The sequence below is a fragment of the Labrus mixtus genome, chromosome 12, assembly GCF_963584025.1.
Source record: "Labrus mixtus chromosome 12, fLabMix1.1, whole genome shotgun sequence".
Classification (NCBI taxonomy): domain Eukaryota; kingdom Metazoa; phylum Chordata; class Actinopteri; order Labriformes; family Labridae; genus Labrus; species Labrus mixtus.
The window spans coordinates 4,254,194-4,312,722 of record NC_083623.1 but is presented as its reverse complement, the minus strand read 5'-3'; the positions used below and the strand labels follow the sequence as shown (position 1 = coordinate 4,312,722).

The 58,529-nt window shown below is 40.4% G+C and overlaps 3 protein-coding genes across 3 annotated transcripts in view; 2 read left to right on the top strand and 1 right to left on the bottom strand.

Moving 5' to 3' along the window:
* Positions 1–5,268: 5,268 nt before the first annotated feature.
* LOC132984688 (12-(S)-hydroxy-5,8,10,14-eicosatetraenoic acid receptor-like) lies at positions 5,269–12,907 on the top strand. Its single transcript, XM_061051573.1, has 2 exons — positions 5,269–6,101; positions 8,597–12,907. Exons 1-2 carry the CDS (start codon positions 5,544–5,546, stop codon positions 9,056–9,058), a joined length of 1,020 nt encoding a protein of 339 aa, XP_060907556.1. The 5' UTR covers positions 5,269–5,543; the 3' UTR covers positions 9,059–12,907.
* An 8,293-nt stretch (positions 12,908–21,200) lies between these two features.
* Positions 21,201–28,533, top strand: LOC132984687 (hydroxycarboxylic acid receptor 2-like). The gene is made up of 3 exons (XM_061051572.1): positions 21,201–21,791; positions 25,111–25,516; positions 26,397–28,533. Exons 1-3 carry the CDS (start codon positions 21,655–21,657, stop codon positions 26,844–26,846), a joined length of 993 nt encoding a protein of 330 aa, XP_060907555.1. The 5' UTR covers positions 21,201–21,654; the 3' UTR covers positions 26,847–28,533.
* A 6,353-nt stretch (positions 28,534–34,886) lies between these two features.
* The window catches only part of msraa (methionine sulfoxide reductase Aa), a 35,745-nt gene continuing 12,102 nt past the window's right edge, over positions 34,887–58,529 (bottom strand). Inside the window, exons 2-6 of the mRNA XM_061051571.1 lie at positions 51,008–51,076; positions 49,679–49,798; positions 45,288–45,452; positions 44,493–44,539; positions 34,887–35,616 (exon numbers count right to left, since the gene is read on the bottom strand). Coding sequence (XP_060907554.1) covers positions 35,446–35,616; positions 44,493–44,539; positions 45,288–45,452; positions 49,679–49,798; positions 51,008–51,076 — 572 coding nt within the window. The 3' untranslated portion in view covers positions 34,887–35,445. The remainder of the gene's footprint in view (positions 35,617–44,492; positions 44,540–45,287; positions 45,453–49,678; positions 49,799–51,007; positions 51,077–58,529) is intronic.

The following is a 58,529-nucleotide window of genomic DNA, read 5'->3' as shown; positions in this document are numbered from 1 at the left end:
TGATAAACAACAACAGAGTTAACAGCTTATTTCACTCATGAACTCCTGAACATGTAAAAGCTCAGATCAGGTTATAATCGTGTATCATACTTATAACTTGTAGTCTAAAATAACAGATTGAGGTTGTAATATTTTTCAGGTATGATGTCATTTTTAAATGAATGACTTGAACACCTGCTAATATTTCTAGAGTGTAAAAGAATGTGTCTCACATTTTTTGTGTCACTCCTGACAATATACAAACAATTTTTAGGAATTAAGGTCCTTCTTTTCACACGAGCTTCACACCAAGGGGATTGATGTGACAGTGTTTCATAAACATATCATTGCATAAGTTCATAGCTAGCTTATCTCAGCTAACAAGGCTACATTTGATTAAATAAAGAATCACAAGAGAGTGTTAAAGGGGTCATATTTTGCTTTTTCTGGTTTTATATGCTCTTTAGTGTGTTTTCCAAGTGTCCAGTGCATATTTAGGGACATCTATGTGCAAAAATTCAAAGTCTACAGAAACGCAGCTTCTCCTACGTCCTCCTGTTAGCTGTAGCATTAGCTGCATGTAACGCTCGGTTCTAGCCCCCCTCTATAAAAATTTGTCAGTGTGACGTCTTGTCAGTGTGAGATCACTGATCTAAGTCCATTGGCTCGTTGTGGCAAGCCCAGCAGCTCATGTTGCACGCCCGTTAACTTCTGTAGCACGCCCACGATATGCCGTAGCCTGCGGTAGCACAGTAGAGCTAAGGTGCTAATGTTTATGCTCCCCTCGGAGCCAAAGTGGCTGCATTCCCAATATGGTAAAAGGGGCGGGACATTTCCGAGAACCGTGCTGAGCGACTGACCAATTACGGCAGAGCTGACCAATCAGATCGGACTTGGCACACGTGGGGACTCTGAACGTGGGCACTTCAGAGCCTTAGAGAGAGAGTCAGAAGAGAGCCGGTGCATGGAGCGACAGTTCATGAAAACAGACACTTTTTTAAAACTTTAGCTATTGTGAACATACTTTAGTAGGTACATAGATTAAATATATGAACCCCAAAAAGGACATAATATGACCTCTTTAAAGTAAGTCTGTGCAAGCGGAGCCCCTGCGCATTCACAGAGGAAAACCTGTAGCGGATTTGAGTGAAGCCACATCAGTGTTCTTATTAAATTTGAACATGATTTTATGCATAATTCTTGAGTTTGATGAGAGAGAAAGGGAAATTAATGTATCACTTACAGTAAATTCTGTGCATATTACTGTAACTACAAAAGGGTGTGTGTAACTTCTACTCTTTAGCTTCTTCTTCATGTGTTGTTTTTATTACATTTCATTAAGTTGTTGTTAAGGAAACGTCAACTCGTCAATTTCATGATTACTTCTCCCCATTGTTAAGGGCTTTATTCTTTAAATCCAAACTGACCTCTCACTCTTTCTCTCTTCTTTGGTTTTCCACTCCTCTGGGCCTCACTCCTTTTTTCTCTCTGAAGTACTTGTGAAGAAGGGACGACTTTTAAGAGTGATGGATGATTTCAACATTTTCATCTCTCTTAGAAGATTGTTATCCGCGTTCTCTTTCTCTTCCAAAATGGGATTTCTCTCTGGACTTTGTCTCTCTTTCAGGAGAATCAACGAGCTCTGTCTTTACTTGAAAAGGAAAAAGTTTCAGTTTTTGGCCCCTGGGAGGGTTGAGGTAAGTTTTTTACTTGGCCTTGGACCAGGGGATGAAACCTCAGTCTTGGCCGCTCTCTGGGTCTTTTACAGCGTGTGCTGTGACAAAGCTCGGCTGTCATTAATATTGATTTTGCAATAGTGAAGTATTGATGTCCCAATCTTTGATTTTACATCGCAAGAGTAGAAAAGCCACAATGTGTAAGCAGCATATATTATGAAACATCTCTCTCTCTCTTTCTCTCTCTCTTTCTCTCGTTCTCGTTCTCTTTCTCTCGTTCTCTTTCTCTATCTCTCTCTCTCTTTCTCTTTCTCTCTCTTTCTCTCTCTCTCTCTCTCTCTCGCTCTCTTTTTCTCTCTCTCGCTCGTTCTCTTTCTCTTTCTCTCTCTATGTCTCTCTCTCTCTTTCTCTCGTTCTCTTTCTCTATCTATCTCTCTCTTTCTCTCTCTCTCTTTTTCTCTCTCTATCTATCTCTTTCTCTCTCTCTCTCTTTCTCCCTCTCTTTTTCTCTCTCTCTCCCTTTTTTCTCTCTCTATCTCTCTCTCTCTTTTTCTCTCTCTCTCTCTCTCTTTCTCTCTCTCTCTCTTTCTCTCTCTCTCTTTCTCTCTCTCTCTCTCTCTCTTTCTCTCTCTCTCCCTTTTTTTCTCTCTCTCTATCTCTCTCTCTTTTTTTCTCTCTCTCTCTCTTTCTCTCTCTCTTTTTCTCTCTCTTTCTCTCTCTCTCTCTCCTTTTCTCTCTCTCTCTCTCTCTCTTTCTCCCTCTCTTTTTCTCTCTCTCTCTTTTTTTCTCTCTCTCTCTCTTTCTCTCTCTCTCTTTCTCTCTCTCTCTCTCTCTCTCTCTTTTTCTCTCTCTCTCTCTCTTTCTCTCTCTAAGTCGGCCCCTAAAAACATTCAAAACCAAACCAAAAACATTTATCATGAAATAACAATATACACATTCTCTACACAAATGCAAATTAGAAATTCAAAATATGAGAAACTTACATTTACAGACAAGTTAAACTTTTACTAAATATGAATAGAAATGTGCTGCAGCCTGAAATAGCCGACTCGCTTGAACTACTTTGTGACTGTTGTAAAAGTGTTAACTGACCCCGCTGTCTGGTAGTTAAACTCTTGGTATGACTGTGGTGCTTCAATTACACCTTGATCCCCTGCATAGGTGAAGAGTAACCCAACACACACAGTCAAACTATTGTCTGAGGGGGGATCCAGGAGAGGGAGAGGGAGAGAGAAAGAGAGAGAAAGAGAGAGAGAGAGAGAGAGAGAGAGAGGAGGGATAAAGGTCAGTTTAAAGAGAAAGGAGGGTCACAAGTCTATGACAAGACAAACACAATCAAATGTGTCATAGTCCCTCTGTGAATGCAGCCAACACATCAAAGCTAACTTGTTAATAATTACTCTCTGCCAATAAAGCAGTAAAAGCAGTTTGAGAGAACTATTATTAAACCCATTAAAGTCCACAGTGGAATTCTTTTATTGCTTTTTGCATGTGTTTGTGACCAAATGTTGTGTTTCCACCTCCAGAAAAGAACAAATTATGAGATTTTATAATAATATCAGTTAAAGTTTTCCAACTTTTTCGTTTTGTTGATTTTGGTGCCCCCTGTGGACAAAGTGGGTGACAAGAAATTAGTGTTTCCTGATGAAAAATCTCATCCTTCTTTAATCTAAAGGTCTAAAATGAAATCAAAATTTAATCTTTGACTTTGAATTATTTTGAAAAAGGCTGTTTCAGGGGTTGTTGGATAGCCTAGCCGTTATCATGCGCGCCTCATATACAGAGGCTAACGTCCTCGTCACAGCGGCGGTGGTTTCCAATCCAACCTCGACCCTTTGCTGCCCGTTCCCCCTCTCTCTGCTCCAATCATTTCCTGTCTCTCTTCAACTGTCCAATCCAATAAACGCAAAAACGCCCCCCAAAAAAGACTGTTTCAAAAATGTGCTGCTAATTGCCATGTCTGAAAATAATTGCAATATTTTGAAATATTTAATATTCTCTCTGATGGTAAGGTTTGCTTTTGTAGGTCAAATAGAGGCCTCTGTGTCAATGTTTCATAACGAGGTGAAAACTCCTCACAGGAGCTTTTAGACAGAATAATGTACCTCCATCATGTGTTGTTTTTAAATCCTTTTTCTGTATTTTAAAATGTTATTTTTAACATGTTTATTGGCCTTAAAGGGGACATAAAAAGTCATGAAAAACATGAAAAATCCACTTGTACAGTGTTTTTGAACATATGTTTGGGTAACTTGAGAGTCTACTGACCCACAAAATGTGAAATAAACACATCCAGTCCTTTGTTTGTGGTCTGCATAAGTCTTACAACACAGAGAAACATTTTCTGTTTCAAATGTGCTCTCCTTGTGATGTCACAGTGGGATTCTGGTAAAAAAAACAAAAAAAATCCCCTCCCCTCCCCTGGTATCTCCACCCATGGACTCCACCCCCAGACTAGAACAAAACTTTTGCGCAGGTCCGCCATTTTTATTCTCTCTACAGAGGAGTGATGTCTACGGGGAAAACTCAGGGGGCGGGGTCTCATTACATTTAAAGAGACACACACACCAAAACGGAGCGTTCTCAGAGAGCTGGTTTATACAGGGTCACAAACCTCCTCTGGTGCTTGATTCATGTTATATTTTGACCAAAGCACAGCACAGATGTTTCATTTAGACCACAGGGGGACTGTTTGAAAAGGTGGAGAAGAGGGATAATATGTCCCCTTTAAATGTGCCGCCTTGTGTTTTAAATGGCATATATTTACACACAAAGGTCATAGACATAGTCATTTTCTCAAAACAGACTTATTATAGAGGTCATATTGGTTTCTGTTTTTTAGAAAGCGACTTTTCACTCATGAACCAGATCTGTAGAGAGTTCACGTCCCCCACCTTGTCTCTGAAACGTGTCCCTGCAGAAAGTCTGAATTTGCAGAGCTGTCTGGACTTGCAGCCGAGATGCAAAAGGAGTTTAAAGCACGCACAGTTTGAGGCATGCAGAGTTGAGCTCGAGTCCTCGGGTTAACCCCCTCTTCTCCTTCTTTACTTGTCCTTACATAGTCGAAAACACTGACAGCAGCAGTTAACTGCTATATCATTAAATTCCCAGGGATCCACATCTGCGTACTCTCAGGGGATGTCGACTGTTTCTAGAATTAGGGGCACATGCAATTTTGAAGAAGTGAGCCTGGGAGCTACAGACTGAAACACTTGGAAGCTGTCATTCATGAGAAACTGTATATAGGCTGTACAGCAAACATCGCAATATGTGCCAGGAAATAGCTGCATGCTTTAGTGAGAAGGTGAAATGTTTCCATAACATTTCTCTCATGTGGTTGGCTGTCTGTCAAAAAGTCATATCAGCTCGAGTGATCAGTGCAGAAGGAACTTGTCAGGGCTCAACACAGAGCTCGCTCTGCAGACTTTGACCAAATGTCATTGTTAACAAAGGAATCATTCAGCTTTCTTTGAAGTTTAACCTGTTTTGGTTTCAGTTTGAACAAACACTTTAATAGTATTTGTCATTTGAATGTTATGTGCAGCTGGTGACTTACCTCCTGGGGCTAAAAGGGCGGAGCCACAAAATGAGCAGCAGGCTGAACAGCAAGGCAAAAGAAGCAGACTCACCATTTGCTCTGCACGCTGAGGGAGTTCACTTCAACAACCAGCTTTCTAAAAAAACAGGAGAAAAAAAACAAACTTGAATTACTTTGGAAACAAACAGAGGGACTGAGAGAAGAATTCAAAACCCAAAAGAAAAAGGATTAGACTGAAGTCTTTGAAGGAAAACTTGTAGGCGGGATTTTTCTGTTTGTGTGCAGGGTGAGCCTTGTGAAGTGATTTCCTTGTCGGCATAGTGAGGAATAGGACAGATTTAAATGCTATTATGTATGTTACTGCTGTAATGGCAAACTCAACTTTCCAACTCATTGAGGACTGTAACGCCACCAACAGGGCTCTGTATAAGTTCTACGCGGCGATCATGATCGTGATCTTCATCCTGGCTTTGCCTCTGAACGCCTCCGTCCTCCACCTCTTCATAGTCAAGCTGAAGTTCTGGAAGTCCAACACCAACAACGTCTTCCTTTTCAACCTAGTGCTGGCCGACATCCTGCTGCTCATCTGCCTGCCAATAAAGGCGCACAACTTCATCCAAGGCGAGAGGAGGAGCGGGAACGAGGTGGTGTGCAAAGGGATGCTCTTCATGCTGTTTTTGAACCGAGGAGCCAGCATCGCCTTCCTCACCGTCACCTCGGTAGATCGGTATTTCAACGTGGTGCACCCGGGGAGGAAGAATTTCCTGAGGGCCCTCAAGAAGTCTCCTCTGATCTCGATCCTCATCTGGCTGCTCCTCCTGCCCCTCACCATCCCCACCATGCTCAAGAACTTCGACTGCTGCAACAGCCACAAGAACGGCGACCCAAAAGAGGACACCTTGGTTAAGGTAAGGTTTTGCGTACCGAGCATGCAACTTTAATGCAAAACATCACTTTGTAACTCTCCTCGAAATGTAGTTTTCAAATATCTGCATGAGAGAAAACTAGAAACAGTTACGCAATGGAAAACTCTACACGACTTGTCAGTTGTGACCATGTGGCAATATAGTGAGTTAGCACATTCACACACTCACTAGTGACATCAAGAGCTGCAGCATTCTCACTTATGCAATGCTGCAATGCTGCAATACACCAGAAACGGGAACTTTTGTTACTCAGCTTGAGTGACAAGAGGTGGAAAATAACTGACTGAGTGGATCTTAACAAGGAGGCAAAAATAATGAATGGAAGAACACAAAGAGAGCGGAGTCCTCCAGGTTATCACATCCACTCAGTCAGAGATTGTTCACAGAGTTATTATTGGCACGGGCAGATCTCACAGTGTCGCTGTGTGATATCTGGAGTGTGTCAAAGTGCAACACCTATGACAGGGGACACAGTTTGACAAAGCATGCTGAAATCAAATTATCAGTATTGTACGTTAAAGATGTTCTTTAAAAGCTTCTATGAATGAAAATTCAGCCTGATAAAAAGAGAAAATATTGCAAATTCAATAATCGTTTTATCATTGCCTGGAGGTTTATTTCTATTTGAACGACCCGGTCGCTTTACATGATCCCACACTCATAGTGGATAAGATGGAAGCACATCTTTCATATTTAATACTGAGACAGCCCCTCTCTGGGTTTCTACCATTGCTGCTTCCTTAACAGATGTTGTGTAAAGGTAAAATGATTCTACTACTTGCTCAAGGTCACCTCGGCTGTACTCGGGAAGTGCCCTGGCACCTCTCAAGCTACCAGACCAACTTCCATATTATGGTCCGCATCAGGACTTACAGACCCTACAGACTGAGCTACTGCCCCCCCAAATGTGTCCACTTCATTTGTATCTGACAGATGTCGTCACCACTTAATCACTCGTTACAGATTCAGCTTGTTGTTGTTGTTTTTTGTTGCACTGCGAGTAAAATAGAGACAGGATACAGCATGACTGCACACCTCATGACAGGGACACAATTTAAAAAAAAAAACTACAATATTGAAATTGTCCCAAGAACTGCTTTTCATTTTCAAGTGTTAATTTAAATCAATGAGAAGAGCCTGACACGATGCTTTCAATGATATGTTCTGTTTGGTGTATACAAATCTGCAGTGTTCTCAGATTTTCTATAATGGCATATCGGTGTGCATTATCGCTTACAGAGAGCTGCTCTCATTGGACGCTTTTTAGAGGTCGTTAAATAACTTAGCGGCAGACTGTAGATCTTCTCCCTGATGTGACAAACATTTGCTGTTTAAATTAGTTAATTTGAAACTCTGCTGCTGCCTGTCTCGGCCAGGACTCTCTTGAAAAAATTATTTTTAAATCTCAACGAGTTTCTTTCCTTGTCAAATAAAAAAATATTACATGGGAGACAGGGTGTAGAAGCTATGTACAGTTTTTCTGGCACGACCTCACAAAATTCCAAGGTGCACCGTGAACGAATAGGCTGGTTTGACCCTGATGACGGCCATGAGCTGAAACATGTCGGTCTAATAGTTTAAACTTCAACCTCCTCATAGTGGATAGGATCAGAGTCTATAATTTGTTTACATTAAAACGATGATTATAACACGGTCACTTACTAAACAGAGTTTGTGTAAAGGTCAAATGATGCTGCTGGCTACCTCTTTGTGCACCTGGACAGTGTAACAAATGTATTTCTTATTCTTTCTGTATTTAAAGTCTTTATATGTGATTTTTAACACTTAAATATAATAGAAATCAAGTATCTCCTCTGAAAATAACTCTGTGAGTCATGACTGTCTACAATGGGTGTAACACCCGAGTCCCACTGTCTGTGATGTTTTCAGAGTTTTCAGAGTCCTATCTTCACTTTGTTTACATCGTCAGGACGGCCGGCTGACTCCTCCCCTCGTGTATAAAAGTTGTTTAATTGAGGGACTAGAGAAAAGAAGAATAACATACTGTACTCACTGATTAACTGTGTTTCTAGATCACGCTCATTTCAGGTAAATTTACATGCAGTGTGAAGATACGAGCAGAATAAAGCAATGCAGCGCGAGTTGTTTTGGTTTCATGCTGGTGCTCAAGGGCGACATCTGCTGGATCAAAAAATTGCATATAAAGCTTTTAAGTGGGACCTTTTTTTTTGTTTGTTTTTTTAAATATGTAAGAATTAGGGCCCGACCTCTATGAGATTTTTGGGGCCAATACGGATACCGATTTCAAGGAGGACAAAAATCTGATATCTTCCTTAGCTCTATCTTGGATCTTGGGAGGTAGATAGATATTAATGTTTGCTGTGATGATCCCTCAAATACAGCCGAATGCAAGCCAAAGAGAGCGCGCATGTAGGGCCCAAGGCAACACCTCCAACACTTTGTACAGTTTATGATTGACACTGGAGATGGATGATGATCTTTTTCTCTGATTTAAGGATGTGGTGGACAGTATGCGAGAGGTGGTCTTCTTCACCCAGATCGTCATCCCCTTCGTCATCCTGGTGTACTGCACGGTGCACATCGTCAAACGGCTCAGGATGAAGACCGTCGGGGACACTACCAAGCTGAGGAGAGCCGTGTTCCTGGTGACCTCCGTCATGGTGGTGTTCTCCTTCTGCTTCCTGCCGTGCACCATCGCCCGGATGGTGCTGCTGATCGCCCGCGTCGAGGAGTGGCCCGAGCACAAGCAGGACAAAGCCGCCGTGGCCTTCGACGGCCTCATGGTCCTCTCCTACATGGACTGTCTGCTGGATCCGCTCGTCTACTGCTTCTGCAGCACCAAGTTCAAGGCTCTCTATCTGACCAACTACTTCCCGTGCCTGGTGAAAAACATTGCGATCCCGCCGGACAGCTCAACAGGAAACACACCGAATTCCACACGCAACGATGTCATTTAAAATGAAAAAACAGAGGAGGTGAACCAACAGATACTACCTGTGATGGACATGGTGTCCTAAAAACTGTACATATTTTAAGAAAGAGGACTTTGATTAGAAGTGCAAAGAGAGAGGATGAAATGATTTTATTTTTGTTCAAATCGATTCTTAAATCTGAGAATTTAGAGGAACATCTGTAAATAGGAGGGGCAGCTGTGGTTTTGCCAAAGAGGGTTAAGTGGTGTAGCAGTGACTCATCAAATCAGTTTATAAAGTATGGATGCTGGTGAACTTTATCTGTAGTGAAACATGAGGGTTTATTTTCTGAGGGCCCTCAGCTTAAAGAATGCACATCTGTTTCTCGGTTTATCTTGGACAGCGACATAAGTTATGAGTTAGAACCATGAAAACTCCTTTGTAGTGTTTCATGGCTAAAGAAAAAGAAAATCATATCTGCCAGCTGATACTGATCTCACACAAAAAGTTTCCACTCTCTAAGTGTTTAACGGTATCAGATACTCCTCAGGAAAACTCATAACTGCTCCAATAGTTTGAATGTAGATGGTTAGAAACTCCAAAACCTAAGGGAGCTATAAGGTGAAGATTCTTTTCCCAGAGTTTTTACATAAATCATAGGCAGGATTTCTCTAACTTTAGATTCCTTTATGAGGAGTTAAACATGTGTCCCCACCCTTATTTGGCCCTATTATGTAAGATTTAATCCTAAAGGCCCCATACAGGAAGCTAATTATTACATAGCTGTTTATACTGCGTGTACAGAGAGGTTGCTGACATTTTTAGGTATATTTGTTTGTCTTTGGGATAATTTTTTGTAAATGAATTCTGAACCTAAATGGCAATTAGACAGATAGATAGAAAGATAGATAGATGGATAGATAGATACATAGATAGATAGATAGATAGATAGATAGATAGATAGATAGTTAGTTAGATAGACAGATAGATAGATAGATAGATACATAGATAGATAGATAGACAGATAGATAGATAGATAGATACATAGATAGATAGATAGATAGATAGATAGATAGATAGATAGATAGACAGATAGATAGACAGATAGATACATAGATAGATAGATAGATAGATAGATAGACAGATAGATAGATAGATAGACAGATAGATAGATAGATAGATAGATAGATAGTTAGTTAGATAGACAGATAGATAGATAGATAGATAGATAGATAGTTAGTTAGATAGACAGATAGATAGATAGATAGATAGATAGATAGTTAGTTAGATAGACAGATAGATAGACAGATAGATAGATAGACAGATAGATGGAGAGATAGATAGATAGATACTTTATTGATCCCGAGGGAAATTCAAAGCATCCAGTAGCAGGTTACAAAGACGTACATGACATGAAACATTTGTTACAAATTAACCTCAAAACCGACGCCCCCCATATATTAACCCGAAAAAAATATTTAAGAATACCCCTAGATGAATCCAACTTTTTTTAGCAATGTTTAAAAAGAAGAAAATTATCAAAAAAACAGACATTAAATAACAGTCAGTGCAAACATTAAAGGTGCAATTTAAATAATTGAGGTTAAGGTTTAGCTCAGGATAGCTCAGTTTTCTAAGAAGGCCAGGAGTCCCTTTTTATTGCAATCAGGGAAATCTGATCTGGACCTTAAATTTTTGAAAGTCGTCAGTCGTCTCTCAACCAGAAGGTCGGGGGTTTGACCCCCAGCTCCTGAAGCTACATGTCCAATGTGTCCTTGGGCAAGACACTTAACCCCAAATTCGTCAGCAGCGTATGCATGTGCATGAATGGGATTAGTTACTTCTGATGGACACTTTACACAGCAGCCTCTACCATCAGTGTGTGAATGTGTAGGAGAAGAAAAGCGCTACACAAGCTCAAGTCCTTTTAGCATCTTGGCCGTTGTTGCTACAGTTTTTTTCCACTAAGTTTCCCAAAAATAAGGCCAGCTGTTTATCCTTAATCCATCTGACAAACTCACAAACAACAAGCGTCGAAATCATAAACTCCTTGGCTGGGGTGAGACATTTCTAAACAAAAAAGTAGTCAAAAGTCAACAAGGTGTCAACAACCTCTAAATGAACCCCCGCTCTCTGACTTAAGCATTAAACCTTGACGACCATTAATCCAGTCAACAACATGACGAGTTAAAAAAACTCCCCCTGAACTCCCTGTGCAACAGAAATCATGACTCATTGCTTCAACCGACATAACATTTCTTTTCCCAGACTTATTCACATCAGTCACCTGGATGGTCTCACTCACCTTGATGACATCATTAACAGTAATAAGACAATGAACAGAGAGTGTGTTTGTGTGTGTGTGTTGTTCACTGTCTGCCTATAAATAGATTTATAGCTTACTCATCATGGAATTGATAAATCAGCTAAAGGTCTGGTGAGTCAAGGTGAAATATTATTTTATTTTTGTTCACTCATCTGTGTGTTAAAGACGCATCACTGTGTATCGTAAAGACAGTCATCACTTTGTCACAGCCGGGTTTAAATGTTGCAACAAGGCAATGAGGCGTTTGTACTTTGGAATACTTTCCAACTTTCTTGTCAAGAAGAAGAAAGGATCAAATCTAAAGATCGACCACATGAGGGAAAATACTGACAGCTGAAAGGTTTTAGTGTTTCTGAGGGAGAGGCAGCCTCTCTTGATAAAGTGTAACAAACACATTTACACACACACGAGCGTAGTGTGGTATGGACACTTTGATAGTGAGATATACAGTCAGCTTCCTCCCACACTTTAACGCACTCCCTCACCCTCAACTCAACGATTTTTTGTCTCTGCAAATGGCACATCAAGTGTTTGAAAACCTCTGCAAATATTTAAACAGTAGAAGAAGAACGAGTGTCTAGAAACACATGAAAGTTTGACCTTAAACAGGACTAACGCTCCACACTTAAGTCTGCTTTAATTTCTGTTTTTACTGTGAAGATTAGTTGTTCAGTCAATAAAATGCAAGAAGGTGGTGAAAAATGACAATCAGGGTTTTTGAGTTCAAGGTGTCCTGATGCGTCTTATTTTGTTAAGATATTCAGTAGAGTCATAACGAAAAGAAGGAAGCTGGTTTAAAGAATTGGGCCTTTTTCTACAAAATACATTTTTTAAAAGAGGTGTAAATAATTAGTAGAAAAGTGATTGGGTTGTTTTTTTGGGGGACTTTTAATCTGCAGGTACCAAAGTTTACAAGCAACCACAATAATGATTCCCCGCAGGTTATTTTGTATTCAGTTTGACAGATTAGACCTGAGCAGAGCTTTATTTTATGAGTAATATATATAAATATTGTTATTTTAAATTTTATTTGTACATTTTATTTCATTCAAACAAACAATAAAGTTAAGAAAAACAAACATAAAATCTCAAATGTTGATTGAAAAGGAGCAGAAAGAAGACTAATCTTATAATATCTGCTCCTCTGTTTGTGCAGTCAATATATTTTTACTAAAATTAAAAAGCCCAGTAACAACTTATTAGGTTCCTTTTTCTTTAACCTTTCATCAAATATATCATGTCGAGTAAAATAAAGTGTCACTGTATCATATTCTTGGTGCACACTTCTTCTTCTGAATATTTATTAGATACAGTTTTTTTTATTTTTGTTGTTAATTTGTGTTTCAACAAAGGTTTTAGATATCATCCCTTCGTGATATTATCACCGTCAGTTCGTAGAGGAGGTTGTCAGTAGTTTTATGCTGTTTGTCATTTTGTTACAGAAATGTAAAAACAGAGCAGGGGTCACATTCACATTTGGAACAGTGTAACTATCTGCTTCGTCTTGTGTGTGTTTTTAAATTCTACAGCGATATGTGAATGTGAATAAATATATTTTTTTATCTTTAGTTACTTTTCTGCTGGGACTGATTCTTCATTTATATTAAGTGTTTGATTATTTTGTCTTAAAGGAAGAATGTGCGACTTTTTGATCCAGTAGATATCGCCCTTGAGCTCCAGCATGAAACCAAAACAAAACACAAGGGCCGTCCCGTCCCTGTAAACATGATGTAAACACGGCTCTGACAACAACACAGCTGGTGGGACTCAAGCTTCTCACTCACTGTAGACAGTCATGACTCAGAGAGCATTAAGGGATAGACTTGATTTCTGCTTTATGTTTAAAATGTTGCACATTCTGCCTTTAAGATTGTTGTCCAGCAGCATTACCTCATCTGATTTACTGCGGTCAAACAAACATTCCCATAAAGTTCAGATGTGAGTCACCGTGTCTTTAAGCAATCCTGAAACTTCTGTCCTGGGATAAAAGAGTGGGTGTAGTTTCTATGACTGCATCTATTGTGACAGGAAAGCTCCTTTAATAGAAGGAGAGGGAACTTTCTCAGAAACCAGAAACCATGTTCCAGTTTAAGCTCTGAACATTTGTGAGGTAAATGTTTCATAAACTCTAACCTTATATGCCATAAGATCTGACGCAGTAGCAGTAGTAGGTCGGCCTGTAACCAATCACAGAGAACAACAAAGTGAGAAAGAGCTAAAGTTGGTGAATTTGACCCCTCCATCCATCCATTATCTATACAGTCAGTTCTGCTGTGGACTGTACCGACCTGCTGGATCTGTGCTGTTTCATTGGTAAGTTAAATGTGTGCTTTGTTTAGCAGCGCCTGTTCTGGTGAGTATTTTGGCTTCACTTTTGTACAGCAGGTGGCCGTAGAGATGCATCATCCATCTTCCCAGTAAAGTCAATTTGAAATTGCAATAAAAAAGGTAAGACAAAATCAAATGAAAACATTCACAGTGAAGTGATTACAACAAATTTAAACTTTCATTTCATTTCATTTTACATTTATTATAAAGGAAAGTTTAAAAGTGAACATTAAGTTACAGTTTAGCCGGCCTGACTCAGTTTAAAAAACTGATTTCCAGCAGGTTCCTGTTCTGCAGAAACATGAAACATAAACCATAGTCGCAGTTGCATAGATAGTGCAAACAATACATGAACGATACATGAGTGGAAAAGCTGTCGTTTGTATGTATTTTTTTTAAATATGTGGTAGATGGTAGAGTTCTGATGTGATGGGGGATGTCATTCAAAAAGTTGGTGTTTGTATTAAAGAAGGATTTCTGACCATAGTTGTTTTTGTATGCATGGACTTCAGGTTGTAAGTCTGAGTTAGTGTGAGATTCTTTCAATAGAGGCAGTGTCCAACCAAACTTTTCAAACTGTGCTCTTTGTGTTTGTAAGACATCTTGGTCACATTTAATCAGCTGTTTTGTTTTTTTGTAAATAAAGACGTAGTGTCAGTGAGGTGGTGGGAGGCAGTGACTGCTTCTTACCCTGACATGTGAGGACAGGTTGATCCACAGAGTACATCTGATAGGAGAGATGATCCTGAGAAACCGGGAGCTGTGAGGACACACACACACACACAATGGAAACAGGACTGAATGAGAGGAGACCTGTGAGGGTGAATAGGAGATGTAATAAAATGAGATTTTGGATGTTTTTTTAAATGGCCGGTCTTTCAACATTAATCCCAGCATGTATGTGACTAAACTCAAAAACGTTCCTCCTTAAAAAGAAAATTATGACATCTTAATACTACATTACAAACCATGGTTCATTTTTAAAACTTGTTGGATGATAAATTCAAAGAAAAAATGTTGTCTTCAGCTTTTATAAGATGTGTTCTCATTTTACACTCTTATCGTCAAGTGTGTGCTCTCATATTTCCAGGTCTGGTGGTGAGAGAGGAAACATACTTTTAAAATAAATCGGGAGACAAAAAAAACACATATTTGTATAGAGAAGACTTCTCAAGACATCTGGTTATGGTTAAGTACAAAAATACTTGGTTGGTTTTATCGGATTTCGTGCCCGCTCATCATATTTTTTCCCCAGAAATGCGTCACACTCCTGGGGCGAACCTCTGCATGCCTGCTGTCTGGTGCTGGGCAGGTGTGTGGAGCGAGATTTATTTTCAAGAATGTATTGAATAAGAGCGATAAAGTGTAACAAAAGCATGCAAAAAAAAAAAAAAAAAGCATTATGATCTATTTTCATACAACAGGTAAATAAAAGTGCTCGCTTCACATGCACAACAAAAAATACAATGATGTAAGCCTTTATCATGTGGTAAAAGTCTGGTTTTCTGCAGAATTTGGAGGAAGTGAGTGGCTCTCACATCCTTTGTAACCTACTTTCAGAAGAATGTGGAGAAAGCTTCATGAACTAAATTTGATCCTGATAAAACACCTTTAGTACACACCTTATCAGATATAGTAGCTAGGAATGTGTCATCAGAAAACTAATTGATTAAACGTCCTCATCCTCGCTAGTCAGCATCACCATTTCTGGTCAGTTAAATTAATTATTAATATGTTTATTAATGAAGGCTCACAATGTCAGTTCAATGTTGTGTCTAAGCTGTAACACAGCCACTGGCCAGTAGATGGGGCTGTAGCTCCGGTTAATGGGCGTGCTCTCCTCGCTCCACTGCCCGGAAGTAAACCAGCACAGTGGAGGGATTGCATCTTGTACGAGCAGCTCAGGTAGACTGGCATATAACCACTCGACCTCTGCTCAGCACGTGGCCACATTCAGCACGGGCGTGTGGTGCTAGCAATGCTAACATTAGCCACATTTGTTTACCCTCAAAGTAATGCAAAGTGCAGCACATTTCATTTAACATGGCCATCAATTTCATAATGAAAAAAATGACATGACCTTTTCCAAATACCCATTTAATAGGCTCCATAAGTTGTTAGCAATATTGTTTTGGACTGTGTAAGGCATGTTCAATTAATTTTTGCAAAAATGTTGACTATTTTCTGAGTTTGTTTTTAACCAGAACTTCCACCAGATACTTGTGCATTGGGTGTCGGCTCCACTCCAGTACTGCTCCCTCGTCCTCTAACCCCTTTCAGGTGAGACATTTTTCCAAGGACCCCCCTCATTAGCGTAACGTTGATAAGTATGTATTAATACTAATAATAATAATAATAATAATAAATTTTATTTATAAGCGCCTTTCAAGACACGCAAGGACACTGTACAACAAGCAACATTTTAAAAACAGCGATGGATAAAAAAAAAAAAAAAAAAAAAAAAAAAACAGCATACAATAAAGAAATGAAATGTAGGACAGTGTAATTGCAGTTTAAAAATGTTAGAGTGAGTAGGAGATCTTGAACAGATGGGTTTTGAGTCTGGATTTGAAGATGGGGAGAGAGTCAATGTTGCGAATGTCAGGTGGCAGAGAGCAGCTGAAAGCTCTGCCCCCCATGGTGCTGAGGCGGGCAAAGGGCACGGTGAGGTGGATGGAGGAGGAGGATCTTTGGGAGCGGGCTGAAGTGGCGATACTATGTAATAATGTACGATGTAGTTCTTTGCAACGCTAGAATTACGCTACATTTATACTTTCTAAGTAATTAATTTGATAAACTTTGAGAAAATGTTGGCTCCGAGCTGTTTTTTTATTTTTATTTTTATTTTTTTTATTGTTGCGCACTATGAAGTGACCGACATGTCACGATTATATCAGAATTGATTTAATGGCACAAAACTAAAGTGGGCGGGAGTATTGGACAAAGTAGCTGATTTTTTGTAGTTTGTACGTATGGTTTTTCAATGATATAACACACTTTGTTACACGGACCCCCAAGCTATGGTTCGCGGACCCCTGGGGGTCCTGGGTCCCACTTTGAGAATCACTGCTCTAACACCCACAGGCTGTGTTCTAGAGCCACAGCACAGAGCAGCACCGCCTGACAGTTGGACCCCCCCGAGACCGAGGAGTTCCCACGGTAATTATAGAATCACACATGACAGCACGTGATAATACAGTGTATTTTGAAAATGAACTGTATGTTTTAATGTTGTTTTTCGGTGTCCGACTTCCTGCCCGCTTAATCTGCTCTGTGGTAAATTGATACGCCGTGCTCAGACATGACCTATCATCTCTGCTGCCATGGCTGAGCGGGGGACAGACCAAACACAGAATCCGGTGGAATTTATCAGTAAGACTCATCAACTAGTCTGAATTCTAATTTCCATTTAATCATCGGGGGAATTTAATCACAAGAAAAAAATGTATCTATATCAGACATGAATCATCTGCAACACCTCAGCAGAGCTCGTGACAGAATGGAGCCGCACTGAGGGCACACAGGCAGGAAACCTCAGCCCTACAAAAGAAAAAAAAAAAGATCAGATTGTGAAATAGAATGAGCCATTTCTCAGAGCGGGTGTGTGAGGGAGGAGCGAGTCCGCACCACTTCTCTGAAATGCTTCCTGGCACCTTTACTGGATACAGATTATTATAAATCTAAACAAGGCATGCCTTCTAGGGCACGTTGTTCTAAAGTGCCGACAGTAAACACAGAGTGCGTGTGTGTGTACCGCCGTCATCATTACTGGCACTTTAAAAAAAGGTTCTGAAGAACATACAAGACGTCCATGATGTAATAAAACCAGTCATTTAGTGGCTCCCTTCTTAGACGTGGGCAGGAAGTCGACATGAATTCAGTTTTATTTTTCTTCTTTGGAGTAAAGCTGCTTAAAATGAAGAAAAGATAAGTTCTTAGAGGCATGTTATCTGAAAAGAGATAAGGTGCTGGCTGCTATCAGTGCACGACATGAGGGTACATCATTCATGACACGGTTTCTGTGTTCAACGCAAACCTGCACACAACAGCTGAGTCTGCGAGGTTCTCGTTTAAACCTGGACCAAGCTTGTCTTCACATCATTTATGAAAGCATTTTTCTCAAGTAAGACTTCAACACTGTGTGTAACCCAGGTTAATTAAATTGAATTAAATATTAGCCCTCTGTTTGTTTTCCTTTTGAGAGGGGAGTGACCTCGGTGAACCTCCATAACTTAAGAATAATTGGTTTTAATTTTATTTTGTATTTATTTATTTCCCTATTTTATTTTTCTTAAACATTCCATAATCTCACCTGAACTCCGCTAAAATCTTCAACCAATCAGAACTCCTCCCACTTATCATAAACATCCGGTTCACGAGGTCACTTCCCCTCACCTCACCTCACGGCATGTTGCAGAATTGTTTGGTTGCCCAAGACGGGACAACGAGGTTATGATTTACACAGCGGTCAGGTTTTTTCTGTATGAACCTTACACCGTGGAGATGGCGAGCTAAAATCTACGAGATTTACCCTGCCTACAAGTTGGTAGGATCTAAAAAGACATTGACTTTTTTTGTTTTTTTGATGGACCCAAGAAGCGTTTTTTGATCAAGAGGATATTTATGTTGGTTGTTTGAAGTTATTGTTTTGTTATATTGGAAGTATTTTTTTATGTGAAATACAATAATTATTATTTAACTTTACCTGTGTTTGGATTTTGTTGGTATTCACATTTGAGCTCCGAGAGACCTACCTTATTTCTTCCTAATTTAAATTTGACTTAAATGCACAATTAGCCCACTACATGTGACACTTACATAAAACAGTTTCCATGCAAGGTGCTCTCAATGCCCACAAAGTGCCACATGTGCACGCTTAGAGCTCCACTTGAACGTAAGCAATGCTCATTTTCTGACGAGGTACATCATGTTCAGGAGTTTTATTGTGCCTGAAGACAAAACTCAGGGCACAGAATGAAGTCGTTTTGGTGCCCATCAAAACTTCTAAATTTTCCAGAGTCGGTTTAACAGAAAGAAGCAGAAGAAAAACTATCAAAGAGCGTGAATAGATACGATTGCTTTCATAGATTCTCAGGAAAAAGAAAGCCACCCAAAGGATTCTGGGGGCGCCGGTGGCCTAATGTTTAGTTTGTAGAGGCCTGGGTTCGAATCCAACCTGTGGCTCCTTTTCCTTTATGTCATTCCCCACTCTCTCTCTCTTTACAAGCTGTTTGCTGTCGATTTATATAACTCTGCTGTAAGGAAAACATTTTTAAAAAAAGGTGGGTATGATGTGCTTAAAGCTCCTGTGACGAGTTGTATATCTGGTAAAATAAGAAAACTGAGTTAAGTTAATTCTGATGCTCTTTGTGGCCTACAAAAGCCAACAAGGCCATCAGCTTCAGAATTTAGTATTTCTATAAGGTTTTAAGGGCCTGTTATCGACACAGCTCAGTAAGTGTTAATTTTCAGCAGTAAAGATTCCCAGTGAGTGATATTTTTTACTATTAAAAGACAGCTGTATGGGGGGTGCCAAACTCCAGGCAAGATGAAAGTTTCACAAACACACACCTTCCTTCACCGCTCCTTCATGAGCTCTGCCCAAAATCAATGGACATGCATTTCCAGAAAATCAACTCAACAACAAAGAATCTGGGGGCATGGCTTGTTTACTTTTTGATATGAATTAAAATAACAGATTCATCCCTGTTCGTCATTTTCTGAAACATTTGTGATTAGCACCAAAATAAATGACACAGGTCTGATCATTTGAAGACACTTTAAGGCACAGCTCAGTCTCTACCCTCAGGGTCAAGTCCCGGTGCGGACCAAAAATACTGAAGTTGTTCTGGTAGCTGGAGAGGTCTGACATCTCTCCACTAATGCATGTCCACATGTGGTGTTTGTGCATGTGTGTGATTCAGGCCTAAGTGTGTGAGAAGCATGTCTGTTAAATAACAGAGTGTAAAACCAGAATTTCCCTCAGGGATTAATAAAGTATTTCAAAATCAAAATCTTAATCAAAATTTAAGCTTTAAATTCAGTTATGCAATGATAAGTGTAGTTTTGGATTAATCCTGTCATTTAAAGGAAATGCTACACTCACATTTTTGTGCAGACAATGTTGCAAAGGCTGGAGGATTTGAGGATGTAATGGTGTGGTCAGACTCAGAGGTGAAACAGATTGCATGTCTTAAGTGTACTCAGTGTGTTTAGACGTGTTTGCTGTTGCAGAACTGATGTTGCATTTCCATTTTTGTGCGATGTTACATGACAATTTGGACAAGAGAGTAAGACCTTGGCATGAAAGCAGGCTGCTATTCCCTAGTCAGGGGTTGTCTTTTCTGCTGTTCAAGGTTAAGTTTAAAACTGTTAGTGTGCTGCCTGTTAGGTGTTAGTGTTTGTTGTTTCTGAGAGGTAAGGGTCAGGTTAATGTTTGACTTCAACGGAACAAGGAGTTTAAAAACTAATCCAACCCTGTCAAGAGCTTCTGCACGCACGCAGACATCTACATGGTACTGAGTAAGAAGGAAGGAAAGGACTAAACCAGACATGATGTACTTCTGCAAAAAAGAAAAGTCAACTGGTTCAACTTGTGTGTAAAAGGACCTCTTACAGAGACAGCTTTAATTCAGAGGGTTGAGACATAACGTCCACGTATTCTACTTCAGAAACTCTCAATTGAACGTGTTTAAAAGAGGATGTGACTGAGAAAGATGATGTCACTCTGTCATTATTATTTAATCCTGTGGTAACACACTCCTCCACTCAACTGATAGAGACAAATCTGAAAATATCCTCTCCAGATATACAGATTCAGACGTATTTTTTTCTTCAGTTTCAAATCCAGCTTTTTGCAATACACAAGCATGAATTCAGGTTCATATTTCTTCCGCACCGCTTTAGACCTTAATCTAATCTAGTGAGGGATGGTTGTGCAAAGTTGTGGTTAGGTTGTGAAGAACAGCTACTGTATTTAGCAATGGCAGTTCACACGACGGCTGCACGTAAAGCAGAGGAGACTTTGAGGGTAAACACAAAACTTCCTGCATTTCGGTAAGTTTTTTAATGCACCAATTTTTTTTGGCTTTTCTGTTTTAAAATATTGACACAAAATATAAGATTTCTGCTTCTTTACTTTTACCTGTCCTCGAGCTTGTCTCCCCTGAAATCTCGATCTATGGGAGCACCTTCATGCAGTGTATCCCACACAATCTTTTTTCTTTTTTTTTTGGCTTCAGGCTCACTGCATATCTGTTTTCACCCGATACCCTGTGCATCCTCCCACAGGTTTGACATAATTGGTAATTTGGGTATTGGGGTATTTGGGAATTTTTGTAATCCCAGTGCTTTCCCACTCGTATTATCATCCTTGTTTTCGAAACGTAAAGCTAAGCATGTGCAGGCATGATGGTTTTCGCATGGGCTGCCACCTGAGGAATTTCACAGGCAAATAGACCATGAGGGTCGTGCGTTGAGGTGTTCTTAAGCTTGAAAGCTGAAACCAGCATCTTTAATGTTGTCTAAGCCCCCTTTTCCTTTAAACCACACCTCCAGCTGACTATAAATTCTTCCTCTCTGAAGCAACAGTGTCAGGGGGGGGAACAAACTCTCAGAGCCAGGCTGTTTTCTCCTCTCTACGCTCAGTACCTGCTCTCAGTGTTTACAGTGCTTGTTTCCTCCAGCATGTTTTGGCACGGCCGGCCGAGTCTTGACAGAGCTCCAGGATCACTGTAAAGCTCTCAGGAGGGAGCTGTTGAATTCGACGGATCACAGTGAGAAGGGGGAATCGGTGCCTAAAGGAAAGGAGAGTCTGGATTAGCTGAGGCTATACGACCACCTCGGAAAGAAAAAGGATTTAGACTTTGTGATGGCTGACCGGGAACACCTTTAACCCCTCTTTTGGTATCAAATAAACCAGACTATTTTCTGACTGGATCTTCTGTGGAAAACAGTGCTGCTTCCACAAGTGTAATCCCTGAAAACCATGTATACAAATGGAACAATCGATCACTGCAGAGTACCCGATATTGCCACGTACCAAACCCTCTCCTGTCTGATGATGGGAGAGTTTGTGCTGGGTCTGCCTCTCAATCTGTCCGTCCTCTATGTCTTCATCTTCAGGTATGAAGAAACAACATTTTCTCTCTGCTTTTCTCCTCATTTCTAAATTCAAAGAAAAATGCTGTTTAGGATGTTCACCATGAAGTGTAGGAGAGCCTCCCCCCTCTGTGCCAAGAACTTGAACTTTATGATTGGGAAGGGGGGAATAGTGTAAGTGAGTGAGTAAGAGAGTGATTCCAAACTTGATTTCATAAGAAAGTAGACGAGGTCACGTGGGGATAGCTTAGGAAGTCCAGCTGTGTCTGGAAGTAGTGGGATCAATGATTGATCAATGCCTCGTTCCCATTTTTCCTCAAGGGTAAAATGTAGATAAGGGAGGCTTTTGGTGGTGTGACAACTTTCAACTTGTAGCTTATCCAAGAACCTTGATCTTGATTTTTGACTTTTAGACAACTCATCAGCTGGTTTTAAAATGTGTAGCCTTACAGGGTGATTTCCAACTTGATTACACAAGAAAGTTGATCACTTAGTAAGAACAGCCGCCTTTGACCTACTGCTGCGTCTACTTTCTAAAACCTTGATGAATGACTACTTGAACAAAAGCTGTAATCATGCCAAAACGTAAAGTAAAATGTATTTTAGGGAGGTCGGCAGGAGCCTTTAGTAGCCTTTAGAAAGTTCTACTAATTGGAAAACTTTGACCTTTGACGACTTATCATCTTAGCTTTTTCAGAATCAGAATCAGAATCGGGTTTTATTGCCAAGAACATTTACACATACAAGGAATTTGACTTGGTGTATTGGTGCTAATCAATTAACAATGAAATAAAGAAGAACTAGCAACAACTTAAATAATACAATATATAAAAGAATTACGACGGAGAGTGTTGCATCCTTGAAATGAAACGGTCAGAACTCGTCCATCTTCACTTTTAGCAACTTTTATTGAAGAAATGCCCCACAGCTTTACACAAGCTTAGTTTTTCAGCCTACACACACCTCTGTGTCTTCTTCACAGAGCCTCCCTTAAAGGGCCAGTGTCTTAACCTTAAAAGGTAGATAAAACACACAGTATTTACTGTTTATAACTTTGTTTTCTTATACTGATGATCTTAGATATATAAATTAGCTTAAATACTTCTGGAAATTAATTTAGTTTAACAAAACACACTGATATAACAAAATGACAGAAACAAATGTGAAAATATGGCTAGCTCTTTAACTCAGCAGCAAGAAATTCAGTCAGTCTCACAGATGACTGGAGTAGATCCTGAAGTATACTAATCCAAAAATAGACTTTGAATCCATGGATCCAGAATCGTTTTGAATCCAAAAAAAGATTCTAAATCAAATCATGACTCCAAGAATTGGAATCGAATCAGGAGACACCCAAAGATTCCCAGCCCTAGTCATGATTGTCACTTCGTTGTTTATAAATCTAACGTTCTTTGACTAAATTGAAGTTGTGTTTTGAATCAATCAATGATTTGTTTCTGGTATGATGAAACATAATCTGTCTCTGTATTTCCCTGTTTTCCTCGAAGTAATGTTTATATTGGAGAAGTTCACAAGAGATGAAAAGGCTTGCAAAGTTGGAATAATTGGAAAACTCAAACCTTGATTCACCCATTAGTGACTTGATGTTGTAGCTTTCATGTAGAAACATGATTTTCCAGATGTTAATGAGGCAGCTTTGGGATGGTTTAGGAAATCCAGTTGCTTTTTGACCTACTCCTATTTGTTATTCTACAACCAGGAAATCTGTTTTCTCTGACTGAATCTCTAATCATGCCAGCGTCAGAATGGTGAAATTAAGGACTGTGTGCGTTTTAGCCTCTGAGACCAGTTCAAGTTACGTCTGGAATCGATGAATAATCTGTTTGGATTAATCGTTCTGCACTTCCACTGCCGCGGCATGACTGTTTATAGGAAGAAACCCAAGTAGATCCCTGCTCATTCCAGCGAGCAGAGGGGAGAGACAGTATTTACATCCTGTTTGGATTCTCATGTGCTGATGGAAATGTTGACAGAAACTAGTGTATTAACAGTGAAGATCCCAATCCGCTTCAAAACCTGAAACCACAGCGAAAAATCTCTTGTAAATTTTTGTTGGGGGGGGGGGGGGGGGGTTCTCTGCAGCATTTCATTTTCATTTCATTTTCATTTGTTGTTACTTTAATATTCCATCTCGGGCTGTACAGGGGTGCACTGGTTACCCCTGTTGCCTTTACAGCGAGGAGGTTCCTGGTTTGAATCCCAGTCGGACAGGAGCCTTTCTGTGTGGAGTTTGAATGTTTTCCCCGTGCATGCTGGATACCCCGGCTTCCTCCCACAGTCCAAAGACATGCTCGTTATGTTAACTGGTGATTCTAAATTGCCCGTAGGTGTGAAAGTGAGTGTGGCTGGTTGACCGTCTCTATATGTCAGCCCTGTGATTGGCTGGTGAACAGTCCAAGGTGTAACCCACGTCTCGCCCAATGACAACTGGGATCGGCTCCAGCCCCACTGTGACCCCAAACAGGAAAAGTGGCAAAGATAAGGATGGATGGATGGATGGGTATTCCATCTCCATTTTAACATGTTTTTTATGTTAATAGATTTTCTTCTGGTTTTAAACTTTCATTGTTAATGGATGCCATGTGAAGCCTTTTCTTTGTCTATTTGAAACACTTTTAATTATCTCTGTATTGGGAATATCTTAACATAAAACAACTGCCTCCACTGACATTAAAATCTGAAAATCACCCAATTACATAAAAAAAACATCAATGTATTCCTGCCTTACTGCAGTTAAGTCATTTCAGACCTGAATATTTAAATTGTTACAATAACACAAAAACTTCTTGGAACTAGTTGAAGCTACTAAAACTGAAACTTAACAACAGAAAGCATGCATGGCATTTACTTTTTTTTTTACAAAAGTTACATCACTCAAGAACTCGCTGCATTCACAGACTCTTTTTCCCGTAGTGCGGATTGAGAGATGAACTCACAAACATGTTGGTGGTGGAACATGCTGTGCTGTGGATTAAGAGAAGCACTGACAGTACAGAGAAGGCAAACTCTGAGCAGCATGCAGAGAGAGAAGTGTTTTCTTTGGCACCAATGTTTCTTTTCCACCACTGTTGATATACACAGTGCAAAAAGGGAAGCATTTGAGATTATGAGATTGAGTCATATTACTGCAATAGAAGTACAAGAATGAGTTGTCAGTTTGAAGGGTGAGTTGTCCACACTAGAAGCATGTGGAGATTTATGTAGATGTTTGTTAGTAAATGCCACAATCACTCACAGCGTCACTGACTTTTCCACACTTCTGTTTTCTCTTCATACTGAATTAACAATTCAATAACAGCTCCGTCCACTTCTTCCTCTTTAGGTTCAAGTTCTGGAAGAACAAAAGTATCTTCCTGTTCAATATTGTGGTTGCCGATTTCCTGCTGGTGGTCTGTCTCCCTGCTGAGGCCTACCACTACTGGAACGGCATGAGGCGCAGCAAGAACCCGGTGGTGTGCAAGCTGATGCTCTCCATGCTGTTTCTCAACCGCGGGGCCAGCATCGCCTTCCTCATCATTCTGTCCATCGATCGCTACTTCAACGTGGTGCACCTCGGACGGAAGAACCTCGTCAAGGTGTTGAAGAAATCTCCTCAGATCTCCATCCTCATCTGGCTCCTCTTGCTGCCCCTCACCATCCCCACCATGGTGGAGACGTTCGAGTGCTGCAACAGCCACGGCCGAGCGGTGGAGACTTATTACCACGATGTGACCGACACCTTCAGAGAGGTTCTGTTTTATTTTTTTTGGTTTCTCAATTCATTCAGTACGGTTTTTTACACAGCTATGCACCACTGCACGGGATGGATGGATGATTTTAAACTGCATAGATACAATTAACAGATAATTCAAATACTAAAAGTCTCGGCAGTCCTCAGGGTGTTTAAGGCTTTATTTGATCCAGTAGATGTCGCCCTTGAGCACCAGCATGAAACCAAAACAACTCGCGGTGCATTGTTGTGTTAGCATGCTAATGCTAGCGATCTTTATTATGCTCGTATCTTCACACTGCATGTAAATTTACCTGAAATGAGCGTGATCTAGAAACACAGTGAGTACAGTATGTTATTCTTCTTTTCTCTAGTCCCTCAATTAAACAACTTTTACAGGAAGTTCATTTCCACCTGCAGTTGCAGTCTAGAGTTGTTCCCATGGGCCTGTGTGTTATGAAGCCTAATGACTGTGGGTTCAAAGGATCTCCTGAATCTTTCAGTCCTGCTAATTTGACTTCAGATGTATTGATTCAGAAATGTGTCCCCATTTTTTTTTTTTTACTTTTGGGATATGAGGAAATGTTACAAGCCTCTTAAGAGTATGTGTGTATTGTTCATGGGTTTAGATCCAAGTTAGAGATTAATTTAAGATTTTGTGGCGCAACAACTGCCTCTTTAATGTTCTACAACAATACTTATCTTCTTGTAAATCATGAATGAAGAGCTGCCTAAACTTTTAGCTAAAGTTTACACACGTGTATTCTTTGGCCTTGAGTCAACTGCAGAGAAGTTTAGCTTGTAAAAAAAAATTAGAAGTTGCATCACCTTTCATTTGCTGTGTGAATTTGCTGTTCTGTTCTTCATCTTATTGACGCTCACTTCTCATTTCTTGGTAGGTGGTCTTCTTCACCCAGATCGTCATCCCCTTCATCGTCCTCGTGTACTGTTCTGTGCGCATTGTGAACCGGCTGAGGAAGAAGACGGTGGGCGAGAAGACCAAACTGAGAAGAGCCGTGTGGGTGGTCATGTCGGTCGTGGGCGTCTTCTCCATCTGCTTCCTGCCCTGCACCATAGGCCGAGCGGTGCTGCTCACCGTCCGGCTGCAGAATTGGTTAAAAGAGGAGGAAGTCGCCGTTCAGGTCTACGACGGCCTCATGGTTTTGTCGTACATCGACTGCCTGCTCGACCCGCTCGTTTATTGCTTCTGTAACTCGGGGTTTAAAGACGCTTACATATCCACCTTCTGTCCGACCTGTCTTCAGAAGAGATTGATAAACTCAGACTTTACGTTGGGAACAACGGAAACACCTACGATGTCTGGAGGTAGAACGATAACAGATAAATAATCAACTTAGGTTGTTATTAAACACTATCTCAGAAACAGAACAGGTACACCCACACAGGAGTTTTTGTGCATGTGGCAGATGAGATGTATTCTCTGAAAATGTTAATCTAGGGCTGTGTATATCTATTCTGTGTGCACAATTTAGCTGTAACCTTCCATAGCAATAAGAATTATATATTATAAGAAATAAAAATGCAGTCTACATTTTTTTACATAATATGTGGTCAGTTAAGGTGCAGTCATATTTTTCTTTCTTCAGGTGTAAATAGCAGAAATATTTTTGAAATCCTCCTTTAAAGGCTTTATATGCAATAAATATAATAGAAATCAAGTATATCCTCTGAAAATAACTCTGTGAGTCATGACTGTCTACAATGGGTGTAACACCCGAGTCCCACTGTCTGTGATGTTTTCAGAGTTTTCAGAGTCCTATCTGCACTTTGTTTACATCGCCGGGACGGCCGGCTGACTCCTCCCCTCGCGTATAAAAGTTGTTTAATTGAGGGACTAGAGAAAAGAAGAATAACATACTGTACTCACTGCTTAACTGTGTTTCTAGATCACGCTCATTTCAGGTAAATTTACATGCAGTGTGAAGATACGAGCTAGCTAGCATTAGCATGCTAACACAACAATGCAGCACGAGTTGTTTTGGTTTCATGCTGGTGCTCAAGGGCGACATCTGCTGGATCAAAAAATAAGCATATAAAGCCTTTAAAGGGGAGATAAAATACTCATATACTGTGAATTCTCTATTAAAACGTGGTCAGAAATGTGTCATATAAAACGTACTTTCAATAGCTCAAGTCCAAAAATGTATTCAACGAGATTATTCAAAGAGGAAGAAGAAGTCAGGTGAGGAGGAAGAGAGCCAAACACCTATGTGGGCGTACACGGCGTTTAAGCAGATTACAATGTTGTCATCGGCATCACAGCTGATCTCATGTTAAATCAAATACAAACGATATAAGAACAATTGCCAGATAGATGTACTAAAGCTACGTATTCTAAAATAGTCTATATAGACCACTGCATATAAATATATATATTTTTGCATCAACTTTTACTTGAATGTATAAAAGTTTTTTTTATTTTTTATTTATGTGGATTCATTCAGAGCAGGCTTTAAGAAGCTGAGATAATGTGTCCATCCTCTTGTGACTGTGATTGGTGATCATGGTTTTACTGCATATGGTGGCTTGTGCAATAACTACTTGAGCTTGAGCTTGTTTAGTTCTTTTAAAGTCTTCTGACTACTCAAAGCGCTTTTTAAACTACAAGTCACACCTACACATTCACACTCTGATGGCAGAGGTAACTAGTCCCATTCATACACATTTATACGCTGACGAAGCAGAGGGAGTTTAAGTGTCTTTCTTGCCCAAGGACACATTGGACATGCAACTACAAAGTACCCGGCAGTGTTGTAAAACAAAGGGCAACAACTGGCTCATATTTTCAATATAATCAAATAATATTCAAATAATCACCCCGATGGCCATCTTAATTGCTTCTGTTTTTGGTCTGTAAAGGTCAGTAAATGTTGAATTCGATTTGCAATTTCTGTCCCGCAAAGCGCAAATGTCCTTATTTTGTTTTCAACCCCAACCTATGATGTAATCTTTTAAAGAGAAATAGGAATACTTCGTTTTGAGAAGCTAGAAAAAAAGAGAGATTTGATTTTTTTTTTTTTTAAATGCACTCAAACTGTTTTACCAGCTTTACCTGTTCAAAGCTTCTGTGTTTTATTTTTTTACCCTAAATTGTGCATTGTTCACTCAGGAAACTCTTTGTTGATTATTCAGGTCGATCTCGACCTCAGAAAAAGTTTTACAGCCGTCGTCATTGGGGTTGAGTCTCTGTGCAAACTTTGTGAACTCAGCATTGTTTTTTTCTCTGAGCTTACGACATCCTCGCATTTACGATTCCCTCTTGACGACTGATGTGTAACTGATTAGTCATGGTGGTCAATCTTTTTCCATCAGAGTAAACAAGCCTGTCAACGTCCTTGTGTTTAAAGGAAGTTAAAAAATTATGTTAAACAACGGCTACAAACATGTCAAACCTGAGTGGACAACAGAAACCTGCAGGGCTGTGTTAACCCTTTCCTCTCCGCACTGTATACAATGTTGTGACTTGTGATGTTCGTAATTACATTTGATTTGTTTGTAAAGGATGGAAGAGCTTTGAGTATTGATGTTATGAATATACAAAACACGGTTGATACTGTAAATTTGTGAGACGGAGCATTTATTTTTTTTCCCCAGTAAAATGTTTCTAGATCATGGAAACCACTAAAACGCACTGACATGCAGAGTTTGATTTTACAGGTGTATCTTTTATTCCAAATGAGTACAGAAAGCATCGCCTCTTTGACCCTACTCTAACCTCCGACATCATTCCAACAACCAAATGTTGACATAGCTTTTCAGCCTCTCTACACTCCATTTTTTACCCCTTTAGCAGACAGGTGCTAAAGTTTGTTCAGGTTGTGTATTTGCACTCTCTTGGCAACAACTACAAACAAAACATCCACAACAGTCATCCAGACCAGAATGAATAAAACCAGACTGAACAAACACAACATCCCTCATCATGGTCTAAGTATTTCCTAAAGCTTCTCATATTGACCTATTTTCTTTTTTGTGAAAAAAAATAAAATAAATGTCATGTGTATCCTCTGTTCTGAGCGGGCAGGCTGTATGATTGAAGACATAGGAGATGGATGTGGTGATAACGTTCATGTTGAGGCTAGCAGGCTCAGTGCAAGAGGGATATCATAGTAACAACAACAACAGAGAAAAGAAGTATGAAAACAAAGTCAAACAAACCATTACGGAGCTGCTTTTTTTTTCTTGATTTTGTGGTGGCTTTGTGTCTCAGCCTCATGAGATAAGTGACCTGGTGTTGGTAAACTTGAGTTGTTAAAAAGCTAAACTGACGAGCTGAAATACTCATTCTAAACAGGGGACATTAGTAGCCTGAATCTTGGCACTGATGTGATCTCACACCGATACCATCATTGAATTTGGTTTTGATATCTTGATGATTCAGCCTCATTAGATCAATTTTAACGTTTCACTTACGGTAATTTCTTTAAAGCTCAACAAGTGTGATACTTACTAAATGATTCCACGCATCCGATTTAAAAGACGGTGGTGTGTCCTCAATGTCAAAATCTGGCTCTGCAGCGATGTGAATCTTGACACCTTTGAATGGATTGATCACGATTTTACTGTTAATCTTTACATCACTATACTATATTTTCATTGTTAAATAATCGCCCGATGGCCGTCTTAATTGCTTCTGTTTTTGGTCTGTAAAAGGTCAGTAAATGTTGAATTTGATTTGCAATTTCTGTTTCCGCAAAGCGAGCAAATGTCCTTGTTTTGTTTTGAACCCCAACCTATGATGTAATCTTTTAAAGAGAAATAGGAATACTTCGTTTTGAGAAGCTAGAAAAAAAGAGAGATTTGATTTTTCTTTTTTTTTAAATGCACTGTTTTACCAGCTTCACCTGTTCAAAGCTTCTGTGTTTTATTTTTTTACCCTAAATTGTGCATTGTTCACTCAATTACTTATTGAATATGATGTAGGTTAGCTTAAAAAAAGTGTATAGGATATTATTGCTATAAAAATAAAAACTAGCCTACATTAAAAATGGTTATTGGCTATCAGGTCTTTTAGTTAAACTTGCAGAGTCAGTACATATTTCACTCCTTACCTTAAGCAGAATCTCACCTTTCCTTGAACCCACACCAGTTCTGGGCCAGCAGCAAACCATGATGACCTGAAAACCTGACACAGGCTAACTACAGCAGGGTGGGCACAATGAGTGAAAAACAAAACACTGACTTCTTTAAATTAATGACAAAAATTAGTTTTGTGAAAGTATATTTTGAACTTTAGTCGGTTTCGTTGTGTATGAGCGGAAGCTGAGGTGAGATACCATTAACTGTTGCTATGGTTACTGCCGCGCATAAATACTTCCGTCACTTCTTATTTTTTTCCTGTTAATTGTTGCTATGGTTACTGCCGCGCATAAATACTCCCGTCACTTTTTTATTTTTCTGTTAACTATTGCTATGGTTACTGCCGCGCATAAATACTTCCGTCACTTCTTTTTTTTCTGTTAACTGTTGCTATGGTTACTGCCGCGCAATTACAACGTCTGGCACTTTATTTTTTTCTGTTTTGTCTGACCAAAATATAAAATCCATATCAATTTACTGCTTTCACCTCACAGCTGTTGTCAAAACTGTATGCTGTATTTTTATCTCCCTTCAAACCGGTGAAATAAAAATATATTGAATTGATTTCTTACAAAAGTTTTATCGTCTAGCTAGCGGTTTGTTTTTTACCCCCCTCAGTGCGAACCGGATGTGACGTTTTGTGGTCGTTCCACTTGAAGCCTACACTTTATTTATAGCCTCCTTTCTAAGCCCAGGTGGCAAAGAAGTAGAATAAGAAGTAGGCATTTATATATTTTACACAGGCCGAATTCCCCCAATCCTTTAAGATAATTTATTGAGTAAAAAAATAATAAATAGGCATCTTGTGTGCACTATTATCTTGCATGTAGGCCTACTTAACCTTAATTATTGTTGATGACTCTGCAAACAAGATATCTAGAGAAATATCTTGTGTGTACAATATGCAAGCAAGAGATAATAACTTGGGGGCACAAAATAAAAATGTTAACTTTTTGGGACTTCAGGGGCACTGTAGATTATATATATATTTCTGTGCAACAAAATAATATGTCTGTATTTTATTATACACCTGCTTCTTACTATATAGGCTACACCATTGGTTCCAAACCTTTTTTCCTTGGAGCCCTACTTAGTTGCGACCAAAGCCCTCGTTCCAGGGCTCTGGTTGCCCCCATGACCCACTAGGGTGATGGGTTGATTTTAAACGATATTAAGTAGTAATTACATATAAATAGTTCTCATTGATAAAATGTTATCAGAATTTGCCTAGGGGTCCTGGACCCCAGATCAGGGAGCAATGCTCTACACAATATATTTACAGCCTGTATTGTTAAATGATGCAAATGGCAGAATAAAATATAAATGAAGCCAAGATATGTATAAAGAATAAAAATATTTCAACAGTATTATGATATCTCAGGTTGTTTTTGTGTGTCAATTCTTTAAAAACTAACTCAAAGAAAAACCCCAAATTCTGTCTACTGCTTTACTTTAGTGGGCATGGGCCATGTGTTCCTTACTTGAACTACCACATGGTGGCAGTATAATCCTTTGTAATAACCAGGGACACCTTCAGGAACAGGCCAAGAATTAAAGAGGGGAAATTAAATAAATGGCTGTCAAGAGATTTAGAGCATTGTGGTGATTGTTAAAAAAACATTTTTCAACATAACTACTCCCAATATAAATCTAAAACATGACCAATGCATCAGCAGAAATATATTGCATTTCCTCATTTTGCTTTATTTCTGCGTGCAGTTTGCTGGTAATTATCAGTTTGTCTTGTTTATACTCTTCCAGATATCTATTCTGATGAAACATTGTCCACTTGTTTAAAGATACTTCCAGACTTGCTAGAAAATGTTTGAAAATTGGCCAGTTTCTTCCAAAGACGCAGCAACTATTTGCAGCTTTTAGTCCCTTTATTTCTTAGCAACACTTGACTTTATAACACAAATAGTTCCTCAAAAGAAACTAAGCTTACGCAGTGATGGATTTAAACTAAATGCGACCACTTTAGCAATATAAAACTGGAGCTATAGGCTAAAGAAGATGAATAATGATTTAAGAAGACGTTAAAAATACTTTGAGCGATTGACAGATTTAGGTTGGAACCAAAGGATGCGTTAAATCTGAGACTTTTCACTTTGAGGATAAAAGGACCAAATTTACCCTTTTTTCATGGTTAGATTTTGCTTTTCCAAAACCTGGTTGAGTTTTTGGTCCTGCAGTCTAAATCATGGAGGCGTTCCAACCAAGCAGAGATCCAAAATGGCGCTCTGCCATTTCCAAAAGAGACTGATCTCTTCCCTCTCCTGCTTTTTTTTTTTACTGGCTCTGTAGTGGTATTGCCAAGTTTTGGAGGGCCTGGCAGCAGACACACACTCCTCCTGCTGGTGTGTGTGTGTGTGTGTGTGTGTGTGTGTGTTTGCATGTTGAACCATCAGAACACACCATACACTGTACAAACACACATGTAGGATGTACGATTAACTGGGATGACAGATGAGTCACAGACTGGAACATCACTGCTGGCGAAGATCAGAGGAAAGAGGTCAAGCAAAATCCACACACACACACACACACACACACACACACACACACACACACACACACACACACACACACACACACACACACACACACACACACACAGCACACCATGAAAGAGCAAACACACACACAAACAAATACATTTGACATCAAAATAAATCTCATGTTCACCTCTAATCTGCTGAAAACATAAATAATGAGAACTTTTAATCAAGCTATAGAGCAGTAATGAAATAATCATCTGATCTGCAGCAGCAGGCTCATGACATTAAGCAGACTTTGTAATTTTAGAATCTATTATTAAACATTTCAAGTCAATTATTTAAGGTTGTTTTTTTCCACTCATGAGGATAAGAGATGGTTAAAAATCTTGAGCTGTTTAAAAGGTACAATATAAAGCAGTTTACATGTTTTAACGGTTTTGTATTAAAGACAAAACAAGGAGTAAGACACAAACATCCAAAGACAAATCTTTCACAGGTGCCGGCTCAAAAATCAAACTGAAAGGCAAGAATCAAAAAAGGATCCGCACAATGTTTTAAAAGCTCTCGGCTACTTTTGCTGCAAAAGCAACATTTCAATATCACAGATCTTCTTCTTGACTTGACAAAGCCCGAAAGAGATCTGCGAGGTTGAAACTTTGTTCTTGCATTGGTTTTGTTTAAACCAATATGTGAACAGATGATACATTTTCAAAACACTGCCTGTTTCCACTGGTCAGCCTTTTGCAAAATGTGATGTTAAGACAGTTCTTCTAAGAAAATACAAATAATTTAATGTTTGTGAATGTACAATCTATCATAGTACCTTTGTTTGATTTAATCAGCTAATGTTAGTCTGCTTACTTACATGAATTGACTACTTGCTGGCTGGATAATATTATTCCACACAGCTAGCCTATAGTCAAGCAACGTCAGGTGTTAAAAAATAAAGCCAATGCTTAAATGCAAAAAACTGGTTTGGTTTGTCCATGCTGGATATTGATCCGTGAATAGTCTTGAGTTGAAGTAGGCGTATATTCATCCATTTGGAGAAATTAGCAAGGCATGATGAAATTCTTGCAGACTGTGTTGGAATGACAGGAAGAGCTGGGTATCATCAGCGTAGGAAAGATATAGTCCACTTCTTTGTCTTCTTCTAGATTGATCGAATGCTTGAAGGAGATAGCATTTCAAACAAAGCCAATCATCGTTGGGCTTCATGGTGCCTCGTCAGCAACCAAAGGGTGACATCACTGAGACTACGTCCATGTTTTCTACAGTCAACGGTTAAAGCTAAGTTAAAACTACCTGGCTAACCTTTTTACAAAACACGTTCTTATTGAATATGATTTATTGGCTAACACTCCACATCACTTTACAAGCTAACCCGATGCATGATACTCTTTTATGTAGCTCTATAAAAGGTGTAGATTTTTATAAAACAATATATCACTTTATTGGCGTGAAGTGAAGGTGTTGCTGTGATGCTGATAAATCCCATTCAGTCTTATTCATGGCGTGAAAACGATTTACCAGATGCACCATTAGCTTAAGGACGCTGACTTCAGTTCACTCAAACACCACAGATGTCAGATATCAGTAACAGATTTTATGAATATCACACACAGTACCTTTAAGTTGTCAGACGCAAGATTTGCAGAAATATGCTAATATGATAAAGCCCGGATGTAAACAGCACATATTAGTCAGGCAAGAAAATAGCAAGATGAATTCTGATTTTGAAAGTTTTTATTCTTATTCATCGACATGTTTTAAAAAAAACAAATCAGTGCATCAGCTTCAAAGCAAACTTTACTGAAATAGTAATTATTTAAGCTACCTGAGCTACGAAAACCTGATTTACATCTGAAGTTAAAATGCACAACTCTCAGTAAGATCATGCCAACAACAATCAGATTTAAAATTCAGTGAAATATGGACTCTACACACCTGATTGAATACCTCTCTGAATCAATGTAGTCTGAAGACAATACAGTTCAGCATGTTTCTGTAATAGTAGGCAATTTCATGCCTAGTACTGTATGTTTAGAGGAGCGTAGCCTTGTATATAAAAACAAAAAAAAACTTCTTTATCATACCCCAAATAATCATAAGTTCTACGACCAGGGCAAGTTTCCTGTTTACTGCAAAGACTTGAGGAGATTGACATCCATTACCAACTTTATTTTGATTGAGAGATGGAAATTAAAGAATTATAAATAAAATCTGAAAGTATGTGTATATAATTAAGACCCAGCTTGCATCTGTAACCCAGTTTAAATCATAAAACAGCCCCATCATTGAAACCCTCGCTAAACTGAGAGAAGAGGACTCTCGGCTCATCGTTGGTTATCTAGGCTTTGGATTTGATTCCGATTGGACAGGAGACACCGGTCCCGGCCAGGCCGCAGTATCCATCAGGGTTTTTATTCAGGTACTGTTGGTGGTAATCTTCAGCATAGTAGAACGTCTGGTCCTCGGCTATTTCTGTTGTAATCGCGCCGTAACCTTCCTCTGTGAGTCCCTGGAAGAAACAGAAAGAAAATGATACATTTCAAGGATATGAACGACAAATAAATATAAATAACAACGAGAGAATGGAGAGGCAGAAAGATGAACATTTCAGTGACTTCAGGGAGAGAGAGAGAGAGAGAGAGAGAGAATGGGGAATAACGTGGGAAAAGAGCAACAAGTCGGATTTGAACCTGGGCCGCTCATTTTCTAGAACTTTAGCCTCTGTACATTCAAGATTTGTATTTGTCACATGCTCATACAGATGTGCAGTGAAATGTAAAGACTGTTCCACGAGGCCATGCAATAAACACTCAAAAATTACTAATACACATATATACAGTGATGTAGAAATATAATGTAAAAATTAAAAAGAAATATTTAAATGTAGAAAATGTAAACAGTGTAAAGTGTCATGGGGCGTGCAAAATAACCACTAAGCTACTGGTACCAGCTCCTTGCAGTGTTCTTAACCAGAAACCAGATTGGCAGAGTAGAGGAGGAGAGGGGGGAAATTAATGGAAACTAACAATACAGTCATTGAACTTTCCTTGACTGTGTGTCTGCTTCAAACCGACACAAGAATCTGTTCTGCTGGAGACAGATCTTTGACGGTTTATGGGAAAGTTAAATGTGTACATCGATTAGCGAAAGGTGGAAGGTGTCAATTCAAGGGGACCCCCAGCCAGCTCCCTTCTGCACATGACTAGATTCCAAATGACATTACCAGCACAATATGTCAGTTCCTGTTGCAGAGGATGTTGGATGACAGATGGAGACATGGATGCACTGTCCATATTTATACACAGTCAGTGGATATAAATTATACAACATTAAGTAAATGTGACTCTCCTTGCAACCAAATTGACCTACTACAGGTACAAATAAAGTAAATCTGAAGCTGAACAACAATACATGCACATATATTTGTAGTCAGACTCTGTGATCAAATTAACTCAACCAGATGGGCTGTGTTTAAATTAAAAGACAAAACGACGCATGAAAAGACACAAACTTAAACTTTATATCCTGACTGAGGGGGTGTTGATTTGTTTTTTCACTGAACGTGTTGTCTAAAACTCCTGACATTGTTTAGATGACGGCAGATGATTCACAAATCAAAGCAGGATAGCCGCATATATTGTATTCTGGTTGTACCAGTGCAACACAAATTTGCACACAAGACACAGATGAAAAAGAGCAGCTGTATAAAACTCGTCGTCAGTAGGGTAAAGATCGTGATGGCGTAATTTTGCAGACAGTTTGAATGTTTCGAATGCACTGCCAGATTAAGTGGAAAGAACTCCTTGGGGAAATACTAAAAAGTGTATTTTTAGTCCAAAAACAACATTCAGACTTTAAGTGTTGCTGGGTAATTTCACACATTGCTGCCTCTAATAGTTAGTGAGGGGTAATTGTTTGAAAACCCATTTAACTTCATTGACGTCAGCGCTCCAAAGTCGTTACAGTCGATGTCAGAAAACAAACCCAGAGGGTCTGAGGTGCTCCTAAATCGAAAATACTAATAAGAGACGAGAGAATCAAAAGATGTAACGTTGGCAGGTTTAGTCAGAATGAGACTCTCCTCTCTGATGCACTCGTGATTCAGACTGGAAGGAGGTAGTTTTCTGAATAGTAAGCACTTTTATTTATGCAGTATTTTGAAATACAAGGGTGAAGACAATTTGCACAAGGTAAAGAAATAAAGTTAAACTGGTGCGTAAATAAAGAAAAAGGAGTTTTTGCCATGATGGCAAATAAATGAAAAGCTTGAGCACACTAACTTTTATAGAAGTTTCTTTCAGGTTTGGAAACTTTAATGTATTGTTATTTCTATTCATTTGATCATTTCTGTCATTATTTATTTTCTTTCTATTATTATTTCCATCCTCATTATTATTCATTTTATTTACTCTGAGTTGAGAATCAGCATGTTCTAAAACAAACAATGCATCTGGTTTGTCCAATGTAATTGTGATGTCCATGTCAAATTATAATCTATCTATCAATCCATCCATCTACTCATCCATCCATCATACCATCCGTCTCTCCATGCGTCAATTCATCCATCCATCTATCTATCCATCCATCACTCCAACAACCCATCAATTAATTCATCCATCCATCCATTCATCTATTCATCCATCCCTCCATCCATCCAACTATTCATCCATCATACCATCCGTCTCTCCATGCATCAATTCATCCATCTATCAATCTATCCATTAATCCAACAACCCATCCATCATCCATCATCCATCCATCCATTAATCCCCAAACATTAGAGTCTGCTTCACAACACAGATGTCACTCTGTCTCTTGCTCTTAATGGAGTTTAATCATGGTGTGTTGTCATTCATAACTCCTCCGTGTGAACGCGAGTGGAGAGAGGTTGAAGGTGTGCTGCTGGAGGAGAGCGGAGGCTCCAGAATAACGGAGGTGCTCAAGGGTGACATCTAAAAGTTTCACTTCCTTTAAATCTGATCAAACACGCAGGTGCTGACAGGACGTGTACAGTTTTTTTTTTGGTTAGTTTAATTAAAGTTATTACATCGTTATCAACAAATACATCTACAGCCGTCCTTGACAGTTCTAATCAGCATCAAAATCATCCTAAATATCTTCATCATCATCATCTTCAATTTAATTAAGTGCGGAGGTGTTCATGTAATGGCTTGGTCTTTAGCTTTTTCTTAAAGGTGCAAGAGGACTCTGCAGATCGACTATATTAACCTGTCCAACAAAACTCAAACTACAAACGCAGATCAAAGCAGTATGATGTCATCCCTAATCAATTAATTCTTTAAAAACAAGCAAAATGTTTAAGATAACATCTGCAATAACTTCACTTGTGTGATTTTTTTTTTTTTTTTTACCAACCTGTCTGTGCGGAACAAAACGGTAGCCAAACTTGCTGACTGTGAGTCGAAGCCCGCAGCTATCTTTGAATTTTAATTGAATTTTTTTAAATCAACATTAAGTCCCTGAGTCAGCCCTGATTTTACACTTGAAGAAAAAAAGTAGGCCACAGTTTTACTTTGAGCCAAAACACAAGTCAAAGCATCTCATCCTCACAAGGAAGACTCGGCTTGTGATGCATCTGATTGTTTTGTCGTTGTTATACGAGGGGTTCATGACTTCAAGTCTGCGGGGCCACAAACGTCTGCGTGACGGATTAGTAAAGCCGAGGAAAAGCTGGGATGATGGTAAGGTCGCCAAAAAAGAAAGTTGAAGTTGTCTGACGGTGTCTCAAAAAGACCGTTTGTGCAGTCTTGGGAAAATAAAGGCACTGCCATCAAGTCCCTCCACACCTGTGACTCCAGAAATAAAAACATCAGCTCACATGTCACTGTTTCTAAAACTTCCTCGACCAACCGTTCCGCGCTTCTCTCGTCCCTGTGTGCCTGGTTGGGCTGGTCCTGCTGATGTGTTAGCAGCCCGCCATAAAAATGCATAATTCACATCCATTAATTTGCATGTCAGAGAAGTAGATTTCTCATTTGAAATGCAAATACCTTGACTGCTCTGGTAAAGCAGGCAAATGTGAACAACACAGATAAGCACCCAGGAGACGCACAGAACGAGAGAAAGAGAGAGAGAGAGGTGTGAAAACATTTGGAAATAAAAAAAAAAAGGTAAAGCTGGCATGTTTAAAGGAAGGATTTCAAAGAGGAAAGAGGAAAATAAAGAGGGGAGAAAAGCAGCTGATTGTGTTTGGAAGACGAGATATCAACATTCATAAAAAAAGGAAAATGTAGCTGCAGACATGAATCAGGAGGGGAAGAGATGCCAGAACAATGAGTACAAACTGCTTCAGCACCCATGCTTGCACCCACTAAGAGAGCACACATGATTACATAAAAGAAGCATGCAACACACACACACACACACACACACACACAAACACACACACACACACACACACACACACAGTTAGCACTTCCACCTGCCATTTTAGACGCAGTGCACACCCTAATGATGGGTAGGAGGCTGGAGAAGAAAAAAGGGAGGCTCCTTTCATGCTGCAGACAACAGCCAGCCGCCTGCAAGGTAATTTTCTGCAGTGCTTTTGTACCTCACTCGCGCAAACACACACAAACAGAAACACACAAACAGAAACACACACACACACAAACACACCAAATTCCCCAATCACTCTGTGTGAACAATGCAATCAAGCCAGGCGGCATAGCGAACACAGTCAACACCCTGACAGTCAAATTAACCAGACAATTCTCCTTGGTTATCGCCTCTTTTCACCCAAAATTTCACTCGTTTTCCCGTCTGTTCTTCACTTTCTATACACTCTTGCATCTACTTGTTCATGTTTGCATGTTTAAAATGTGCTTGTAGATAAAGTAGAAGACATATTGGATACATTCTGATTGTAGTGTCCTGGGGAAATCATCCAAGCTGTGATGCATTTGAGACCTTTCTTTTTTCTTTTTTCTTTTTTTAGATTTGATTGAAATGAGAGAGAAGGAGTGAGTAGTTGGCATTAGCAGCCTAAAGCTTTCTGTGGCTGCAGGTGAAAAGAAAAAAGAAAGCCACCTTTAAAACGCTTCATCAACAGGAAGAAAAAGACCCCACCCAAGAATTGAAGGGGCACAAGTCATTAATATTTTAAAGATGGCACTGTGCACATGCAACGCAATCTGAGTGTGCTAAAGAAATAATGCATCTTAGCTCAACAGAGAACAGAAAAAAACCACTGAATTATTGAACTGTGCATGACTCTTTTGGCACAAAAATGTCATGTAAATCACATATATGTTTACGCACATTAAGACAAACTGAGTCAAAACATAATTTCAGTGTATGCATATATGTGTGCTTGTGTTTGCGTGTGTGTTTGTGCATTAGTTTTGCAACTAAAGCGATTTTTTTGCGGAGGACAGATTTAAGGCCCAGATGGTTTGGCATGGAGCGTGTTTGCTATAGGCCAACTGCTCTCTCACACACACACACATGTACACACACACACACACACACACACACAGATGGGAGAGGGTGGGGGAGACAATCTGGTGAGAAGAAATTGAGAGAGGAAACAAAACCTAGAGAGATTGATGGAGAGATGTGGTGGTTAGATGAAGAGAGTCCGTCTAGAAACTCAATCTCTCTCTCCAGGAGTGAAAAACAAAAAAGAATCACGTGTGTGTGTGTGTGTGTGTGTTCATGTATGACTGTTATATAAAGCTTCAGACTATAACTACCTGTCAGACCAGCGCTAAGACACTGGGAAAGTCAGAAGAAAATGTCAGACAAAGCCTTTCTTTCACCACCTTCTACTTTCTCATGGACTCTCCTCCATCCTTTCTTTTCCATCTATTTTTTTTTATCGATGTCTGTTTGCCTCTAAATGTCCCCTGGTTCTTAAAGGGGACATATTATGAAAAATCCAATCTGACAGTGTTTTTATGCATATATTTGGGTAACCTGAGAGTCTACAGACCCACAAAATGTGAAATAAATTCATCCAGTCCTTTGTTTGTGGTCTGCATAAGTCTTACAACACAGAGAAAAATGCTCTGTTTCAAATTTGCTCCCCTTGTGATGTCACAGTTCTGGTTGTGATGTCACAGATTCTGGTTAAAAATACCCTCCCCTCCCCTGGTATCTCCACCCATGGACTTCACCCCCAGCCTAGAACAAAACTTTTGCGCAGGTCTGTCATTTTTATTCTCGTTACAGAGGAGTGATGTCTACCTGGAAAACTCAGGGGCGGGCTCGTTGCATTTAAAGAGACACACACACCAAAACGGAGCGTTCTGAGAGAGCTGGTTTATACAGGGTCACAAACCTCCTCTGGTGCTTGATTCATGTTATATTTTGACCAAAGCACAGCACAGATGTTTCATTTAGACCACAGGGGGACTGTTTGAAAAGGTGGAAAATGGTTCATGTTCCCTTTAAAGATAATTCTGTGACACCAAATGCTGCCTCTAGGGTTGTCACATTACCTGAATTTCAACTTAAGGCATGTTACTCGTATTAATCACAAATATCTGTTCCTGTTTCATTGTCATGGCAACAGAAATAGAGGTCATAGGAACCCAATATTTTGTTAATTTCTTGTTAATCAACAAAAATTACAGGAAAACTTCTGCAGACGGCCTGAATTGCAAAAATGTAATTTCCTAGAAGCAGCTTTAGGTGAAAAATATAACTGAAGGTCTGCAGGTTTTATTTAAAAAGCTATCAATCATCAAAATAACTGAGATGGTATTGTTTTAAAAAAATACTTACTACCCCTACACTGGCCTAAGGTCGCCAGGGAGAGGTGTGTTTCTAAACTCTGCTTTGGTCTGTATTTAAACACAAAGAGGCAACGAAGTGAAGCTTGAGTTCAGCTCTGCTGCAGGATTTACAATTCTACAATTCACTTAGCAGATGCTTTTATCCAAAGGGACATTTTATTTATTTAAAATCCTTGGGGTACTAGGTTCCTCACAAGCTATCTGCTCCTTCTAGTGACCTGTTTGAGTAGTGCACAAGTAGAAAACAATGAAACGTGGCTTTTAATCGCTAGTTAAAGGTCAAATATCATGCAAAATACGCTTCACCATGTTTCTCTAACATTAATATGTGTCTCTAGTCCGTCTACAAACCCGCCAAATATGAGAAAAGTCCGTCCTCTCCGTCTTTTTCCTGCTCCACTTTTCAGAAAACGTGTGCTCAAACAGGCCGTTTGGAGATTTTCCCTGACGTTGAAGTCTGTCACCTTCATCTGTGTGACATTATAAGGTGTCTTTAAACGTTCATTTAAAGGTGTGTTCAGACAGAGCGTAAGGAAATCTCTCGCTTCCCATCATCATTCATGCAATTTTCACAGCAGGACCATTTGTGTTTATTGCTGCAAACGTCTCATATAGAGATACTTAATGTGTGTTTGCTGCAAGCTAATGGACGATGAATGCAGTAACCTTGTCTGAGGGAGAGTGCGTCTCTGTGTTTTTGTATGCACAAGTTGACACTAAAGCATTCTGCACCGCCGCCGCCCCCCCCCCCCCCCCCCCTGCAATTAGTGTCAAATCCTATCCTGACGTTCTCTTTGAATGCAAACACACCGCCGCTGAAATATTCGACAAAGTTGTGGAAAAATGTTAGAAAGAAAAAACCTTAAACCACGTCTGCTGATTCTCTGGTGACGATGGAAATCTGCACTCAATCTTCCAGAAGTGTTTTGATTTGATGTTAATCTTTAAAAGAGAAGAAGCTCACACCCTGTGAGTTCAACTACTTACAAATAGCAGCACAGTCGTGTTCAGTCCTCTTGTCTCCACAAACCAATAAACATCTACAATCACTTCAGACGTCAAAGTGTTTGGGCTCATGATTACTGTATTTAGAAGCTTTCATCTCAATTTTCCCAAACTGGAGAGGAGAAAAATGAAACGAAGACGCAGTGAAATAACATTTGATTTCATGTTTTTGATGAGCCTGATGGGAAAACTATTGGGCGTCATCCAAAGACATCCACAGCGTTCGACCCTGAAGAAGATCCCCAGTCGATCTGTTTGTGTTAATAAACGGGCAAATCCTCTCGAGGCCATGAAGGTGTTTAAGTAGAAATGTGGTTTAGATTTTGAAATGTCTTGTTACAGTCATCTTAGCAGTTTAAACTTTTGGTTAGGGTTGTTCCACTTTTCAGAAAATGTGTGCTCAAACAGGCCGTTTTGGAGATTTTCCCTTCATGACATCACAAAGGGCAGTAGCCCCTCCCCCAGGTGGGTGACACTCCCACAGCTAGGTGTTTGTTCTGCCCTCTGAGTCTGCCTTCTCACCGTAAACAATAGGACATGGAGCGAGAAAGACAGAGTACACCCAAGCCCTTCCAGAGAGGGGGCGTGGTCAGACACAGCTCATTTACATATTTAAAGGTACAGACACAGAAACAGCCTGTTCTGAGCAGGGCTGAAATAGAGGGGCTTATAGACATGATCAAATACAGGATCAGAGTGGATTTAGAACAAGACACTTCACACACATGTTTTGAGAAGCTCTGAGACTTGTTTAAACTGGTTCAAAAGGAGAATATGCTAAGTTTAACCAAATCGTTTTTGCGGCTTTTGATTCAGAATAAAAGCACAACTGAAGTGTTCACCACCTCTTAGTTACCAACACTGTCTACAGAAAACTGAATTCATGCTCCCCCCAAACCCATTAAAATACTTGAACCCAGGAACCACATGAGCTCGTGTTTCTGTCACATCATGAATACAGTTTTTTTCGATTTGTTCATGTGGGGCTGGACTACGGCAGCGATGGAGGTCGAGAGAGTAAAAACAAAGAGCGGAGAGACTTTGTTAAGACAAAGGATGTTTTTTAGAGGGACAGGATGGAGAAGTGGAAAAAAATAAGAGCAAAGGGACATTTGAATTAAGAGCAGATTACACTAGAACAGAAAAGAGAAAGGAAAGAGTACAATAGAGTACAACCTCCTCCACATCGGTTTCCAAGGCAACAAGCCCTGTTGGTGGGATAGTGGTGCAGAAGTCTCAGCAGGAGAGAGTTCAACAGAGGGAGTTGGTGTGCATGTGTGTATGAGTGAGTGTGTGTGTGTGTGAGTGTGTGTGTGTTGGGGGTGGGGTTGAATTTAAGAGCATATGGACATGTATGGCAAATGCAACATGCACACACAGACAGATTTATTTCTGTGTTCATGTGTTTGTGGTCGTCAAAGAGGCCTCCGTTTGTATTTCTGAGACTCTTTCGCAAAAAGGGGGGGGAAGGACGGAAGAGGGGCATGCTGGGAAATTGAGTCAATAAAATGGGGGAAAAAAAGGAAGTAACAAAGAAGAGAAAGAATAGAGAGTGAGTAGAGACATACGTACAGAGATGATGGAGGAGGAGTAAAGGCTGATTGATCAATAGATTTGTGTGTACCTTCTGGTATTGCTCTTTGGATGCTGACGCTTCCTGATCCAGTACAGCTTACAGGGTCTAAAGCTCACATTTTGGGTCATGACAAACACCAACGATGGAATAAAGAAGGCCTCAGCTGTGCTAGCTGACATTAGCTTTCAAGCATACTTTAAAGGTCCCATATTATACAAATTTTCACCTTTCATGTTTCCAGTCTGTGAAACCTAAAGAGTAGCTTTACAGCTCACAAAACTCCTTTTTATCTGATACTGGTGTCAGTAAAAACCCTGATTTCAGCGTCTGCCTGAACGGTAAGTTTCAGCTGCTGTCTCTTTAAGCCCCCCCCCCCCCTCCCCTCACATGCCCACTTTCCTTCTACTGGCCAGCTCTCTCTTGAAGCCTAACATGGGGCCAGAACGCTGCAGGGCTGCCAGTGGAGGGAAACTCTCCTGACAGAAGCGAGCCGATGTAAAATATTTCATCGGCTTGAAGCAGTCTTGTGAAATTCATGGGGGAACTTCATATCAGGGAACTATCGAGTGATTGACAGAACAAGCTGTTTAGCGCCCTGCCATCTCGTGAAGAGGAAGAGAGATAGCCCCGCCCACTCAGGGACGCAGTTAGATGCATTCATCAGATAGGTACATTTTCTTTATTTGAGAGTAAACCAGAGTCAATGCTCCTGGGCAACTCGTTACAAAGGTCAGGCCAGTGACTTTGAAAAGCCACTGAACCTTTAACTTAATGTAAGCCCCTTGAAAGTACATTTTAAAATGTCATAATTAGCCTGTTCAAATGTCAACAAATTAGACATACTTTCCATTCTGTCTGGTTTAATATAAAACTTTCTGCTTGTGTGTGTGGCTGAGGTTTTACCTTGAGTCGGGTTGTGACTTTCCCAGAAAACTTTGAGCAGGTTGGCAAAGCTGATCTTCTCTGGATGGAAGACGACCCTCACCACTTCAGTGTGACCTGTCTGACCTGAAAATACAAAAACCACGAGACAGGGAATGCATATGCTGCAAAGTTCAACGGATGTGTCAAATTCACTCCCATTCGTTCATTCATGCAAAGCCAAATAAAGGTCAAGTCGAAAAACCCAGAAAACAAGAGAAAAGGCTGCATACCAAATAATCACAACAGGAGACCTCCAGACCTGTAGGTGGCGCTAAGTGGAAAAGGTTTTATTTCAAAGGGAGAGAGAGAGAGAGAGGGAGATCGGGGACTGAATTTACTGATAAGGAGACAAATGAAAAATAGACTCCGCCGAAGTAAAGTGAAAAAAAAAACACACACAGCTTTGGACTCTGATTTGATGGAACTTTATCTGCTCAACATCTGTTTAGTCGGCCATATTTTTTATCATTTGCTACACGTTCTAGTTGGTGTAATGCTTTGAGATTTTGCATGCAATTTTGAATTCACATTTCTCCAACAGGAAAATCTTTTGGCCGTTGGATCGTGTAAGTCGGCCACCATATAAACAGTCAAAAAAGCACAGTAGACGGCGCTTTAAGTGACCTGATCGTGATCATGAGAAAACCATCACAATTATCTCAATGAATTGTGACCTAGCATTAACAGCAGCTCTAGACCTGGAAATGTTTCCCTCCGGATTAGTTTCTCCCCTCCACCATTGCTCTTGACAAAGTTGATATCAGAAGAAAGTCCCACCTTCTTGATTTGATTGGTTGGTGACATAAAAGTGACATTGACGACGGGTTGGGCAGTAATCCAAAAGTTGAACTGTATGTGTTTTTTCAAGATGAATTTTGTTTTTCATTTATTTGAAAGGAAAGTGGATAAGAGTAGGACAACAGGAAGTAGAGCAGGTATGACATGAAGGGAAGGAGCCTCAGGTCAAACTTGAACCTGGACCGCCTGCTTTGAGGACTATAGCCTCTGTACATGGGGTGTGACCCAACCGCTAGGCCATCGGCGCCCCAGTTGAACTGTTTTTAAGTAAGAGGTCTGTGAGAGTCGACTCGGGCGTTTTTGTGCTCTGGACTCTGAAAACACTGAACTGTATTGGTTCTGTAATGAAAACGGGCGATACCAGTCACATTGGACCAATTTTTAATGCCCCAGAAATGGCAAATACTAAAGTTGAGAATATTCTTTCCATCGCCGTTTTCAAGGTCAGGACTATAAATGTCCCACGTTTTAAGCCGTTACTGGAAGACGAAGTCCAACCAGGAGCTGCCAGACTCTTTCACTCTCGTTCATCAGCGTGTTACCTCCATTTGTTGGGTTTTCAACAGTCGCAGACAAACACGTTACAAAGTTTCTCTAAAATTATTGAATTAACAAATAAGAGGAAGAAAATTCCGGTTTTGTCCTTGAGAAGCTGCCATTAGTCCAAAGCTGATAACAACGTTCAGGCATAACAAACGATGCTTCCTTCAGACGGAGAGATAGCAGCTGGTGTGGTGGTAATGAGTGTGACCCATTACACTGCACCTCATCTTCCTCCCATCTCTCATTCCACCTCCACTCCTATCTCTCTCTCTGTGTCTCTCTCTGAGCCTTATTACTTTTTTAATATCAGGAGTTATGGATTCCTACGCTGGATATTGGTGAACAGAGACAAAGCAGCGGTCGATATTAAATTAACGCCTCGCCGGGCCAATCTCGCAGGAATAAATTCATCTCGGACGAGACGGGAAATAAAGAAGTGGTTTGGAATGAAGCTAAAGAGATCTGCTGCCCACGTAATGTACATTTAACCGTACAAGTATCTGATATTTACATTATTCACATTGGGTTTGATAGTTGACCACGAAGCCATGAGGAATCCCATGATGCACTGAGGGCAAAGACAGTGGATGGTTCTCAAAGTATCGTTACAGAGGAGGTTACATCATCAGATCCTGTTTGAGGACGATGTTAAATATCTTCCTCCTCAACGGAGATTTTTCAAAGGATGGCAAGTTTATTCATAAAGCACCATTCATACAAAGAGCTACACACAGTTAAAAACAGAACATTAGGAACATTACGAGAGATAACGGTCGAATGCAAATTCGAGCAAGCAGTTCTTTTTCTTGTAGATTTTGGGTCACTTCGCACTACAGACACACGTTTTGTGTGCTGGAAATCCTGTCTCAGCCAAACTTTCAGTCCACCTTAAGACAGGCTGACGTTACAGCTCCACTGCTTCAGACGAGGACGGCCGGGATGGCGCCCGGAGCACTTAACTCGCCGCTTGACGGGCGTCTGAAAAGTGGGCTCGTTCCGATTTTTCGCCTCCACTCTTGATCGCCAAGATTTTCGCTGCAATAGGTGACGCAGCCTCAATGAATGCACCTGATTGGTTAAAACGCGCGGCTTAGAATGGAGCTCTGGTCTATTCCTGCCCGGCGAGCGCACCGGAGCCCCTTCCAAAACTCGCCGCAAAGATCCCAACATGCACTGCGCGACTTCCTCTCTGCCTCTCCAAAGGAAATGAATAGAGAAGCGTTGATGCTGATCAGTCTTCGGAACCAGTTGAGCTGGAGCTGAGGCGGGTTTTAAGCCTCCTGACAAACCATTACATCGCGCCCACCTGTCAATCACGTCAGCTAAGACCGCTACATAAGGAGCTGCTACTGGAAGCTGCCGTACTGTTGCTGTGTGTGCTGCTGTGGTAACGTCATGGAAATTATACTGGGATACATCGTCTGTGGGGGTGGAGGAGCAGAGAGAATCACTCCCATGATTCCCCGCCAGCCTCGACGTCATCTAACTTGTTGTTTTGATTGAGAGCCCCCTGGTGGTGGAATTAAGTCTTGTGTTGTTATTTGTAATGTTTCTTTCTTTCTTAGGTTTTTTTTTGTTCATGTTGTTGGAGTTCTGTGTTTTAATGTGAGTCATACACCAGATGTTCTGTGAGCAAACACAACCACAGTTTTTGTTTTGTACATTTTTTGAGCCCTTAACACTGAAGAATAAAACACTGATTGTCGAGGACGAAGGCTCCGACAACAAAAAAACAAAAACAACAATGAATAAACAAGAACTACGACGGAGAATCGAATGAAGACTGTGGGAGTGTTTTTTTTTTTTTTTTAAACTCCAGTCATAGAGGAAAAAGAAAAAAATATGCAAATTGAATCAGCACATTTCAAAACCCCACACTGATCTGAGCGTAAATATTTATCAACAATGAATATGCAGATCAATCTTGTTTTTCTCTCTTAAAGATGGAAAGGTTTCAAGAGTTGTTGTTTCTCCGTACTCCGCCAAAATAAAACATTAATTTCAAACCATATCCAACAGTTCACACCAGGATAATCAAGTTAAAGACAGAATTTCTACAATTCATTTAGCAGAAACTTTCCTCCAAAGCGACGTACATAAGACAGTAAGTACGACATAGGTAAGGATCTAGAGAGGAGGAAACAACGTCAGGAAGTGGAAACAATAAGCTTTAAGTCTGAACGGACACACAGGTGCTGACAGGAAGTGACCAGAGGTGCTGACAGGAAGTGACCAGAGGCAAAGCACAACATTGACGGCTGCTCTTGAGAGTTTTAATCAGCATCAAAACCATCCTTAAAATCGCCTTTATCAACAACAAAACCATCATCATCGTCATCAATAATATCATTAAGGTCGTAGGTATACATGAAGGAGTTGGGTCTTTAGCTTTTTGCAAGGTGCAAAGCAGCAGGCAGCCGTCCGGGGGGAAAAAAGCACAGCGCTCCGCCTTTTTTGTGAAATTAAAAATAGATCAAACCATACCTTCAAAATGTTTGACAGTTATTTAAGCTCATACTAAAATGAAGTTAGAGAGTAAACGAGACAGGTGGTGATGCAGGTGTAATCATGGATTCACTCTGTACTGGCTGGATGAGGGAATCAACGGGAGGTCTGGACACACATTACAAAGAAATACACAAACACACACACACACAAACACACACACATACACACACACACACGCACACACACACACACACACACACACACACACACACACACACACACACACACACACACACGCACACACAGCCTGCTCAGAGCGGTCAGGCATCAATAGCACCCTTATCCATGCCCCAGTATAATAGGACCGGAGGGAAATTATTCAACTCTTCTGTTTATGTGAGTCTGTTTTCCACAATCTATTAACTCTCAGAAGACAACACGTTGCCCAGTGTGTGAGTGTGAGTGTGTGTGTGTGTGTGTGTGTGTGTGTGTGTGTGTGTGTATGGGTATGCAAAAGCTACCTGTGCAGACTTCCCTGTAGGTGGGGTTTACTGTGTATCCGCCTGCGTATCCCACTTGAGTGGAATAAACCCCCTTCTGTCTCCAAAACTTCCTCTCTGCTCCCCAGAAACAGCCCATACCTACAAACAGAAACAACAGAGAGTGATGAACATGAGATGAGATTAACCAGCAGCTGTTTAAGATCTATCAGTTAATGGTTTCAGGGATTTCTTTTAATGCAGATATGCAGAGAAACCGCTCTTTAAAGTGTCTCACTAATATTGATTGGCCCTCTTTCTTTGACATACATAGCTCTCTGTTCAGACGGCTTTTTTTTTCCGGGCCCTAACCGAGCTCAGCCGTCATCACATCTTTGTACATTCTTTTTTTGGATTCTGTCGGCGTAATATTGGAGTCCCAGTCTGTGAATTCATATTGCGTTTAACAAGTTGCATTGTTAAAAAATCCTGCAGTTGTTCAGTCGTCCGTACATGTTCGTGTCCAGTTAAATTGGATTAGACTGAAATACCAAACAGATCAGATTTGTGAGGTGCATGCAGTTTTTTACAGGGTTTTACTTTTATTAGAGTGATTGACTCCCCTTGGTTAGAAATAAAAACATTGAAGGGAGATGAATAGACTGAGAATGTTTTCTTATTTGATAAAACAGATTTAGTTTAATTTTGTGGACATAATAAGCAGTTAGTTATTTATTTAAGTTATTTATCTCGCAATTCACAGCATATCGCAAAATGTTTAAAATGGTGATAATGTCATATCGTGGTGCCTCGGGTGATTTCCACCCCTAGCTGCTGCATATACTATTATATGAGTCATGTTTTTCCACTTGTGAAGAAATATTTTTCCCCTCAGAAGTCATATGGCAGCATTGCAGAGATATTTCAGCACCATGGAGAGCGCCACAGGCCAAAGTTTAGTTTGCTAATATTATTTATTTAAGTGTACATTTAGATAAAAGTTGATTCAAGTGTTTATATTATTGATATAAGGGAACTGTCAGTGTAAAAGAAAAACACAAAACAGAAAGCTACTTATCCGGCTACTAAAGGCAAAGGGTTGGCTGCATTTTTCTCAAAATACACGTCACTGGCAGCACTTCCTGTGGAGCCCTGTTTATTCTAAATAATGAGGATCTCGTGCGATGTAAGTTGATGGATGGCTGACCAATACATCTAAACTCAGGGCAACATACAGTCTAGTAATTTGTTATCAGATAGTATTCAAATCATGAGATAGAAGCAAACATCGACAATGTAACGTATATAACGTATATAGTGTCAAATACTTTTTTTAAAAAGCAATAAAAAGGAATATGAACAAACACTTACCGAACATGACCATTTCTGTCCCTTCAGGAAAAGGAGGAACAGTTCTGTTTCCGCTCACGTCATGTTTGGCTGCAAGAGAGCGAGAGACAGAAGTCAACATCAGATAAAAAGAGTAAATTATGGTAAGTTGGTAAGGTATGTTATTTATATCAAAATATTAGCACCATGATAAAATGTTAAAGGTCACATATTCTCCTCCTTTTCAATCAGTTTAAATAATTCTCAGAGCTCCTCAAAACATGTCTGTGAAGTTTCTTGTTCTAAATCCACTCTGATCCTGTATTTGATCATAAACCCCTCTATTTCAGACCTGCTCAGAACAGGCTGTTTCTGTGTCTGTACCTTTAAATATGTAAATGAGCTGTGTCTGACCACGCCCCCTCTCTGGAAGGGCTCGGGTGTACTCTGTCTTTCTCGCTCCATGTCCTATTGTTTACGGTGAGAAGGCAGACTCAGAGGGCAGAACAAACACCTAGCTGTGGGAGTGTCACCCACCTGGGGGAGGGGCTACTGCCCTTTGTGATGTCATGAAGGGAAAATCTCCAAACGGCCTGTTTGAGCACACATTTTCTGAAAAGTGGAGCAGGCGAAAGACGGAGAGGATGGACTTTTCTCATCATTGTGGGGTTTGTAGACGGACTAGAGACACATGTTAGAGTCAGGGAATCTACATGCTGGTTTTCTTTCTCCACGCAGAGTCAGGCTGATTTGTGGCTGAATCTGGTCGACATGTTTGATCTGTAACTGATTCTTAGCTTCACTTTAAAAAGTAGATATCCATTTATTGAGACAAATAAATCATCATTTGAATACAGCTGATAGGAGCTGGTGTGTCATTAGCATGGATAGCGCTCCGTCTGCCGTCCACACACCAAAGCCTGCTGAAACGTAATTGGTCAATTAAGCTCAGACTACAAATGTACTTCAAAAAGAATGAATGCTTTTATGCTGAGAGTCCAGACCCGAGTACAGAATCTACATTTCCACGTAGGATCTGTAAATAGAGATTCTTATTCCTTTAAGTAGTTAAAGGTCACATATTATGTAAAATACTCTTCACCATGTTTCTCTAACTACTTGAGAAGCTTCAGAAATGATCAATCAGATCTCCATTCATAAAAACAAACATTCTTAAAAGTTGTTATTTTGGGCTGACTTAATGCCAGTTAGTTGCAGGTAAATCAGAAGTGGGCTCATACGGCTGAAGCTATAAAAGTTATCATCTACTCCTGAACAGACACACACTTTATGAACGAGCGCTACTCTGGGACATAACGGCCAGAGAAGCGACGATGTTTGCTGCAGACGGAAAAAAGAAAAGTCTCGCCTGGAACTCATTTATGCTAACCGCTGGCTTCACCACGACTTAATGAGAAACTGCCATCTGTTCCCAGAGGCGAATAAACGTCAATCAGGCGATGACAGACGATGATTGCTGATGACTTCCCAGATTGACGGTGTTTCAAATGAGTCGGTGTGTGTTCACTGCTCGGTGACTTTTTTCATTCTGTAGCAGCGCTGTGGACACGTCGGTAATTAAAAACAAGACATTTCCTAAAGGGTGCCTCGGTCTTTGATTTTTAATGCCTTGGTGTCAAAAGTTTTTTATATAATGTGGTTTCAAAGGTTGATATTTTGGAATGGTGATAACTATATCAGCATCGGCACTTTGAATGGAAACACTGCCTGAAGGGCGCCATCATGGTTTAGCTCATTGCTTCACATGTGCGTGAACTACTAGAGCTTGACCGATAATATCAGCCGATATTAGAACATCAAGTGACAATCAGTATCGGCTAATTTAATCGCAGACATGCAAAATTAGTAGATTTATTCATTAGTCAAACAGCATTTTATTTGAGGTTCATTGTATTACACTAGCAGTTCTGTCACCAGCAGAGGGCGCTACATGGATTACAACAAGCGTCAGCACTCTCCAGAGAGTCGAGCTGTGACGCACGTACATGCTCAGTTATTTTCCAGTTGAGTGAGCATCCTGTCTTTGTTGTAAATCTTTTCTAAAAGAGTTTGATAACTGCATTTGAGGGATCAACGCAATAAATGTTTTTTTATCTATCTCTAAAGATCGAACACGGATTAAAGCGAGATATCAGACGATTTATCGGTATCAGATTTTTGCTCTTTCTTGTATCGATATCGATATCGATACCATATCAGTCGGGTCGTACTATGTTTAAACGTTAAAGCCCTAAAGTGGAAGGCCCCTCACAACCCTGTCCTTTCAATAAAAGGCATGAAAAGCCAAAAAGATAATTTTTTTGAAATGCTGCCTGAAGAATGTGAACGTGTTTCCAACTCAAAATGTAAACGGACAGATTATTAATATAACAAGCAGACGTGATGCAGTTTTTGTCAGCGCTGTCTTCTTATTGGGTCAGCATCAGTAAAACACACCACAAAGCAGTGACCTGAAACTAAAAACGTTTTTTGTTTAAGTCTAAATTTACAGAAAGATTTTTTTTTTTGGTTGTAACGGCCGAAAAATCCTCTTTAAATCCTCCCACACCGCTGACAGCTCGCCACATGTACAATACTTTACATCAAATTTGAGAAAAAAGACTCCACAGCTGAAGAACAAGGAAGAACTACAGTACTGAAATCCTCTCAGACACACACACACACACACACACACACACACACACACACACACACACACACACACACACACACACACACACACACACACACACACACACACACACACACACACACACACACACACACACACACAGTGACCCACTTTAACAGCAGCTCTGCTTAATTTCATACGAGCTGCTTTCACTCCAATCAACACGGAGCCAGAGGTGCACCAGGACACATTTGAGGCCACCCAGCCACCTGGCTGAGCTCGAGGCAATGTGTGTGTGTGTGTGTGTGTGTGTGTGTGTGTGTGTGTGTGTGTGTGTGTGTGTGTGTGTGTGTGTGTGTGTGTGTGTGTGTCTACAGATGGCATGCAGTACGATGCTGTGGGGGAGGAAGATGGATTAAAATAAATGGGATGGGGTAGAATGAGAATGAACCCAACATCTGGATTCCCCCCTCCATTCTCCTCATGCCCCCCCCCCCCCTCTTTCTCTCACACACACACACACACACACACACACACACACACACACACACACACACACACACACACACACACACACACACACACACACACACACACACACACACACACACACACACACACACACACACACACACACAAAATCTTCATGCATGGGAGCGTAATTGTTGTGCAGGGCAGCATGCCTATAGACAAAAAGCAGCCAGATGAAGAGCGCCAACCAATCAGCAGCCCTCCACACACACACACACACACACACACACACACACACACACACACACACACACACACACACACACACACACACACACACACACACACACACACACACACACACACACACACACACACACACACACACACACACACACACACACACACACACACACACACACACACACACACACACACACACACACACACCTAAATATGATTTCATGAGGCTCACTCCATCTTGACAAACGAATGTAGGTTGTGTATTCTCTTTTAACGGTCGTCAGCACCATGGAGAGAGAAACTGTAGTCAGATTATTTAATCTCACCCGCCGCACACATTTCTCTGAATCTCTAAGTCGTCTTTGTTTGTCTGATTACACGAGCTGACTTTTCTTTTCCGCGGTGAAGACAGCGACGAGTCTGACAGCCGAGCAGAAAATCCTCATCCCCTTCTTTCCTTGCATTCTGAAAGATGAATATTTGAAACTTTGTTGTTGTGGTGACATGACTCACAGCCTCCTCACTTCCACTTCCTTTTATTCTATCGTCCCATCATGCATTGTTCCTGTTGTTAGTGTGGTGAGTTTGAGTTTGCCTCACGTTGTTTTAATGGTACAGAAACACTTCTCCAGATCGTATTTGAGCCAAATATCATCATCAGCAGCAGCAGTAACTGTTATTTCCCACTGAAAGATCCAGAAACAAAGACGCCATGTTTTTCTCTAAAAGTCCAGCATCATCTTACAACCTCTTACCAATTCTCCATCCACAGAGCACTTTGGTGGATGCAACAGTGGGATTTGTAGTTTTTTATTTTCTCCACTGTCCTACATTTCATTTCTTTTCTTGTCTGCTGATTTTATCCATCGTTGTTTTTTTAAATGTTGATCGTTGTACAGTGTCCTTGTGTGCCTTGAAAGGCGCTTCTAAATAAAATGTATTATTATTATAATAAAAACTCAAACTCAGGGTTGCCAGTTAAGCTCACTGTGTAGAGCCGGAGCTGAAAATACACAGTGGCCACAGTCCTCGATGCATCAATCACAGACTCAAGTCCCAGCCCCGACCCTTTGGTTGATGCATGTCGACCCCACTATCTCCCACCACACACTTCCTGTATCTTCTCAGCTGGAAAACAAAATCCTTATTTACTGAAATCAATGAATTCAGTATGACACAACCTTCATTTCTTATAGCACGGTGTTATGATAATGCTTTAGGAGGATTCACTTCAGTGTCTTTAGCGGTAGGTGTGGTTGGTAGGAGGAGAAGCAGGGTGATGTCACACCTGATGGGGGGGGGGGGCTCTTTTTAAATAATAATGTTCTTATGTCTTCTGGTGTTTTTGTGAATTTGTTTAGTCTACTGTATGATTAAAAAGTGAACTGCATTACTCCAGTACAAACATCACAGCTTTCAATTGATCAAAACACAACTAAAGACGAGGGGAAAATATTCAGTTATATCTGACGGTAAGACCAAGAACGTCTTATATTTGCATGAAACCGGCCTCATTTAAAGCCTCGGAAAAAATCACAAACAAGACCTCAATATTTCAGATCCTGCATCCCAAAGCTGCTACAAATACTCTTCTTCTTCTTCCTCCTCCTCCTTCTCCTCCTCCTCCCACATTATCCTCTGTGTGTGTTAGTAATGGCTGCCTTCAGGGACCAGTGGAGGCATGTTCATTACTGGCAACACACACACACACACACACACACACACGTAGCCACACACACGCACACACACACGTAGCCACACACACACACACACACACACACACACACACACACACACATAAAACGGAGAGATAAACAATTTAAATGTAAATGTCAGTGGGGAAAAGACAATACATCCAGACAGAATGCTAATGAGTCTAACAGCTCTGTGTGTGTGTGTGTGTGTGTGTGTGTGTGTGTGTGTGTGTGTGTGTGTGTGTGTGTGTGTGTGTGTGTGTGTGTGTGTGTGTGTATGTGTGTGAGTGTGTGTGTGTGTGTGTGTGAGCATGATTAAGAATAAAACAAAAAGCTGAATCCTGAAGATGCAGATCAGACGAGCAGTGTGCTCTGAACACGCTTCTTTCTGTCGGTTGCTCACATGTTCAGTTATTTCTGGAGAGATCAGAGTCAAAGCTGCAGGAGTCACCATGTTTTCATCGATACTCGCACAGAGGTTGTCAAAGTTTTTTTTCTTTTTTATGTACATACTTTGCGATGCCGTCTGCATCATGGCTCAACATTAAAAATGGGACTCCTGGCTCTGATGCACAATTTAAAAGACTCCGGTCCAGCTGACTGCATGTTCCCTTTTGAACAGACAGCCTTAAAACACACAGTATGTCATATTTTGTTCCCGTGATGGTGCTTTGTGAGCTCATCTCATTAGTCCATCTCGTCCAGCTTTATTAAAAAAAGTGCCGTAAGTAAGCTCAGCCGTCATCCCGTCTTGGTAAATTCAAAACATCATATTACTGCATGTCACTATCTCTAAAACTCTTTTCACACATACAGAAATCTCCTGAAGAACTCTGGAGATTTGTCTACCCGGAGGTTATGTGTGAACACAAACAGACACATTTTTCGCGCGGACTTTACCCAGAGTTTCTCCGGCCAGACCTCTAGTATTTTATGCGCAGAATATCCGAGTGAGCTGATGTCTGAACGCGGCCGAATATACTCCGGAGATTTCAACTCGAGCCAATAGAAAGAGAGTGACGTTTATATAGTGACTGCCTAAAGTGTCTGCCCGCGACCTCTACGATCTCCGTGGACGTAATTAAACGTCTGCATTCTGTTTTCTGTTCGTCAGCATGTTGTTCTCCTCTCTTTTGTGGATGTTGTCATTCCATTGGATTACACATAACATTGATATAAAGACAAATATTCTCATTATAACGTCGTGTAGCGGACTCTGTTGCTTCGGCCGCTACTTCCGCGTTGTTTATTTACGTCACGTCTTACCTCGGGAAATCCCCCGACCCCCCCCTCCCCTCTGACAGGGAAAGTCCCCCGCTGTGAGGAGCATATGTGAACGACTAGGTCGGGAGAATCTCCGGAGAAGTCCTCCTGTAATTATCTGTAAGAGTGTGCGTATGTGAAAACGGCTTAAATCTTAGTTACTAACCTCATGTTTTCCTGGGAGCTCCTGAGCTCTTATATCTTCCTCTGGATTGTCGGTGGGAACGGCCTACTGCTACGTTTTCACTGTTACAGTTGAAGTCTACAACAGTAGCATCTCTCACTATACCAAAAGCTGTGGAGGTGTTCAATAAGCGGACTAACGACTAAACATCCTCGCTAGTTGGCACCAGAATTACAATTTACTGATTGTAAAACCGGCACAGAGGACCGACGGCATCTCTTTGCGCGGAGCAGTTTGCCAGTATAAAATGTAGATGAAGCTGTTTGTAGGCTGTGTCAGGTTAAACTGGTATATCTACTGGACTGGAGCAATGCGTGCATGCACAGGAATGTGGACTTCAACCTGCAAGGAGGACCGAAGGCTAACGGTGCTAGCACTGTGTTAGCGACACTGGGCAAACCAATTTGACTTTGTTAACCTGCAGACACTGTGATCACTTCTTTAACCATGTTAAATAACTTGTGTTTCTGTCTTGTTAGACTAGTTGACTAGTCTGAATTTAGTCGCCTATGACTATAACAACAAGTGCCTAAAAATACCGCCACAGCCGAGACTAATTTGGGAACAACAATCAGTTTCTTGGAAGTGGCGTGCAACCCTTTGAATTTTTCTTCTTTTGCTTTATAAGCTCTCCCTGATACAGCTCTGTCTCATGTTGGCCTAAGCAGTGACTCATAAATAAAGTAATATGTATTTTAAAAAAAACAACAGGAACAGCCTCATAACCCGGGACGAGGCTCAGACGACGGATAAATCATTTTCGCAAACACAAAGAAGAAAGAGGAAGAAAATGAATACCTTCAGCAAAACATTCATTAATATTCTACAGTAATCTTTCCTTCACACACACACACACACACACACACACACACATACACACACACACACACACACACACACACACACACAGAGGTATTTTTCTGTAGAGTAATTATTCCTTTGAAATGCCTGTTTCTCGTGGTCGCCCTTTATCTCAGTGGGGATGATAACAACGCTTCTTGTTGATTAATTGAATTCAAAATTTCCTGTGAGGTCGAATGCAACAACGTGTGTGTGCGTCTGTGCGTCTGTGCGTCT

Excerpts from the sequence above, each read along its gene's own strand:
- LOC132984688 (XM_061051573.1), top strand. The coding sequence starts at position 5,544 with ATGTATGTTACTGCTGTAATGGCAAACTCAACTTTCCAACTCATTGAG. Across the intron at positions 6,102-8,596 it reads AAGAGGACACCTTGGTTAAG|GATGTGGTGGACAGTATGCG; the intron begins GTAAGGTTTTGC and ends CTCTGATTTAAG.
- LOC132984687 (XM_061051572.1), top strand. The coding sequence starts at position 21,655 with ATGTATACAAATGGAACAATCGATCACTGCAGAGTACCCGATATTGCC. Across the intron at positions 21,792-25,110 it reads CTCTATGTCTTCATCTTCAG|GTTCAAGTTCTGGAAGAACA; the intron begins GTATGAAGAAAC and ends CTTCCTCTTTAG. Across the intron at positions 25,517-26,396 it reads TGACCGACACCTTCAGAGAG|GTGGTCTTCTTCACCCAGAT; the intron begins GTTCTGTTTTAT and ends ATTTCTTGGTAG.